At 40.7% G+C, this 72,089-nt stretch overlaps 2 protein-coding genes, 1 long non-coding RNA gene and 1 other non-coding gene across 5 annotated transcripts; 1 reads left to right on the forward strand and 3 right to left on the reverse strand.

Annotated features, from left to right (window-relative positions):
• Positions 1–30,848: 30,848 nt before the first annotated feature.
• On the forward strand, positions 30,849–40,975 carry tctn1 (tectonic family member 1). The gene is made up of 14 exons (XM_053879789.1): positions 30,849–31,135; positions 31,553–31,670; positions 32,149–32,282; positions 32,637–32,788; positions 32,857–32,959; positions 35,004–35,116; positions 36,490–36,510; positions 36,828–36,956; positions 37,020–37,145; positions 37,434–37,522; positions 37,605–37,742; positions 37,811–37,964; positions 39,250–39,381; positions 40,287–40,975. Exons 1-14 carry the CDS (start codon positions 30,865–30,867, stop codon positions 40,422–40,424), a joined length of 1,818 nt encoding a protein of 605 aa, XP_053735764.1. The 5' UTR covers positions 30,849–30,864; the 3' UTR covers positions 40,425–40,975.
• Positions 38,179–44,154, reverse strand: hvcn1 (hydrogen voltage-gated channel 1). Of its 2 annotated transcripts, XM_053879792.1 has the most exons (7): positions 43,872–44,154; positions 43,438–43,596; positions 42,485–42,701; positions 42,310–42,414; positions 41,988–42,219; positions 40,831–40,943; positions 38,179–40,758 (listed from the first exon to the last, which is right to left on the reverse strand). In XM_053879792.1, the coding sequence occupies exons 3-7, from the start codon at positions 42,656–42,658 to the stop codon at positions 40,702–40,704; spliced, it is 681 nt and encodes a 226-aa protein (XP_053735767.1). In that variant the 5' UTR covers positions 42,659–42,701; positions 43,438–43,596; positions 43,872–44,154; the 3' UTR covers positions 38,179–40,701. The 2 variants fall into 2 exon arrangements, with proteins under 2 accessions (XP_053735767.1, XP_053735766.1); XM_053879791.1 differs by lacking the exon at positions 43,438–43,596 and having other exon boundaries at positions 38,181–40,758; positions 43,872–44,134.
• A 1,033-nt stretch (positions 44,155–45,187) lies between these two features.
• On the reverse strand, positions 45,188–46,558 carry LOC128767547 (uncharacterized). The gene is made up of 5 exons (XR_008416134.1): positions 46,494–46,558; positions 46,227–46,315; positions 45,736–45,795; positions 45,512–45,562; positions 45,188–45,292 (listed from the first exon to the last, which is right to left on the reverse strand). It is a non-coding gene; the product is annotated as an uncharacterized LOC128767547 (long non-coding RNA).
• LOC128767815 (small nucleolar RNA SNORA74) lies at positions 45,999–46,194 on the reverse strand. The gene has a single exon (XR_008416178.1). It is a non-coding gene; the product is annotated as a small nucleolar RNA SNORA74 (small nucleolar RNA).
• Positions 46,559–72,089: the final 25,531 nt, after the last annotated feature.

Genomic DNA, 72,089 nt, shown 5'->3' on the forward strand with positions numbered 1-72,089 from the left:
AGAATATTTGCCACAAGAAGCCACATTTTTTCAATTTGAATGAATTTGGTATGTTACTGAATCAAATGATGGACCCACACATACATTGAAAGAACAAAATATTGCTTATTTTGCATCACAATAAATCACGCTGGTGGCTATATTCAAGTTTTATATCACCTTATTTAAACTAAAGCACTTTTAATGTCTTGAAAATATTTGCATGAGAATTTCAATTTCATAAGAATTTCAAGTACATTCAGTGTAGTGGAAACCCTGGCCATTGTGTAGTGAAAAACATCCCTGAACAAAAGCAAACAGACTTGAAAAAACTGAGACTGCTTTTGTTTGCTTTTGTGCAGGGATTCCTCCATGTTTGTTGTTGTTGTTATCATCCTAGCTGCTGTGTTGTGCATCCGTGTGATCAGTGGACCAGGAACTCCTGCACTTACAAAGGTTATATATATATATATATATATATATATATATATATATATATATATATATATATATGTCCAGAGAGAGTGAGAGAGAGAGAGGATGTATGGATGTATAGTTTTTCAGTTTTGGAAAGTCATCATGTTGTGGACCAAACAGGTGGATGCTTGTCCCTCCAGGGTGACGTGTAACTTCCTCTTCCATCTGTAGACAAGAAGAGCTCTTGAGCAGCAGCAGCAGCAGCAGCAGCAGCAGGACATGATATGACAGGGCCTCCTGCATCAGTGGTGCTCGCAGTCCGAGAGCTGAGCGCTGGTAATGAGCTCTGGCACGTCTGGCGTCTCTTCTTGTCTGTGTGTGTGTCCGCCTAATTCCATCTCTCGTTAACAACTGCACTTCAGCCAATTACCATAAATCCCTGTTAGCCACGGCAATTAACAGTAACCAGGCGGCGCTGCATGTGTTTCTACTGTTGTAATTAAGCCAGTGTGTTGTTAATTAGCCGAATGTGAGTGGGAGGTTTTATGCTCGTTAGTATGACCATTTCATTCAATTAGCAGCCTCATTAACAAGGTGTGTGTGTCTCCAACAAAGTCTCTGCCTGGAGGAGGTGGCTCAGCCCGATGAGCGCAGACAAACATGATGACAGCGTGGCACCCTGCCCAGTGTGGCTCCACGCATGTCCAGCATGAGTCCTACCAACATCAACACATTTGGATGCAAATGCTTTTTTGAAATGATCCTCATCTTTTTGCTTTGCTTTCATCATCTTCATTCACCCACTTGTCACATACACACTTGATTCTTAAGTATTCAACCAACAGGCTGTGATCCATTTGTTTGTTCCTCCTTACCACCAGCCTTGCTGCTGTGTCACGTTTGTTAACTGTTGTCTTGCGTCTCTTGTAGACAATTTGTTCGCTTCCTCACATGGATCCCATGGGATCGTTTTATTTGTTTTTCAATCACTTCATGAAATATCCTCTGATCCATTTAACATTATTCGCTATTTTATAAGCCAACTATTATTTTAAAGTGACTGTGACACTAAATAACAATCATAATAAAAAACAAAATGTAGGCCATAGTTAATTCATCACATTATTTATATTCATTATTAGATTATTTCTAGTATATATTAATCACTTGATCATTTTTTTCATCTTTATAAACGTAACTTAAAGGAAGACATTATCAACACAGGAGTGGCCAATCCTCTCCTTATGCAAACATTATTATAACATATTTTACGGTATTGCCAAGAAGTTTGTGTAGACAAACTTCAGAGGCACTGAATGCTCAACAATTTAAAAACACTGTAAACACATGCCCTAGAGATCAGCTCATGTTTGGGCTGAGGAGGAAGTGCTTGTGTTCATGACATCTTGCTCTGTTGTTTTCCATGTGTGTCAATTAAAAATTGGAAGTGTTGTCCTCTCTCTTTATTATAATTTTTATAAAAACCTATGCTCAGTGAAAATCTTAACAGTTAAGATGAAGATGGAAGGGACAGACACAGTGTTATAACACTTTTATGGCCTATTGTTTGAACATGATTGATTTGCAGTTTCAAGATGAGACAAGTGGCTGTGCAGAGATGAGCCTTGGCAGAACCTGCAGTGTTTCGGACCGACAACATTTTGTGCAGCCAAAAAATAAAATAAATTAGAATCCATCACATTTCCTTATCAAACGCACTGTTCGTTCATAGCGAGAAGGAATGGCCTGCTTTAATCTGACCGCTTTGGCAAATATAGTCATAAAAGGCGGATGTTGGGGTTTGGTCAGCCATGGAATGGTGCTTCATTCATTCTATGTGTATTGCTCCATGTGCTCTGCAAAGAGCGATTTACACCCCCCTCCTGAAATTCTACATGAGAAGGAAATGTATTTTTAATCTATTGAAACACTGATGTGTACGCATCAACATCCAACACTGAAGGCTTCCTTTCTTGTCAGTATACGGGATAAAAGTCCACTTTCTGACATATTACACCATGGGAGTGAGGATGGGTTGAAATATTCGAGTAAACTGGCATTTGAACATTGTTCATTGGTACAATGAGGCCCAAAGTGTCCCCCATAGTGTGATTTTTATTTTGTCACTTACCGAGACTGCGTAGTGCATATGGGTTTTGTGGTGAACATAAACCAGCATCCGCTGTGTGTCAGTCTCATTGCTGTCCAGATTCCTGCACCAGGCTGAAGTGAAATGGAGACATAAATTCCTTTAAATGTTTTTAGCATCCACTCATCCATCAGCTGCAATACTTGAGTGTAACAATGCCTGCCCAGTGAGCATAACAGAGGAGTGGGCTTCACCCAGAACAAGGACAATGGTGGTGAATAAAGTTCCTCTATGATAACACTGTAGAGGTCACACACATTTGAAAGGTGAGGACTATATGTCGCTTGATTATTGAAAGTTTTTTCACATTATCAGAAAACCATCTGGGTCTCTATGTGTACCCATGCAATTAAAGCCTCCATATACACTAGCTGGGGGTGAAATATAAACACATTGTAATGAAACAGCCACGCTGATAGACACCTGCAGTGAGAGGCATCATTTTTTAAATTCAGGCCATATTTTTTTGATTTAACAATATTTGAAATTGTATATTTTCAAATGTGTTAATGCTGGATGTGATCTCATAACTGATATGATATACAGGTATATGAAGTTTACTCTGCTGTGTGCGATGATTTGGGGGCTAAGACAGAGGTATTTATCATTAGCAATATGTTGTCTGTTGAACATTTTTGCCATAATAACTTAAATCACAATAATCACTAGATGAGTATGCATATCAGTTAGAAATAAATATTCGACAAATTTCTAGTAGGCCCATAGGACCATGTTGTCTATCTCCAATTTACTTGGGGACTAGACTTGGAAAGAGAAAACAGATTTTGTGTCATAAAGGCAGTTGCCAGAGACAAACAATGAGGAGCTGTTTTTTTCATCATTTTATCCAGCAATTCAAGTGGGAGAATAAGGGTTAAATAGTCATGATCGGCTTTGACTTTGTCTGTTCATTTCCATGTATTTTCCCCGCAATTCCCACCTGAGCATGTTCTGTCAATAGCACACACCTTATATGCTCTGCTGTTCCAGTGCTTTGTGCCAGATGTCATTGTGCCCACACAGGTAACTTGGCTCTTCCTTGACTATTCTCGATCCTTTGTGTTCGCTTCCTGATCCTTGAGCTTTAATAGTTAAATTTTCACATGAATCAGTTCTGATCAGCCACGTGTTATCTTTCCCTTTGTTATCCCTGTTTTCTCAGCTGTGAGTACACGTTTCCACCACAAGCTGATTTTTGTTTGTAATTATTTCCTCCCTTTTACCTGTGCGTGAGTTTTTGACCACCATGTTACCTTCTGTTGTATTTTACTGAATGTTGTATTTCACCACGATTGAGTGTATTTTGTATTTCTGGACTTTTTTGTACCCCGAATGATTGACTGCTGTGTGATTCTTGTGTACTCTATGTTCCCAGATTTAGACTCAGACTTCCCAGACTGACGGAAGTTTGACTGTCAGATTGCAGGCCCTCCAACAACCACTATGACCATCCTTGCACAGTAACACAGGGCAAGGTGGGTAGTGTGTTTTGGCCAAGGACACTGACAACTGGGAAAGCATCGGATTCTGACCGTCAACCTTCTGATTACTCCACAGCCGCTGTTGAGCGGATGTGACAATTTATATATCTTCAGTCGGTGAACTACCTGGGAGGTGGAATTGTCTGGAGGTTTTCTTTGACTATGTCTGGAAGAAAAGTTAGTTTGGCATATTTTAAAGAGAGCTCACAGCTTTCCCCGTACCTTGTATTCTTTCATTTTGTCCCTTGTCATTTTTGCACTGATAAGACTGTTTCCATGGCAGGAGAGTCTGACTGTTATGATGCTTTTATGGAAAGGCCATCTCAATGCTCTGACACATACTTGCTTATAAAGACACCAGGGGACTCAGTGGATTCTGGGTAAATAAGATTTAAGTGTCTGGAGAGGAGAAAGCGATTAGTTGATAATTCAGTTTCTCTCTCCTCATCCAGAACTGATTTGCCACTTAATTCAGTATTCCGTACAGATAGAACTATGTACAATGACGTCACGACAGAGGAAAGAGCAACAGAAACCTGTTAATTTTGTAACTTTCTTTTAGATGTACATCTCCACAACGGCCTGTTTCTTGCTGCTGAACTTCCATAAATACTATGTAAACAAAATGTCCTGACTTTGCAAAAAAGTGTCCTCACTCTGTTGATTAAAAACTCATACAGTTTCTCACAAAGAAGTACAAGAACACACAGACAGAGGTTTGCCACACCATCTTTGTGGGGTGCGCTCATTGCCATAATGCTTCACCCAGCCACTCATCCCAAACCTAACCAACCAAAACAAATAGCTAACCATAAACTAGGACTCTGAACCAAACTTAAATCCAATTATAATGACCCAGTTATAAGGGAGTTTCATCCTCAAATTTTGGTTTGCACTTGTGAGGACCAGCAGAAATGTCCCCTCAAAGCAAAATGTCCAAGTATGTGTTTTCAAGAATAAGTTGTCACTAGGTTAGCTATAAAAGTACACCCACACATGCACGCACAAATGCACTAGTTCTCTGTCTGAAGTGACAGGGTGATTATAAAGAGAGGAACGAGACTAATGTGGTCAAATGGTCCTGTTTGTGTGTGTTTCTGTAGTTTGTACTCCAAATTGTGCATGTGTGTGAGTGTGTTTCACCTGATGTGTGTGTATCAGTGTATTGGCTGCTGATAAATGGCTGGCTCTTTAGGAAACTTATCTCTTTAAGTGTAGTCACAGTGAGGGATGACATCATTTGGATCCCCCAGCTAACTAGCTGCCATGAAGACACCTCACCCACCTATCCATTTACCAGATGGCCTGATAGTGTTGGAGCGCGCACGCGCTCTCACGCCCACAGACACACGTAATAGGAGGCCATGTGGAAACAGCCAGAGTTGGTGGCAGCTCTGATACATACACACCGTTCTGATAGGGACACGTACGCCCTGATAACATACATCCAGTCATTGATGTCTTAAGACACACGCTGGCACTAGCATCAGCAGCCCAACCTCATTATTTCTCTTATCAGAGCTTAACAGAGAAAAACACATCGCAGAGGAAAAATTAAGTATTGATCAAATTAGGAGTCTGTAAGGCATCACTCATGTGTGTGTGGAAAAGGGGTGCAGAAAGGGGCACCTATAATGAACCTATCGCATGTTTTTAATGTTTGGACGAAAGCCCCTCACTTACATATTAATAGCAGACTCCAGCAAGCAAGGTATTCTACATTTTGTGCTCTGTGTACTCGTAGTTATGTGAAATCTTTGTCATATACCTTAACACTTTTACGATATGAAAAGCCCTAGAGAATGTGCTGTATTTTTATGGGTTGTAATGAGTTTTTATTGGGCTAGAATTGTTGCAAGGTGCCATTTGCAAGAACATCGCTTGTGCAACTAATGGTATTTGCGCTAGCCACCTAAATTGGTTATTAGAAACACTGTAGCCCACTTATGATCCTCTGATTTGTGTTGTCAAACTGTATAACTGCAGAGAAATGCGAAACATTACTATGCTAATGATAATTCCTGCACATCACGTATATTCATTAGTTAAATTGTGTACTTAAGGGACATAATTAGCTTTGAATGCAACAGTCTGCGGCAAGATGCATAATTATTTCTACTTTTGTATGTGTTTATGGATATGAAGTACTTCCTGTTTCACGTGTGGAGTAACAGACAGCTTTTTAAACACATCCTCCCTCCAGCGCTTATGTTTCATCCTCCCTGTCGACATCACACAGAGCACACGCATTTCAGATTCCAGATGCCAACTCGACAATTTTTCATTTCAAAATAAGTGCTTTGTCCTTTAACGTTTCTGCAAAACCAATAGCTGCTGTCACCCATAGAACAAATGCTGCTGTTAATGACGAGCTATATGTTCACCACTGAATATTTAGATAGGTAACAATACCAAAATACTGCGACCCCCACCAACCTCAGACGCACAGAGCGGGGGTGGGGGGTGAAACTTATTAGGTTATTATCTTTCCGCTCCATAAAACAGGAATAACTTAAAGCACTGCAGCAATTAATAAGCCGAGTATAAATCTGAATATTCCTGGAATATTATTTTGTATTATAAACACACACACACACACTGATCAGCTGGCTGTGCAGGCAGCAGAAGAATGATAAAGCCATCAGAGAAGGTTCTGGATGAAGAGAGCTAAAAGTGAGTGTGTATTCAAGAATGTCCGCTTGCACGTTTGTGTGTGCGTGTGTGAGAGAGCCTCCTCAACCCTGTTCTGCATGGAAGCTTTATGAATCAAAGCGCTGATGCTTTCTCCATTTCCATGTAGTGGGAGCATTCCTTGAGGTACGTACTGGATGCACTGGTTAAATCAACGCTCTAGCCAGTCACCTCTAAAACACACACACACAAGCCCACCATTTCTGTGGCACACACACATAATCCAGTAGGCTAATTTTAGGGCTTTTTTGTCCTTTGGTGCTATTGAAACCTAGATATAAATATAACAACAACAGCGCCACCTGGCGGCTGTTTCCGAGTTTACCACGGATATACAGCAATCACCATCGCGGATTGCTTGTCTTGGGTGTTAATGTGCCTGGTGTTTCTTGGGGTAGACTTCTCCAAGATGGCTGCTGTCCTCTGTCTCAAGTCCAGCAGTTCTGGTCTCAAGCTGGCGGGGGCAGTGGTGCGGGAGGGTGGTCCCGGTCTTCTGTGCTACGCCTCCACAGGTCGCCTGGTTTGCGGAAGGATGTGAAAGTTTGGGCGCCGCATGCGTAGTGTGTCAACGTGCGAAAGTACAGCAGCACACAAAGGCGCCTCTGGAGCCGTTTGTGGTTCCAACTATGCAGTTTGATGACGTCCACGTTGATTTTGTGGGCCCATACCACCTTCTCAAGGTTTCACCCACTTGCTTGCAATGGTCGATCGTACCACTCGGTGGCCTGAGGCTCTTCTACCATAGCTGTGGCATGTTCGTTCCTTTTCTCTTGCATCACACTTTTGGGAACTCTGTCAGACATCACTTCAGATAGAGGTTCTCCGTTTATTTCTGAGCTGCACTGGCGAAGTCCCTGGGAACAGGGCTTCATCGCACAACTGCATACCACCCGCAAGCGACCGTTTTCACTGGTCACTGAAGGCCTTGTTACGTGCTGCTCTCTCTGACGCTAACTGGGTTGATCGTTGCCCTTGGTGATGCTGGGGTTCAGCTCCCAAGAAAGAAATAGGTGCCTCTCCTGCGGAGTTAGCGTTCGGTCAATTACTTCGTCAGCCACGGGAGTTTTTGCCTGAGGGGTTGGCGGGGTTTCGTTGCCCCGTTTTTGACTGAGGCTTTTGCAGAACCCTGTGCTGGTAGACCATGTTTTTTTCGCAGTCGTTCGTTCCGGCGGAACTCGCGACAGCTCATTTGTCCGTCATTACGCTCACAGATCTCCTCTTAAATGTATTTCGAGTGCGGCAGAGGAGTGGCAAAGGTTTTGTACTGGATATGGGAGGCTCTTGTGAGTAAATATTATTGGACAGACTCAAGCCTGCTCATTTTGTGACAGGGGAAGATGTGGTGCTGGCCTAGGTTTCGTGTCGTGGGTATCCTGCTGAGACCTCAGAGACAGTTTCTGGTGCACTGCCAGGAGCAGAAGACATTTCTCTGGCAGTTGCGCTTCGGGAGAAAACTAGCATTTTTGGTAGGTTGATTAAACCTAAAAATCGTTACGCTGACTTTTAGTCAGTTAGTTATGTTTTGTGTTTTGCTGTGTTAAAAAAACTGTGGTTAAGGAGGTTATTGGTTACTTTTGAAAGCGCCGTCTGTGTGATATACGAGCAGACTGGATTTTTTTCAATTTTAATTCTTGGCGTTCTTTAATCCTGATGAACTTGTGGACAAAAAAGGCCAGGTATTTGTCACAAAGTTCTGTAGCCTAATCCATGAAAAATGGAGTCACAGGTACTGGTTGGACGTGTTCAGGGAGATTAAGTTAGAGTAGTAAATTTATTTAGGGTTATGTCTGTTTTTTGGGGGGGCTCTGTACGGTGCAGTAGCGTCTAATGCAATAAAGCAAGTATTGTTGAAGAGAGAGACTAATTCTTCTGTGTTGAGATTTGTAAGTGAAGTAGATGAAACAGCAGGGGCTAAAGTTTTAGAGAATTTCCTGGCTGACTGAGAGGTAAATGAGTCGACTTAAGTGACAGAGTTTTGCGTTCTAACCATGGCCATCTATGTAATCAAAATACTTTATATGTGGCTTTGTGACTCCACAAACTGGTGGCCTCCACTATGGACTAGGATATAAGTAGGGTTGATACCAGAGTAAAAAACTAGATCAAGTGTATGACCTTCAATGTCAGTAGGTTCTTGTCCTCTATGAGGCCAACACATCCTCACCTCCATGGCGTAATATATTGATGTTGGGCAACATATTTTACAGACAGACAACTGCACGAAGAAGGGAGCCTTCAGCATTGCATGTTTACACATTAGACATTCAGTTGAAGCACGTTGTTACCTGTGCTGCTGTGCGACTCGTAAAAAAGATGGAAGTTGGTGTTAGCAAAGCCATGGGACACTCCTTTCATTCTATGTTTAGCGACGGAAGTTGCTCTCGAATGGCGCTCCATTCATTGCATGTTTTGTGACATGAGGTTGGGGTTAGGTAAGGCATGGGATAGCGCTGCATTCATTCTACGTTTAACAATGTGACAATTGCTATTCAAAGCTTGCCAAACGGCCTCAGTACAGTCATTAAGGAGTCACTAAGGTGGAGAGGTGTAAATGGCAACTGACATCCTATATGATTCAGTGTAGAGAGCTTCCGAACGTCTTGCTGTTCTTCACAGTCCCGCCCTTTCGCAATGCTCCCTGTGCTCCCCATCCTGTGCCCATTAAGAAGGGCGTTCTGTTTCAATTTCTATGAAGTTAATAAAGTTGGAAGCCATTGTACGTCTGCGCCCACTTCTAGTGATAGGTCTCTGGAGGGCGATGATTGTGGCTGTTTGAATGGGAGGTTTTGTAGCTGATGAAGGAAAGTAATCATGGCATATAAAGGCTGGCCTGGTAGTCACCTTTGTGTCTGCTCCTATGTGTCATCACATCAGGTGGTTGTGTTGAAGCAGTTGGATCAACGGTGTCGTCATTTGAAACTCGCGTCATGGCAGATTTCCCACAGTGTATAATGCAGAAGTGTGACACTGATAATGTGTTTATATGGTGCAAAAACTAGATTTTCAGGTTGAAATCAATAGGGTATATAGGGTAGTAGGGTATATATATTGTTTGTAAGGCTTCACTGTCCACCTTCACTACAATTAACCATGCAAGCTAGTAGAACACCTCACCATTTTATACAAGCTCCACTTGTGAAATAATTTATGATGACACATTAGTCTATAAATAAGAGGCTGACAGTAAAATGAAAAGCAATTCTACTCTCTTGTGAAAAAACTAAAATACTCCAAATGATCAGATGCTATCAGCGTAAAAGATGTGTCCTCTGTTGACGATGCGGGCGAGAGCAGCTCATTTTTGTTGTTGCCAGGATTCCATTGTCTCTCCCTTTGTGTCTCCATCCACTCGAGCTGATCTATGTCCTACAACTCAATCTTTCTGCTCCAACCTCCAGCTCCAATTCCCCTCACACAGATACCATCAGAAGAGCACAAGGAGAGGCACACAGACATACACACCATGGACAACCAGTGTCATGACAGATGTGCTAGGACAATAAAACCGTTTGTAATGGAGGTAATATGATTTAAAATGCTATCTATTAGTACGAATAGGTGTGCCAAATGTCTGTATATGTGTGTGCGTGTGTGATAAAACTATGATAATGGCAGTGAGAATATAGGGCTGCACATCTAAATCACGGAGCAAACATAAACATTACAACTCTCACGATTAGACATCTCATATCTAACCTCAGGCCAAGCAGATGAATGCTGATACACCCATGCAAGCACGCACGCACATACACACATTCGTGTTTCGATATGTTTGTGGGGACCTTATTGACTTTCATGCTTTCCCCAGCCTCTCACCCTAAATCGAGCAAAACAAATGGCTTAACCTGGACTCTATTTTGACATTTTAACCCTCAAAACCCTAAGTGGACTGGCCAAAATGTCCTCACAAAGCAAAATGTCCTCATAAGATTTTATGAAAGATTGGTCCACATAAGAATATTAATACATGTACACACATGTTCCCCATCCTCTCGCCCTAAACCTAACCATCCAACACAATGGCTAAAACAATGGCTCCCCACAAGGAGGTGTGTTTTCCAAGAATTGGTTCCATACTACAATGTTAAGTATGCTGGTAAGTAACTCTTTACCCAGTGTCGTGTAGTTGTGAGCAGGTTTTTTTTCCCTTTAGCACCTTTCTTACAGTGCAAATGAATATTTAGTTTAGTGTTATTGCTCACCAAACAGCAAATAAAACATATATGTTTTGTTAGAGGAGTTTTGGCTCTACAAAATGGTGAAAATGTCAAGGAGTGCTACATTTTAAACTGCTAAAGACTGGCTTATTGTACTGCCTCATTCCGGGACACCAGAAAATAAATAAATAAATTTAAAAAATAATAATATATATATATCTCAACCCAATCTATTATATTTCCATCAGTATTGTAAGATTCTTCACTAATGACAGATCCCCTCAGCTGTGAAGGTCCGTTGTTTGCCGTTTCCTCTTCTGAAGATCAGTCAGTTGAAAATGAGGGTGTAGTTCAGTAGTTCATTGTGACATATGTGATGAGGTTTATTTTACCTTTTTTTTTTTTTTTTAGCAGATATTAATGTGCTAAGTTTTGAAAACACGTCTAATTAAAGACTGAATTGCAGCCTCTGTCACTAGCTGTTTTGTCGATAAAAAGACATTTGAAAATATATTTAACCACGGTACCGCTTGAAGCAGGTTTGGCACGGTTATCACTGGGTCATGCTTGAATGTCTTTGCAAGTATCATTTTTTTGCTCACCACTGTCCTGAACTCTTGCTTCCCGTGTCATGTATTAGGGTAAGCGTTTGTACTCCTCATTATGAGTAGATTTGTGATTGTAGCGAAACCTATCTGACACAGACCTCTAAAGCCTGTGCTGATTATTCAGACAATTACAGGAAAACTAAATGTTCACTGCCTCAACTGCAGCTGCCAACTAATAAGACAGAAAGTGGCACAATTAAAGCCAGCTGGTGAGAAATGGAGGGGAAAAATATCTCGTCTCATCAGAATCAGCCGATGAGGTAGCTGTACAGAGCCTGTGAGGCCAGCAGACATATCAACATCGACAGAGAGAATAACAAAGCTCTGAAGAAATGGAGAGTGTTTGCACAATCCAATTGAGCTGACACTTTTTTTGGCCACATACAATTTTCTGTTGTTTAGAGCTTTATGAGCAGCTGACCCCCTGCCTCTTCATGTGTGCGAGGTTAACCTGTGTGTGTGTGTGTGTGTGTGCTTGTGTGATTGAAGTTGATGGATGCTGACAGCTGCTGAGAATCACTTTCCTGTTGGTAAAACAGCTTATTGACCCTGCACACACGACACACACCGAGGTTAGCTGTGCTGAAAGCCTGGAAGACGGAGTGGGGATAACATCCAGCTGAGGGCCAGAGGAGCCACACTTAATAGTATCACATTATACTGACCTACGGAGCACACTGGACACATAGCATATCTCCTTCACACCAAATAACAAGCAGGATGAACACATTCATTCTCCCACTTTTGGACCATATGCACCAAACCGATTTATAAATAACCCCCCCTACCCCCCAAAAAAAGAAAAAACACAAACAATAACAGAGACCAAATAGCGTCACCATCAATACCATTGAAAGAGAACAATCACACATAAAACTTTACCAAGAAATGCAACCATCTACATTAGCACAGCAGTCTGGAACCAGGTGGTAGATGAAGGAATGCTGATTGGAGGATTGTCCCAGCTGAGTGCCAGAAACAATGGGGGGGAGAAGTGACAACACACAAGACAGGAATCAGAAACAAACTCAACCAGCAAACAAGAAAATAAAAGCACAGATGTGGGATATGACAGTTAAAACAGGGCAGTTTGTGTCCGCAGCTGTAGATACTTTGTGACTTTGTTGAATTAAGAATGCTGACGGCATTTTGTAGTTTTGTTACCATGAAAGTTCTTTTTTGGACGGCCTTTGTTTCTCTGTGTCTGTGTTGAAAATAAGTTCCATGAATTTGTATAAAAATGGGACAGGGAACAAATTAATTTTTGACATGATCAGGATTCAGACATTTTTACTTTCTAAATTTAATGTGTGACTTGGTGAGCATGTGCATGCATTTAACTCCTTGGTCATGGTCATGAGTGTGCGCGCCCAAATGGCACAGTTGGAAGAGTGTTTGACAGAAGCTCTACAGTTCCCTGCTTTATCAGTCCCGTTGAACACAAGCGGATCATTAGTAGACACTTCTGACAGTAGGTGTCCTCAATGTCCTCCACAGTCTGTAAAAGCATATAATATGATGAGATGCAGCTGCAGATGTGATGTTATTTTCATAGTCGAAACACCAGAAATATCACTGATTCGCCACAATATTTACTGTTATTATGTCCTGGGAAATAGCATGAAAGAAACTACTTTTATCGTGTAACTGCTTGGTCCTATCGCGAGAGTACTCGACATTGGATGACATGTTCAGGAAATGCGTGAAATGACAAATCTTGATCACTGTTTGGATCCATTGATTTTTAATGTATGAACTGCATGTACATGATCAGAAAACATACACATACTTAACTCTTCAAAATAGCTCAGTTGGAGGAGTGTTAACGAGACGATCTATTGGTCCTTGGTTTGAAGTATGTATTTGTTTAGTCTAAATAATTAAAATTATGATTTGATTAAAGATTCTATGATTTTGTTATTAGAGAACAGATTGCTTGTATCTTTGAAATGATTCAGTCGAAGAAAAAATAAACAATCAACTCCCATTTTCAATTATTCTGAGTGAACATCTGTATTTGTTTTGCCATTTGAGGGTTGGAAAGCTGAAACGAACATGAAACAGTGAGGAGTGCTATTTACCAATAATGTTGTATGTACGTATGTAAAGTATGTGTTGACCATCTCTGACTGAAAACAACAAAATAAAACAAAACAATGGACACTAATATTCGAAGTACCAAATGTCGGAACGACAACTAGAATAGGAGAAATGTGAAACAGGCAAGGTATAGCCAATTGCCTTGATATGTTTCGTTCAGTGTGCCTGGGATTTCAGGACAAAGCTGATGTGTTACCTCAACATTCACAGTTGGACTGCCGCCCCTGACAGAGAAAAGAGTGCAGTGTGCTGATGAAAGGCCAAGCTCTGCTGCCTCTGAAGACCCTTGGGTCAGACCCCTGTGCTGGGCCAGGCCTGGTCTCTCGAGCGTGTATAACCCTGTCTCCGCGGAGTGAAGCTGGAAATCACTATTTGTTGTTCACCTGCCTCAGGGTCGACACACACTTGAAAGCATCACCTGCTGTGGCCCTGGAGTAAAACAGTCAGGCATCTGATTGGGTGTTGCAGGGCCACTTGAATTCATGTTGCTGCTGTGTATGGCCACCCAGGCCTAATAACAAGCTTGGTCAGCCAGCAGGACCCCACTGGCTGCCCTCCACACTTCTGCCTGCCTCAACCCACCCAAGGGTTGCCCGAGTGTGTCATTTCAAGGTGGCTAACAAAGTGCTCATTGGCCAGTGGCAATGCTGCTGGTGTATGTGATGGCAAATGAAGTGTGTAGGTGAGAGGTTATTCAATGAAAAAAGTGGTGGTGTGTGGTTGTAATTTAAAACGACTAGAGCAAATCCCTCTCGCTTACTCACCCTCTTTCTGTATTACACCGACTTGGCTGATTCGTGGAGTTTACTAAAACATCCTGCCAGTCTCAGCTGCAACCTGCCAATGCTCTGACATGCTGTGTGTGTGTGTGTGGGTGTGTGGTTGGTGTTAGTCATGCCCCATCACCCCAACTGACCACAGGCAATACGTCCCGGAATCACCAGCTCCCATAACCCTACCTCCTTTGTGTTGTGTTGATATATATATATATATATATTAGGAGGTGGCATTTAATGAAAAAAATGAATCGCGAATTTGTGATTAATTAATCTCAATTAATCGCAGTTTAATCCTATAAGAATATGTGTATATATATATATATATATGTTATATAGATGTTAGTGGGACTAATGATGGACCCATACAAACATTTAAACAACAAAATATTGTTTATTTTGCATCAGTTTGACAATGGCACAATAAATCACGCTGGTGGCTATATTCAAGTTTTATATCACCTTATTTAAACTAAAGCGCTTTTAATGTCTTGAAAGAATTAAAATTTTATAAGAATTTCAAGTACGTTCAGTGTAGTGTAGTGGAAACCCTGGCCATTGTGTAGTGAAAAACATCCCTGGACAAAAGCAGATATATATATATATATATATATATATATATATATATATATATATACACACCTAGGGGCATCGTGTCCAATTATGCATGTCTTTAGGCTGTGGGAAGGACTAAGGCGAGGACTAAGCTGATTGAAGATGTATAGACAGTTTTTTTTATATAAGTGTGTGTTCTTGTACTATCTTTGTGAGAACCAGTATGAGTTTTCAATCAACAGACTGAGGACATTTTTGCAAAGTGAGGACATTTTGGCCGGTCCTCACTTTGTCAAGTCTGACTTTTTACGTTAATTTAATTGAGTTTTAGTTCGGTTATCAGTAAAGGTTAAGTTTAAATGGTTAGATTTAGGTTTATCCATAGTCATAACACCAAAAAAATATCACTGATTCTATTCAACGTTTACTTAAATTATGTACTGGGAAAGAATAAGAAAGGTGAGGGGTGTGGTGACACCACACTTGGTCGCCCACTACATCCCATTTACAGCAGCTCTAATTAATTCAGTGGTGCAAAGTGCAAGCAACAGACGCATTCTTAACACTCACCGTCTCTTAATGTCCATTGGAAACTAATTTTATTTTCCTGCTTTTGCATTTTTCTATGACCAATATGTATGTAGTCTGCTGTAATGATAATTGCAGGATAAGTAATCAAAATGTCATTGGGAATTTATGTTAATGAGTAGACTGAAATAAATCAACAAATCAAATTGAATATAGAAGAGCATCTCTCTCTTTTAACACCTGTCCTAACCACACTTGATGACTCTGGTCCCTGCAAATGGAGAAAACAAAACTGCCTTTTAGGCATGACTAATCAACAAATCCATAATAGAAAGAATTCAACATAAATGGAAGAAATTGGGGAAAAGAACATTGTCTCATTAAATCTGAGTTCAGCCATGTAAGGAATAGCAAATAGCACAATCCTGATTTCATTACACCAATTCAACCACCATAGCTTATTACAAGTTTTGCTTGTAACAAAAACAGATTCCACAGATACCACGCCTGCATGAAGAACCAGCCAGCCAGTGAAAAGGAGGCGTTTTCTGCCATGGCTGTCTGTGGAGTCAGACGCAGTTGCTGTGTTGTTGTTGGCTGAGAGAAGACTCAGGAGACCGGGGTTAAATTAACAGATTTATTAACACAGGGTTGCAACACAGACGAGTAATACGAAGAATAACGAGAACAAAGAAACCAAGGGCGTCGACACCAGAAGTGGAGCGAGGACGACAAAACACATAAGGAGAGGGTCAAAACCTGGAACAGAAAATAAGCAAATAATTAACTCAAGCCTGACAACAACCAAACACACTCGGAAATTGACTCATGAGGCCCAATAAACAGAAAGCGCTCGGTGGTGGAAAAAAAACACACTCACACGAAGAAATAACGATCACGAGAGAGAAACAAAAGGTGAGTTTTACAAAACACACACACGATCTAAATGAAAAAAGAAAGAGAAACAGAAACGGAGAGAGGACATAGAAACTAAGGAGGTGGCTGACAAGGAAATCAAGCACACACATAATTTAGAAAGATTCAGGGAAATACATGACAGATTGGAGTCACAGGAGAGTTTACCATGGGAGCGTGAAGTAACCATCTGCCAACATGAGCTGGCTCGGGAAGCTGGAGGAAATGGAAACGCAGAACAAAATAAAAACATGAGAGAAATGAACATGACACTTTCAGTATTGGTATAAAAGGAGTTAGGATGATCAAGGACAGAGTTGGTAAAGTTACGAGAGTGTGAGAGACAAATTGTATGAGTATTACAACAGGGAACTAATGAATGGAAAGAAAGACTGCAATAGAACCCGTTTGATGGGAAAATGTACAGGGCACAAGTGAGGGCAGTTCTCAATAGGATGAAGAGGTGGAAATAAGTTGGCTCAGACTACATCCCAAAGAATGTAGGCCGGTTTACCAGGACAGCAATGAAGACTAAATCAGGAGTTTCATATAGTTAACTGGGGTTTTGAGTGAACTTGGAGGCGATGGTTGGATCTACGCTGTTTATTTACTGGAAATGGGTTTACAAATCTTCAGTTCTACCAGGGTCGCTCTTTCTGATCATTTGTAAATGTTAACTCTTTGTGTGCACAAATATTATCGACCCTTTATTGATCCTCGTCTGTGGAAATTCAGATGTCCTCTGACAAGCCGCTACACAGTGGTGGCACTGAGACACCCATGGCAGGAGTTTGCAATGCAGTTGCTGTGCAGCTGCATCATCTGGGACAATCAGGGGTTTGCATTGGCACGCAGCAACACAAACACTTCTGGAGCTGGGATCAAACAACTTTCTAGCCACAGGGTTACAACTCTTACCATGTGAGCAATTTAAATGAATAAAAAATTCAACCTAAACTGGAATAAACGGTCAAGCACTATACATTTGCACACAATCCATTGGCCTTCATTTGGACAAGGACAATTACTACTTTCCACAAACTCCTGCTGTCCCTAGGAGCCACCGGCACTTCTGTAATCTCTCACTTTAATATTTGAGAGTTTCTCTAAAAGTGAGGGGAGTAATGAAATATGTCCTCCATTGTTGGCTAAGTTGTATTTCCTTGTTGAGCTGCTGCCATCTCCTTTCCTCCATTAGAGTTGACCTCTACATAAAATACCAGTCTGCAATGATACACTAAACTAATGCCATTCATCATCTTCTTTGCTCTGATGCTGCGCTAACCTCAGTGTTCCTTCTCTCTCTCACTCAAGCTAGATGCAGCAGTTTCATTTGCTGAACACACGAGCAAAGTGAAACACAAACACAGAGGTCTCCCTGCTGAGTGGAGCAGCAAAGTGAAAACTCAGCCACATGTGTGTCGGAATCAGCAGTGTGATGTGTGTAAAAGTCAATGGACACCCTTCTACCTTGCCAAGTCACTGCTTACTTTAATGGACCGTCTCAGTACTTAAATAACAAAAAAGAGAGTTCAGAGTTTGAGTCCCTAGATCGGTGACATGTGCTACATACATCTTAATATTTCACTGTGTAGGACGTGATGAAGACTTGACTCCCTGGCCTTCATGTCACCACAGTCCATTTCTCTGTATGAACTATTGACTAGCCTTATATTGATCTTCACACAATGTAACTCACAAATCATCCTCTGTCGATCAATAGAGAAATCTCGTGGAAAATTCATATTGAGAAGCGTAGCAGGCCATCCACTCACATTCAGAAGAGGAGCTATTGAATGGTTCCGTTGATTAATCGTGCAAGTAAATTTGACCATGGCTAACAGTGACCAGTGTAAATCAACACGCTGCCCTTTATGATGGAAATCAGCTGAGGTCGGCACACAATACTGATGAGCATAAATCAGCTGTTGGCTTTTTTGTATTTTCAATGGGAGTAATAACCAGTAATTACTGAATGGAAATGTGACACGACCAAGGTCTTAGGTATGACAGACTGACTGACTGAATGTTGTGTCACCAAGTGTTCATGGAATATGTGTATATCGCAGGGACAAAGATATATTGGCTTGTCAAAATATGAAAAATGCAGAAAAATATATACACATTAGTGAGCGTTACACTTCTATTACTTGCAAAAAACCCACACATTTGAAAATGTGTGAGAGCCTTTTGTTAATACTGCATACAATTGAATGGAAATGGAAGACCAACAATTTTCGAGTATAATAAAACTCTGAATTTATTGTTAATAATTATTTAATTTCATTATGAATTCAAAACAACCTTAGTGGAACCTTGTGCTAGGTCAATAGCACCTTATGATTACTGTTAACTTACTGTCACTCTTTTAGATTAGATTAGATTAGATTAGATTAGATTGATTGGATTAGATATGACGACCATTATTCTTTCCACGATGGGGAAATTTGGGTTGTGACAGCAGCATACCAACATTAAAGACAAACAATGAACATCAAAGACATAAGACAAAGCAACATAGATGTCGTCACATTGCTGGGGCAGACCCCACAATGACGGACAATCTGTGTCATACCAGCCTCACTTGGTGCCCAGCTCCAGTGCGACCCTCATGTCTGTTCATCCCCACTCAGCGACAGAGAAACAACAGCTGCGTCGCATCACTGGCATGAAGTTAGCATGTAAACGGTAACAAGGAGCAGAGCCTCTGGATGCAAGGGTATCACTGTCCATATTGGGTCCATCATATCCACACAAAAACAAGACAAAACACACACACAACAGCAAATAAACAAAAAACACAAAAAGTTCAGAAAGAGCAGCAGCTGCCTGCTTCTCTTCCAAGGGCCTTTGATCAACTTTTCACATTTACTGATATTCCAGTTCAGTAAGAAAGGAGCTAAATGTGTCCCTGAAGTGGACGATTACACCAAAATAGCTACCTTACCAACTAAACCACAAGCAAAATTGTAAAGAATAGTGAATTACTGTGTAATGATTGTAAGTGCTGTATGTCAAAACAGCAATATCTCAACCTCCGACATTCCTGCTTTGGGCCGGATGCAGTCGTCAAAAATGGCTAGTGAGTCATAGCTTCCCGACACCTGTTCAAGGGTGTATTTTATTTCTCCATGCCTCAGGGGTGTAACAACTTTGCCTTTGAAGACAAAGTAATTTTTTTGCAACAAAATAACAAAATATGTTGTATGTCAGTTGACTTGCGTCTCCGATTATTCCTACTGTCATTATTATTATTAATTACAAAAGTACAGCAAATTTTGATGCCCTCTAAAAGTACAGACTTCACTGTATGATGCATGGGCTAGTATTTTTCTTCCTAAAATTTGAATGGAACAGTTTACACTCATGTTAGGTGTTACTACTTAGTACTTTTAATAATGCGCCATCAGAGTACTAGTCACAGTATTAAGTGTCCTCTCGTAATCTCTTACCACTGTTGCACATGTAATGAAAATATGTTATACATATCAAAGGACACATGCATTACATGCTCTTGCTAACCACTTTTTTTCAGTAACACATTACTATTTCAGATTAAAGTTACTTATCCAAAACAAGACGCGTGTTAATATTTTTTTCATTTCATTTCCTATTATTAAAAATATAGATGTGATGTCTGGACAAGACTCATTTTAAGCACAGAGACAGCTCATCTGTTGAATAGCGTGTGACACAAATGCAAAAAACAAGAGAGATGGGTGTCTTCTGGCTGGAAATACAGTCACTAGCTTGAGTTTTAATTCGCGACTGATGACAATATAAAACTTAAATATAAAGTGATTCTAAAAATAATGATATAACGAAAGATATTTGACCATGAAGTGATTAAAATGTTGACCTCTGCAACAAGACAGAAGACGCCCTTGTGAAGGTTTCAATTTGGAGAGTAGATAACATGATGTTATCGCAACTGTGAGATGATGAACTGACAGGCAGGATTAGATAGTCGGAGAGATGCCACAGCTAAAATTACCGATTGTTTTTGTAACTCTACAATGTCCACACATACACAGAAGAGAATTCAACATTGATCTCAAACATCCATGCAGCACAAATGATAGCACAAAGGAAATTCTAAGCAATTAAATAAATGGATTAGAAAAAGGCATGTTGACAGCAGTAGTACTTTTGCAACAGGGTTTATAATTCCTCTATTCGAAAATGAAGTGTACCATTTAGCAGAGCTTTCAAACAGTCCATGCTGTCTTTTGAGAATGTACCTCAAGACGTCACACTGTTGACTCTTCCATAGGGTCCCACTGAACTAACGTTGTGTAGGACAGGGGCTCCCTGGAAACATTTGAGTTTAGGAATTGTCCCTTGAATTGCATCAGTGATGACAACAACATGGAATGTTGTGGTGGACAGATTCACTAGTCAGCATTTGAAAAAAAAAAGTTTCTACTCCATTTCCTTAATTTGGAACTCTTGGTTGAATTACGGAGGCATGTGAGACTTCCAGAGCCCATTTCCATGCGTGAGCAGGATCTTGTTATTATGGTCTCCGATAAAGACGAGGGTGTTCACCTCAGCAGCACACTGGAGTCATATCCAATATACAGTGCATACATTAGATGAAGATATCACAGCCTGGTTTTCTTAAAGTTGAAAATGTCCTTCCACATGAGCAGCAAACTCCAGCACACTGCAGCAGCCGACAGACTCGTCTTTGGCGAGGCATGCTAAGAGAGGTGCAATAAGGCTGCAGGGACCAATAAGCTGAGCAAGCTGGTTAACTAGGCAGGCTTTGTCATGAGAAGGAGATAGGACTTTATGGAGGAAGTGATGGAGAGCGGGACAAAGGACAAAATGATAGCCCCGTGACTTAACACTCTATCTATGGCAACTTCAAGACCCAAAACTGTCTTGTCTTGGTATCACGTTGACTTTCTCTTTGACAATTGAACTCCCTCACAGGATGATCAGTTAAGTCTCATGTTATCATAGCTTATCCGGTGGTATTGGTCATCATTTAGTTAGAGGAAAAGTGAACAAGTAAATAAATTAAGTGGGGTACTAAGGCCACTATGAAGCAGGATTGTTTGGGCGGGGAGATATGGGTAATTTCACGATGAAATTTCATCAAGGATGCAATGGCATGGATTGTGTGTTGTGTGGTGCTGCATGGAGCATCACCTGCAGGGGCATGGCACTTCATGTCTGGGGGGAGAGAAAAAAAAAAAACACCTTTACTTCCATATAGCTCCAGGCGTGTGTGTGTGGATCACCACACACGGTGGTGTGGGAATGCACAAGACATGGGTCTGCTCCTCAGTGACGGTACTGAAAGTCACTGTGACTAAAACAAATAGCAGTCTAATAGGCTTGAAATATCAATTTAACATGTGGAATGAACGGAGCGCCATCCCATAGCTTACTTGACCCCAACCGCAGTCTTTTTTTGTGTCGCACTGCCAATGCGTCAACATACAACCGTGAAGACTGCCTTTTTCGTCACAATAGGATGCAAAAGGCAACTTTCCAACGACAACGACCTTGGGAGGGAGGATGTGTTGCAACATCTGGGCTTTCGCCTGGAGCACTAAAGAAATCTGCCATCCTATTGAACATGTGCCTGAATGCCATTCACAGACAAAAACACCACACCAAAAATATGAACATGTTCATGAATCGTTCAATGAATGCAATCAGGTATAACAGGCTGGATATCTCTTGTCAATTTCCACAACAGGACTCACCTGCTCTGGTCCCTTATTCTTGATGGCGTCTTCCATGGTTATCTAGATACCAAAGCACTTTACACAAAGTCACCCATTCACGCACACAATGACAGACTGGCTTCTTATGCAAAAACTTGGTCTTGCTCAGGAAGATGACATAAATAAGTCGGAAGGCAGCTTCAAACCAGCGAATTCTCAGTCACAGGCCGATCATTTGAACATAATAATGATGGGGTCTCAAAATAATATTTTTTTTATGTGGTTTTGGGCTTGTAAAAAAAAAATGCACGTAATCCTGCATGGGACCCCCTCCAACTCTGCTTTCTACTTGGCTGCCTGGGATATGGGGGTCTTCTTGCAACTACAGTACACCTTCTGTAGGTCTGCGATCCGATCCGAGATCCGAGTTCCGAATTCCGAGTTCGTCACTTGTCTTTGGTGAAGTGGTCTTCATAAGCAATCCTGTCCCACTGGCACCACAGCAGGTATTGATCAGGAGTGATGCGACTAGCCAAACACACCCCACCCTCACCCCAAGTTAGTCCTCATTGGGATGCCCCTTGGACCTGGCTACTGTGCTTCCTATGTCCTCGGTGGCAGTATGCTCACGTCAAGTGTGAACGAATGTTTGCAATGTCTGCAGTCCACCTCAGAGGGCTCTTGGCTGAGGACATTTGCAGTGCCGCCTCCTACAGTAGTTGTCCACAGTGTCTGTCACCAGACATTTTGTTGACAGTTGATTTTGTAGCTTCTTGCAGGGTCTCTTTTCAAGCTGTTCGAGCAGGTCTGGTTAGACATACGGTCCGCTTGAGAAGGCCCCATTAGACAGGCTGACCTACTGTACAAGGTGACCTGCTTGATCAGGCCCTATTGCCTTTCTTTTATGTTTGAGAAGTCATCAGTCATTCAGCCTTCTACTGCTACTTGAGGAGAGTAAAGAAGCTTGGACACACAGACTATTTGTGTTTTTTTGGCTTTGTGCGCTACACTTTGCACACTAGCTCATGACTGCGGCCTATGAGGCTACTGATCAAGAATCCTGACAGACCTCCGTGATCATTCGACGAGCGGGTTGGTGGCATCTGTATCCGTAGACGACTCCTGCAGTGTCACCCCCTGTCCTCAATGGTGACCGTTGCAAGGCATTATTTTCTTTGAGGTAACCCTAACCCACGCTGTGTTTGGCGATGTGCTTAGACCTGCTTAATCTGGGTGCACCCGTTGGCCAAGTGCCTTTGCGCAGGACAGCAGTCATGTGACTTCCAACTAGTTCTAGAGGATCTCGGAGGGTCCCACTTTGAGCCGCTCGAGCAGGTCCCGTTGGACACACAGTGGCTTCGTAATGTCCAGCCCTCTAACCTACGATGGCGGTTTGTGAGGCAGCGCTTTGAGACCCTCCCTTTTTTTTTGCATAAAGATTACAACATAATACTTCCAACATTTACTGTTTCTTACTTGCCACTGAAGTGCACAGGAGTGTGGATATGCTGTACATTTGTACTTAAAAAAGCACAAGACATTACATCTTTTGGAGATAAATGAAATAATATGTGGCCACATCATGAACCTGAGAGTGCTTGCTTACTGTGTGTGCTTGAGCATGCACCCCGGCACAGGTAACCCATGAAGAATATTCTATTCATAAATGATTTTGATGAAAATTCACTGAACCCAAATTTAAATCTATAAAAACCATGGCCATCTGATGAAATTTCACTCGATAATTTCAATGACATTTTCAGGAAAATCAATGCTCCTTTGTGTCTGGTCTGTGTTTTTTCGGAAACGAAAAATCGCAACAGTACGCTTTAAAAGGACATGATTGGGCAGCAAATGGAGCCATATCGATTTTTTTTATTTATATTTTTCATTCTCAACAAAACATAATAAAGGCGTTTTGGCGATATCCGTCTCTGCTCACTTAACACTTATTAGTCTCTCAGTGGCACGTCAGTGTATTAGGGATCATGTTAGTATACTGTTGGGGAGGTGGGAGGGCCATGCATCTATGTTCCCGGTGCCCTGCACTCTGGCCGGAAGAGTGGCCAGGGATTCCCATGGCGTGTGTTAAAATTGTTGTTTACTGCAACTTAACCTGCTCATCAGCTTGATTCAACTAATGGTAAGTGAATTAGAAGTTGGGAGTTTCTTATATTTGTGATGAAAACTCATGGACTCTGGAAACCTCTGACTCTGGATGCAATATGTCGAATCATTGCCTTCAAGACTTCAATATACATTCACTTATAATCAAGATGAGTATTTTAAATGACATTTGAAGTAATGTTTAAGTAACTGAATTGCAGTCACAGAGAAAGAACGGTATCCTGTATTCACTGCTATATACTTTTTCTCCCCATGAAGGTGACTGACACCCGTCATGAACTCCATATACTACACAGGAAGATGTTGCCAGGCAGATAGAAGCTATAAGAATGGGTTTTCAAACAGAGCTAATGAAAGAAGAGTTTTACTGATCACAAATGGTCCAACTCCAATAATGGGTCCACCACCAAACTGGCTGAAGGTCTTCAACTGTCCCCTTCATACAGTTTAAAAATATATAGATATATTATTTCTTTTTTCCTAGCTAGATCCCATGTACTGTTGTTGATCTGTATGCATTTGTGCTGCTCCATGAAGGACACTGGTATCAAGAGGGATGAAGGGATGGACAGACGATGACCTGATGAGAGATGGACAGATAAGTGAATAGATAATGCAGACGGAGGCAGAGAGAGGGTGATAGGTGGAGAGGATTAGCCGGGCAAAGGGTCTGCTCTGTAGAGCTATGAGATGATACACTACAACGCCAAGCCAAGAGAGGTAAAATACAGGGATACTGTGTTGAGGTCCTCAAGCTCAGATAGATTAGCATTTGCTCACTGTAGTATTGCTTTCGTCAATGAACACCAAGACGAGATCTGAAAAAAAAAAAAAAAAAAACAATTCTTGTCACAATGACAATGACTAACGTATCATGTAATGTTGTTGACGAATTAAATATCAACTAATTGTGGTTTAGAAACTAAAACTAGGATTAAAAATGACTTTTATGAATTTTTTCGACCCAAAATAGGACAAGACATGAATGCTGCATTCGAATGATACGGACTGGGTCCGGCTGGAGCGGGACACTTTCCCTCTGGGCCATCGTGCGTCCCGACCAAGTTTCGTACAACACCAAACTTTTCAGCACTGCACAAGAATGGCAGCTGCCAGTTGACCTGGGCAGCAAACTTAAGTTCCAGCAGCATCTTGCAAAAACCCATAGGTTCCGGAAACTATCAAGCTACAGCTTACTGTGACGCGGGAAGAGTGCATGGAGGAGGTGAGAGGAAGAGAGAAAAATATCATAGTCTGGTGAGTGACAGTCACAGACAAGGTTGGAAGGCAAGGTGCACGCCAGCTGAGGTAGGACCTGTGGCCAAGTGCTGCAAGAGCACAAGTGGAGGCTTGATCACACCCACTAGGGTTGCCTAAGTCAGGGTGTTGGATGTCCGCGAGACCCGAAAAACACATGTACACACTAGCACATACACGAACATGCACTCGCGGACTGCGACAAAAGTAAATGAACGATCAGTGAAGTACTGTAAATCCCAGAATTTATTGAAATAATGTCTCTAAATGCATCTAATATGCTATAAACCTCCACAGCTCAGCAGATACACATTGTATATATTTTTCCTCATGTCCTCCGCACTCTGTTTAAAAACATGGTAAGATTAAAACTCATACTGAGAGATGCTGATCGTAGGCCACAGAATTGATTACCATTTCCCAGGTTCCGTGTTCTTGAAGCGAAGCAGCAGACAGAAACAAGCAGATGAACACTGAACAACTAAAAAATGACTGGTTCAGGAAGTGAGTGATAACAGTGACAGAAAGATCAAATTCTTTTTACTCAAGTAAAAATTCACATCTGCATATACTGTAAAATCTATTTTGGTGGCTTGCTTCTTTTGCAGTGTTGTCTATTTTCTTTGACCGATTATTTTGAATTGCACCTACAAAGTGACTCCATTTTTTTTTTGGCATTTGTAAACTATGATGCAATATGGGATGGTTGCTGGTTTTCTAAATGACCTAAATCTACTTGCAATGGTGCAGTCCTGTTAATCATCAAGTAAAAGAAAAAAATATATTGTACTCAATGTTTCAAACAGGTTTCAGACCTCTGGTTGATTTTTAGGGCCATATAAGGCTTTCGTGACAGCCTAAATGGAATTTTTGTCACCAAAGCCAGTAATGGTCATGTAAAGGTGGGTGATGTCATTTACGCTGAAGGAGCCTGACCCAAGTGCAGGATGGTTGTCAATAAACAGGAGACTCGAACAACAAGGTTAGCAGTTAACAGGAGGTTTAATACAAATAACACAAATAATACACGAACAATACTGGAAACTCAAAGTGTCGACACCAGAAGCACAGCGAGGAAGATGAACACGAAAGGAGGGGATAAACCTGAAACAGAAAAGCAGGCAAATTAATACAGAGCCTGAGAATGGGGACAACAGAAAGAGGCGCTCGGGAAACAATACTCATGAGGCTATAAATAAACAGAAATCGCTCGGTAGTGGTTAAACACACGCACAAACGCAAGGAAATAAATACCACACGGTATAACTAAAAACACGAGTTTTTACACTCACACGCAAGTCACTAAGACACAATCGGCAAGAAGAGCAAGGTGACACGCGAGAGAACACAGGAAAAGTACATGGAGAACGGAGTTACAAAACAGAGTCACAGGGGAACGGAAAGTCGAGAGAAAACGAAATGACCATCAGGCAACGCAGACTGGAACACAAACTCAAAACCTAACAGGTGATAGGGTGCATCGTGGCTATGTCACTGGTCTTATGTCCACCAGATTTATGATCAAACAAGATCATCATGAATTGGCCCTTTTTATTACATCAGCAGATAATTTACGGGTTAAAAATCACTATCGTACACCAGCTAATGACTTTATGCAAGTGATCTGGGGGAAGGAATATAATAAAAACCAAACATATAACGATGTCACTGTCACACTGTTGGACACCTTCAAAAGGAAACGGTGCACTGCTATGGAGTAAATTTGTGTCTCATGAGCTGTTCAGGGTTTCAAAGATGTTAATGTGAGCATCAGAAACTGGTCGGAAAGTTTTTAAGACTGATTTGAGTGATTTGAATAAAAGGTTGCCATTTAAAAAGGGCTGCAGGGTCACAATGAGTAAAAACAATGGTGCAGTTGGACTGCTGAGCTCTCAGGACTAACAAAACAGTTCTCCTGTGTGATGAACCCAAGATTTGACTGGACGAGTTGCAGCAAGAAAACCATTGCTAAGACGTCAGAATAAGACAAAGAGGCTTGTCTGGGCCAAGAAACACTGCTATTGGACTACTGAAGACTGGAAAAAGGTATTATGGACTGATGAATCCAAATTCGAAATCTTGGGTTCATCACGCAGGAGAACTGTTTTGTTAGTCCTGAGAGCTCAGCAGTCCAACTGCACCATTACGGCGCAGAGTAGGTGAAAGGATGATTCACAGTGTGTGGCTTCAACTGTTAAACATGGAGAAGGAAGTGTGATGGTCTGGGGTTGTTTTGCTGGATCTAGGCTTGTTGACTTGTTCAGAGTGAGAGGGACCCTGAACCAAAACGGCTGCCACAGCATCCTGCAGCGCCATGCAATACCCTCTGGCATGTGTCTAGTTGGTCAGGGGTTCATCTTACAGCAAGATAATGACCCAAAACATAAGTCCAAGCAATGCCAGAACTATCTTGCGAAAAAAGAACAAGCTGGTAAACTTGAAAACATGGAGTGGCCAGCACAGTCTCCAGACTTCAACCCCATTGAGCTGGTTTGGGGTGAAATGGACAGAAGAGTGCAGCAACCCACAAGTGCCACACATTTATGGGTATTTCTGCAACATATTCTGAAGAATATTGGATTTCTATTGTAGAAAGAATGCATCGTGTGTGTTCAGCTGTCATATCTGCCAAAGGTGGCTACTTTGATGAGTCAACAGTTTAGAGTACATTTTGGTCTATAAATTGATTCCATAATTTCTTTTTTGACACCAATTGCTTATTTGTAAAATGCTTTCACGTCAGAGTGCAATGAGACATTAAACAGCATAATTTTCAGAAAAACACTGGAGTGTTCTAAAACTTTTGACCGGTATATATATATATATATATATATATATATATATATATATATATATATATATATATATATATATATATATATATATATATATATATATATATATATATATATATATATATATATATATATATATATATATATATATAAATATATATATATATATATATATATATATATATATATATATATATATATATATATATATATATTCAACATGTTCAAACACACACACTTGTTGAATGGAAGTTAATTTATTGTCTCACTGAGATCAGAGTACATCGAGATGACACACACAGGGGGAGGATGAGAGTGTGTGTTGTCTTAATGGCTACAGGATTTATTCAATAATCACTTTGCTTCTTAATTAATGCTCTAATTAGACTTCCTTCCTCTGCTGCCTGACACACATACTTGCACATTCACATCCACAGTGCAATTCAGGTGTTGACCTTGCGATAACCTATGTGTTCATTGTATTCTGAAGGCAGACACACGCACGCGCGCTGCTCTCTGGCTCGGTGGTGCCGCTTCTGCTCTCTCACCATAATGACCATTTCCCCCGTAAATGAGCGATAAGGACAAGAGAAGCGGCATGTTGTGGTCTTTCAGCTGAGAGCAGAACCACTTCTATGTAAGCATAAATTGGAGACAGTTTATTCACGTAAAAATATAAATAGAAACATGAAATTGTTTAGGTTACATGGACCTGTCAGTAGCAATTCATGCAGGTGACCAAATTCAAATACCAACCATTTGGCCCGGATTGTGCTGTTACCCCAAGATTTCCTGAGAGTTATTGAAGTCGTTCATTTTTTTTAACTTAGAATTTATTTGTTAAGCATTGCACATCAAATATAATAATATACTGATACTGAAATAAGTAAAGAAATAAAAATGGAGCCGCGACATTTGGCGCTGTATCCATCAAGCGACCTTATTAAAGTCCGAAGTTAACCCGCGCTTTCCTCGCGCGAATCACCCATGATATTCACTGTCCTCTGCTTCCATCGTGTGTTTATTTGGCTGTAATGCACTTTTTAGTTCCCAATGTATAGTTGAAAATTATGAGTATCTCAATGAATAATAATAATAATAATCACTCCGTCTTGTTTGCATTCTTCTTCTCTTTTTCTCTTTCAGCTATGAGTTGTATTTGTCACCGTAGATCGATGCTGAACACCTCAGAGCTTGTGAGTTCTGTCAACACCTGACTATGAGCACAACGGGCTTTGCCTTCTATTGATGCTCACTTTATTGCCAGGCTGAAACAGAAAGGAAATTTTGAGTGGGCACCAAATAATGACTATAAATATATAATCACTATTGTTGAGTGAATAGTACCTTCACCAGAGTCACCTCATGCCTTCAGGAATCCATAGAGAAGGTCTTCTCAATATTACTGCCATCCAGAGCTGCTCCTGCACTGGTGCCTTCGCCCTATCACATAATGGCATTCAAATTGATGGAGCACTCAAAGGATCAGCGTCTTGTTGTGTTTTTGGTAGCACGATATACATGTGTGATCACGTAATATTAGGATACAATCTATGCTGGTAGGAATAATAGCAGAGGTTTATTTCAAACCCACATCAAACAAGCAACTCTTTCATCTCACCTTGAGTCAGAAGTCAGAAGGTTTCTGATCGTGCAGCTCTCAGTCAGTACTCCTCACGCTTGTTCATTTTCCATTGGTAATGTGCTAGTGTATGTGACGAGCTGCGTCTGGTAAATTTCCACCTTACATTACCATCTTGGAATTCAACTCTCAAGCTTCACCAGGAAGAGAATGTCTGGCTCCATTTCCAGGACCTTCTTCCTCATTTCCACTTGGTCCTTTCTGCCTTAATACACCAGTTGTGGCTAAGCAATTTGACAGTTTTGTCTGATTACAAGGACACAAGGACTTGACATTCTGACAGTACTGACATGTTCATTGCGACAGAGATTTACTAAGGATTTTGAACAGGAGATGGGATTTTGCAGTCAGAGCATGTTTTGCAATTTGTACTAATTGTAAGCACACATTGTTTTGCCAATAGCAAGAATGATTAGAGCAATATACTAAAACGACTTGTGCTATTTGTCACCCCAAGCAATTTACAAACGTAACATCATGTACTGAAGCAATATTTCTGAGAAGTATGCAGTGACTTAGTGAGAAGACACTGAGAGATATGATGAGGTCACCAAGCTGAGACATTCAACCAAGGCCTTCTGATATGGGATCAACGAAGTCTGAAGAACAGTATATATACTGTGCTGTCCACACATGTCCACTGAAGACAATAGAAAACAATGTGGTACATATGTCAGCACTGTAGTGGTGCTGTAATGCTCTAACAACAAATTCGAAAGATGACATGGGACAAGCTTGTGCAGAGCTGTGACATGATCATTTCGAAAAATATCCTGATCCCCTGTGCACAAGGTAATACTTTTCTGGTGTTTTCACATGTCATGACATCAAGTGTCTGCTTGATTTTAGACCAAGATACCACATGTCCCTTCAAATGGAGAAAGTGATTTTAAGACCGCCGCATACTCTGGTGGTACGCTCAAATCCACTAGGAGGTGGTAAAGAACCGTCAAGCTGGTCGCACACAGAAGAAGAAGAAGAAAACCATAGCAACCAGAAAACAGAAATGGCGCCCTCACTTGCGATTATCTCTCTTGTATGTTTGTGTATTGTTCTCGCAGTTCAAAACACGTCAAGTTCAAATGAAACCTTTTTGTCGGACGAGGAAGATTTGTACAATGCAACAGATGGTAATTTGAACCTCACGGGGTTCGAAATTTCTTCCGAGGTGTTGTCAGCGAACACGTCCAACGGAACCTCCGCCACCTCCGGAGAATCAAATTTACCATCACATCCACTGCCGTTGTCGGGACAACTGCCCAGCCCTGTCATTGACGGTAATGTATTTGTGAAGAGTTTTTTTTTTTAACCGTTAGCTAGTCGGTCGTTCGGGGTGTTCTAGTGCAGGCAAATGTTATTTTGCAACATTGCGAGCCATCGGACCAGCTCCATGCTCATTGCCATGTTGCTATCCCCCCAGCCTTGCACCCTAAACCTAACCATCCAAAACACAAGGCTAAACTTAACATAAATCTAATTATAATGACGCACTCATTTTGACGTCTTCATCAACACATTTTGAGGCATGGATTTGTATTCCGGTCTAAAACACATACAGATGCCTAAATCAATTGAGTTGCTTATTTTTTTTTATTTTTAGCAATTTGTGTTATCAAGCATTTCAACTATTGTTCCTGATAACGTGTCTTATCACATCGTTGGAAATTGATGAATAAACATTTGTTGTGTTTCAGTTGGAAAATTGTGTCCTTGTGACAAGCACCCGGACGTGTGTGACATCAACTGCTGCTGTGACAGAGCATGCAGGGAGGATCTCCCTCTGTTCTCTTGGTGCTCAGTGGGCACTGTCAGGTCAGTTATCAATCGAGTGGAATGTTTGATACAATAACAAATATTAGTTATCTAGATCTCCTAGTTCTATAATGTGGATAAGAGAGTAATAATTAGTCTCTTCCAGTTGATGAGCTGGTTCCTTTTAATGTTTGGAACAGTTTGTGTAAAGCGTGGGTGAATCGATTTACTCCTTTGAGTCTGACCGTCCCTAAACAGGTAGCTTGTTTCATCAGAGTGGTTTCTTTTCACAGTGCGCTTGTGTCTAATTTACTTAATCTGAAACACCTTTCTGCATTTCCAGACTCCTGAAACATATGTTGGGTTTTTGATATCATAGTGTGAATTACAAGTCATAGGAAGCATTAGGGTAAACCACAGTGATGCAAATAAATGATCGATAATCATCTTCAGTATCAATGTACAGTGAATGCTTCTATATTAACAATTTTAAAAGGTGCCAATTTCTCTAGTGTATTTCTAACATGCACTTTTACAGGGGAAGTGGACAACTGTGCACCAAGGAGGTGGCACTCTACTCCCTTCGCACCAGAATAGATGGGTATTCAGAGCTGCAGTCTTCCATTGGGACAGAAAATAACCAGGACATCTTCTGCATACAGTCTCAGACCCGTGAGTCTCTAGTATTGAAAATGATCTTGTCCAGCATCGCACACGTGTGCCTGTGTGGGATTTCTCTGGGTGCTTTCTTCCACAGCCAGCCAAAGACAGGCTCACTTGATTGGACACTCTAAAATTGCCCCTGGGTGTGCGTGTGTGTGTGTGTGTGTGTGTGCGTGTGCGTGCGTATGTGTGTGTGTGTGTGTGTGTGCGTGTGCCCTGGGATGGACTGGCTACCTGGCAACCCAGAGCATTGGTTAACTGACCATGTATGTATGTTTCCATATATATATTGAATTAACGGTAAGTCAAAACCATTATGAAACTTTCACACTTATTTTTTAATGAAATATTTCTTGAATCCAGGTGTGGACACTTTGTCACATCAATCCCCTGTCGTGCCAACGGACAGAAACTTTGACTCAATTTTTCATCGATTCTCCGACTACCTGTTCAGCCACCAGCAAAGTGGTTCATTGGAGTCTACAGCCCAGCTAGAGGAAACCTTTGGATATAAGGTTACCAGGGTTTAAATAGCTTCCTCAGTGACAGCATTATAATACATGAATGTGGGTTCTGTTTCCAGTTTGGAGATGTGATTGTGACTGTAGAAAAGACTGGACTGCGAGGAAAATTCCATCTGCCAGTGTCCAGTGTCTCAGCTGACTGTGTGGACAGCAGTCCTGCAGGTATCACTCCATTTTTGTTCCTAAATATGTGTGGCACAAAGTAACATATTCAATGCAGTTCAGAATCATACGCAAACATTAGTGGATTTATAGACATCAGGCTGAGAGAAGCCCTGAGCCTTGAGAAGACAAACACAGTATTGTCAAACCGTGGTTCACAAAGCATGTTTCTCTCAGCTGTCAATCAAGTCTTAGTTTAGAACGGGGTTAGCATTTAGATCGAAATCAGTGTTTCACCACGTGAAGCTCCTTCCATCCAAGCGGATGTGAACATGTTATATAGATTACATGATTCAGCATGGTAACACATGAAACTAGGTGCCACTTCTCCTCTAAGGAGATGGAAACAATCGTATCTGCACAAAATGGACACATAACATTCATGGCTGCTGACACACCAGACTCCTTCAACCTGAGACAGGCAATGCAGGAACTGACTCACGCTGAAGGTCATATGCTCAACCTAGCTATCTATTCCGCTACCAAACCCTGCTAATCTCATAGTCGACACAGGTGTGTCTCAAAGGTATCCTCTTTGATATTGATGCCCATATGTAGCCAGGAAAGTTTTCTGAAATCTTACTTCTAGCCGTTCTATCTACTTCACCTTCTTCCTGGTTAAATGAGCAGAACAGACAAAAACGAGACTGCCGCAAGGTTAAAAGAAAAAAAACTGGCCAGAAATATTTTACCAGCTCTGGAAGTGGTCTCAAGAAAACTACCAACTACAACATACTACCGAAAGCAAAAGAACCTAGCTCCAGAGCAAGAGTACTTTTCCATGACTTAAACTCTTTCACGACATCTGCGACTCCCCTTTACCTGGATGCGACTTCAGAACTTTGTGACAAATTTATAACTTCTTTTGTCAACAAGGTCATTCAGATAAGAGAACAAATTATCCCCCCTGAACACCCTTCCTTTTATATTAAGCGTGTTTCCGGCTGCGAGGCAGAGAAACTTGGCCTTGTCTTTGCAGCAAACATTTTATGGTGAACATCTTGACACGTAAACATACTTCAGCACTCCTCAAACCAGACCATCAGACAAGAGTGTCAAGTCACATGGATTTGAATGTTATACTAACGTATGTGTTGAAATAGCTAAACTAATGTCCTGTGAAGGTAGAAGGTGAATAATTCTTCTTTATACTGAACCGCTGAAACCGTACTGGATTTGCAGGTACGGTGTCAATCCATTTTGTTTACTTTAGCTAGCTATACATTTGAAAAGACAAACATTCAAAGAGTAATGATGGTACCATATGGCTACTTTGCTTAAGCACCGAGTGTCTCAAATGTGAAGTTTGGCCAGCTACTGCCACCAGCGGTCCAAATCAGCTTTTAAGTTAAATACCTATTAATAATATGGATGATATTTGAAATGTGATAAGGTCTCCAATTATTTTTATAAAATACATGTAGGACCAAACCATTGAGTGAAGTCCTCAATATGGGTAGACTGAGCTGCTTGGAAGAGGTCTGTGATATTGTTTGTTAAAAAACTGAGCTATTCAACTGCCAGCATTAAAAATGTGACCTCATGACTAACAAACATTTTGGTGGTGTCACCTCTTGTCTCTAAATTCTTGTTACAAATATGAAAATTATATTTTTGTGCATGTACAGCAATGTCATGTTTATTACAATGTTAATAACCCTATGGCTACAATGTCCATGTATTGTTTGAAATGCTGGGAGATGGACAAAAAATGTTAAACGTTGGACATTAAATGTGAGATAATTAAAATGCCTATGTGGTGAAATAAATGTTTTAGCTTCCCATTTTCCTGCTTACAATCATTTGTGGTTTCATTTTGTTATATATTTCATCTCCTAAAAAGGTTGCTGAACAATAGCTATTAATAAAGTTGTACCACATACAGTTCTTATTTGGTGTATACAGCCCAGTGATCTGCATGGATGTGTCTAATAATGTTCCAGAACTAAAACAAAATAATTTTGTGTGAGTTCTGGGATTGACCTTGTGTCAGTAAACATTCTTGTTAAGTGAGAACTTTTCATTGAATGTGTTGACCTGGCAGGCTTCTTGGTGGAGCAGATCAGTCGGTGCACACGACCCTTGTCTCTGGAACAGGATTGCAATTCTTTGCCAGCCCTCAGCATGGACACTTACACAAGCATCCAACTGAGTGCTGTAAGTCCAACCTTTGCTCGCTCCCTTTTAGGCACACATGCCTCCTGTCCTCATGATCTGGACCCTCTTCAGTATTTTTACTAGGATTACACACTCTCACAAAAGCACGCCAGTGTTCTGCTAGAAAGGAAATACAAAATACATTTTGTCATCATTTTGTGATTTTTTTTTTCCCCTCCCTTTTGGGAAAGGTAATCTTACAAGTAAGAAAAAACATTTATTTACGCCATGTCAATGGTTATAAATTGATTTGATTAAAAAAAAATACACAAGCAAGTGAAATAAATCCTAAACCATCAGTTGAAATTTAAAATACATTTGAATCAAATTATTCTCTTAATTAAACTAGAAAAGCACTCAGAGAGCACAAAACTCCACCGTGCTGTTAATAAATCATCATAAATCAGCTTGCACGGCAAAATGTAACTACCCGTATTTTCCAGACTATAGAGCGCACAGGAATAGTAGCTGCACCCACGAAAGTTAAGACGGAAAATAGATCTTTTTTGTACATAAGCCACACCAGTCTATAAGCCGCGGGTGCACTGGTGCTATCTGCGCCGCAGAAAATGCATGAGGATCACTTCTTGCGAATGTTCAAAAAGCGCTGTTTGCACCCTCCAGTAGATCGCCTCTGTTAGCAGAGCTGCGGACACGCAGGCGAAAACAGCGCAAAATATTTTTGCCAGCATGACGCTCTTTATACTGTAAAAATTAGGGATGCTCCGGGAGACAGGGAGAGCACTCAACTTCTTTTATGAAAGTTCCCACTCTGGACGCTTGCAAAAGTTTTAGATTCAGGTGGCAAAGAACGCTGCATCTGACACACACAAAACAGCAGCTTTCATAATCTGTGGTCGATCATTTGGAGCATCCCTGGTAAAAATCCATATATTAGCCGCGTCGTTGTATAAGCCACATGGTTCGGACCGCGAGAAAAAAGTAGCGGCTTATAATCTGGAAAATATGGTAATAAAACTGATCCTATGTGACTGAAACCTTTGGTCAAACTGGGAACCTTCAGTCGAATGCTCTCCTAACTGAGCTATTTCACACTGAGTCACGTACATGCAGTTTGTAGAGTAAAATTCATGGATTCATTTTTTCCAAATCTGTCTTAACTTTTTGAGCTATTTTGAATAAACACAATCAAACAAGCAAATCTGTCACACACACAACATTGATGGAGGTTAAAAAAAAGAAAATAGATTAAAAAAGGGAAAGATTTTATCAGGGAGTCAATTGCTTTATGAAGACACATAAATACACGTTATATAAGGCAATTTTATTTAAACTAATTTAGGATGCATGTGTTTAACTGCCACTTTACTTCATTATTGGATGTTAAATTTCTTAATTCTTTCCCTCAACAGGATAAAAGTGAAGATTCACCAGTGAGTATGCCCTCTGTTTATCAGTTTTATATATGCAGTAAGTTGTTTTCGCCTGTTTCATTCAATGTGAGAATCCTTATATTATGAGCATGTATAGTAGAGATTCTCTGCACAGGAATGTAACTTGCATTGTAAAATATGATTAAACAGTAGTAATACATGTACCAAAATATGTCAGCTGTTACAATGAGCTGACAACAAAGCCACAACAATGTTGGTGGAGGTAACGGCAATCCAGTAATAACTGAACTGGAAAGTTTATCGCAGTTTTGTGAGTTTTGAAAAAAAAATATATATGCGTTTAAATGTGTCTGTAGGTTGTTGAGGTGAAGGTTGATTCAGTCATCATCCAGTATGCAGATGGAGATCAGAATGAGCTTGGTACAGAAGACATCCTCAGCCCTGTCCTCATCGACACAACAGTGTGTGCAAATGTTGTGCTGAAGGTAAGTAGCGAAGTATATCATCTATGCCTTAAATTGTGAAGAACAAAATTTCGTCTCCATCAGGTCGTCTTTTTGGTGGTGTACAGTCCAGCAGGTGAAATAGTGAGTGCATCTGTGTCAGTGAAGCTGGGCTTTGTCTCCGCTGATCAGCTTCCCCTGCAGCAGGACTTCGAAGTGACATTTGTTCAGGTTGGCCATAGTTCTGTCCAATTTCCCTTGTTTCCTAGTTAGTTATCTCTCTTCCTCTGGATCTTGCAAATCAATGTATCAAATGTAAGTTTGATGTGGGATTGAAATGAACTTCTTGTAAAAGAGGACAAAAAAGATCAGTGAATCAGTTATTTCCGGTGACACCTCAAATGACTGGAGATCTCAGATATAGCAGAAAACAGAACATCAAATTATACTCTTTTTGAAGTATTAAAATATAAATTTTAGTAGTTTGTATACACAGTAGCATGGTACCTGTGTTAACAGGATAGCAATGAGAATGTGGAGGTCAACTACAGTGGGAACCCAGGCTACCAGGTGGGACTACCCCTTGTGTCTGCAAGGTCAACAGCCGAATATCCTTGAACATGATTGGGAGTTTCTTCAAGGAACTGTTACCCACGTCTTCTAGACCAGGTCCTTAACTGGTGTCTTCACTGGCTTGACAAGAAGTATCAACCCTGAAGACACATTGTCTATCCTGCTACCTGGTGAGGAGCAGGACTGTCTGCAGGGTCCACATCAGTACTTTCCTGTCCGTTTCGATTTGGCCTTCATCTCAGGTTGCACATTGAGGTGAGTCTTTGACAAACATCGCAAACATTGTGGTTGATGTTAACGTTGAAAACGTGTTACTTTCCCAGGTTGGTGGACATAGCCAACTGCTCAATGCTTTCAGAGAGGATACTCAAGGTTCTGAGAGGACCTAACTATCCTCAGTATATTTCTTCTTTTGGGAACTCTCCAATGGACAATCCACTAGACTGGGTGCCCATCAGAAGCTCATATATTCCTGTGGTAAGAGTTTATATCTTCAAATACAGAAAAAAAATATTCATAATGCATTATTTTGCATCACGCTATAAGGTGAAGGTATTTGTAAAGCGGTGGTGATTCGAGCAGCTCATTGCAGTTTATTCAACAAGGTGCCTCCATTGATAAAAGAGCATAAGCATTTTTTATTGGTGAAAAATAGTCAACTTAACCATTTTGTAATAATAACCATCTCATTATGTTTGATTTTGTGTTCCCAACATTGCATCACCACTGGCATTATTGAGAAGAATCAATAATGTGATTGTGTCTTAGAGGAATATAATTTATCATCTATAATAATATATATTATATATAGTATAGTTATTGCTGAGACGTGTGCTAAACTGATGCCCTTCGGGTCACACAGTGGACTTGGAGTAGATAAAAAAGTTGGTGATCCCTGCTATAATTCAGATCAAATCTCCTTTATTGGTTCCACTAAGGGGAATTTCAACAATTTTGATGAACCATACACCATGGGACTAGTGATGAGCTTATGAGGCTTTCAACATCAAGGTTATATTCAGGGTTTCAAAATCCCACTTAGGTTAAGTGTTGAAGGCGAGGTTTGACTGTGCCTACTAACTAGTATAATCTCAAATAAGCTCAAATTGCCTCTTAGTGTTGCCCAGTAAATATACTGTAATGGGAATCAAACCACAATGTACACAGACCTGGAAGACAGTCAGATGGAAGAAGAATAGATGGCTTGAAGAACATGATAACAACTTGATGGAGACAAAGATCGTGGAAGAGACAGATCAAGTTAAAAGCCAACGACAGGAAATTGTCAAGCTGAATGAGTGACTAAAGAAACAGAGAGGAAAATGACAAAAATGAAGGTGGAAATTAAAAGGCTGAATCAGAATAGGTTGCAAGGAGCTGGAGTATCCCCAACTACTCTACAGTTGACGGGAGGTTTACATTACATGAGTCTTGGTGCGCTATGAGCATTTCAAGGGAACAATAAACCAGCTCTTTTCAGTTTGCTTCTTGTCTGTGGTGTAGTATCTGGTCTGACTGCTTGTTGCAGCCACCCCTATCACCCAGAAGTTGAGCCACTCTTTGAAAATTATCCAGAAATATTTGTGGCCCAAACAGGCCAAGAATGTAGGTTAATACAGAAAATGTGTAGCTCTGTTGGAAGAAAACAAAACTGACAGTAGCAACTAAGAAACTGATTTGAAGAAACAGCATGAGTTTCTAATGTGTTTGACGTACACCGCTTATGACACACAATTCCAAAAGCCTGTGTGTTGTGTTACAGGAGAACGAGGAGTGCAGCATCCCTTTGTCACTTCATTTTGAAATTGAATGGACCAAATATGGCTCCTTGATGAACCCCCAGGCACAGATAGTGAGCGTCAAAGAAATCATTTACACCAACACGAGCAGTCTGGTGAGGCACTAACACACCTTTCCTTCATGTGGGTGATTGTCTTGTTGTTAAACCATGTAAATCTGAGTCTTACCTTACTGTCATTGCTTGGTTTCTGCTTGGTTTCTTCAAAGTCATTTTTCTGTGCTTAAATAATTGTAACTTCAGCAATTCTTGTTCTCTATGCTTTAATTAAAACTAAGCAAATGTTGTCAATGTCTTTGCAACGTTTTGCGTCACTTGAATTTTATCAAAATGAAATGATAATGAAATAAGTAATTGCCTAAATATTGTTATCAGATCTTTTTGTATCATATGGATTGTGTATCGTGAGATGCATCTTGCTGGGGGCTGCAGTGTAACGTTATTGGAACACATCAAACAGGTGGAGATGCGCATGTGATTTTGTGACTTTATTATTATTATTATGTGTGCTTCAATTATGAAAATATCATATAAAAAACATTTTCAGATTGTGATACTGGAATATTGAGTGTACTGTATACATCAATTACATTATATAGTCACTCACTTTTCAAAATATGACACCCGACACGTATCTACAACGAGACTGAGAGCCAGATCAGTGACAGAAGAAACTGCCCAGAAAGTTCATTGTCTGACACTGGAATTGGCTGCTTACCCAACTCTGCAAAACAACACATGACATTTAAGACAGTCATACTTTAAGACTCATCAAATTTCCCCACTGTGGGACCAGTAAAGGACAGCTAATCTAGCCTAACCCAATCTAAATTCACAAACATGGACATTCAGCTCCCATTGCCTTTCCATACTGTGTTGTCTCGCATTATTTGTACGATTATGTTTGTTCAAGACAAGTATTTTCTGCTCATGAGTTTGTCTTTTCACCTCCAAATTAAACAACATGACTATAAATAACACATCTCTCCTCTGTCACACAGGGCGGAGGCGACAACGTGCTTTCAATTCAGAGCTCTGTGAGTTTCGTGCCAGTCTCAGCTCCCGCTACTGCTGGTTACAGAGCCATACCCACCATTGATGCAAAACTTCCTGTTGACTTTTTCTTCCCTTTTGTATGACCAGACAAGAGCTGGCAGTGGTCCAAAATACTGTGAATATTGTCCATAGTTTACAGAGCTTGGTTGGTGCTTAAATCCTATACATACAATGTTATTTTTTTAATAAAAATTATTTTTTAAAATGACTTTGATGTATATGAAGCATGGAAATATGATGCATTGAGTGAAGCATGAACAGAATTGTAGAGATGCTGTTTATCTCTCCTACAAAGAACGCTGCGAAAAGGTTTGCAGTGTCATATTTCCATAATCGTCTCCAGATCTTCAGTGCGATGGTTCAAAAATCGATGCCATTTTTCTTTAGCAGAGCTTGAAGTCTCTGGTTCTCTTGTGCCTGTGAAGGAGAAGGTGGTCATTTCGATGTTCATCAGACCTTCAATCATGATTATCAGCCTTCAGGAAATACCATTTTATCGGCCTGCTCCTGAAGATGTGTGACTCTTTGCACAAGATGGTCGTAGCTCTCTTTTAGCTTGTGCAACTGCTGGTTCGCTCTAGTTTTTATTGACACCAAGATGCCTGAAATACAAAATGATTGGGTTTGAGATTTTTTTTTTTGTGTGTAGATGGTGTGATTTAAGAAATGCAATGCTGCTGGCCGTGGAGGTTTTAGGTCTGGTGAACTGGGCAGCCACCCGGGGCGGCATGAGCCATGTAAAAATAAAAATAAATACATATATTGGTGCGCACATTTCTGTGCCACGCCACTGCCGCATCAGGGGAACCGGCGCCACGCTGCACAGGTGCAACACACCACTGTCACTGACACTGGGACTAGAAAATTAACAATGAATGAGAATCTTTCCCAACACTTGTATCGCTCCTCCATCCCATCCTCCCTGACAGAGGTCAGAGCTGGATCATTGTTGTTATTAGTGCAATTTTTGTTTGCGGAGCTCATTCACAAAAAAGAATGAGAAGGAAGCAGCAGTGAACGTTGGACTAATTAAACTGGTATTGGGAGAAATTGATACATTTTATTAAGATCTTTTGGGATTATTGACACAGTAAATGACCTTATATAAAGCAGTTTTAATCTATTCAATTGGGCGGGGGGCACCGGCAAGGTAGGTTCACCCGGGGAGCAATTCAGCCAAAGACTGCCGCTGACTTCTATTCGAGCTGTCAAATAGCGGGACAGTACTGATGAATGACTAAATCCACGATTGCTCCACCTGGCTTTGATTCAGTAGTTCCATTTACTAGACGTACTGCACAAAATAATTTTTGGGGACTAAAATTAGTTTGGCATGCAAAGGAAGTCTTGATATTTGAATGAGTGATGCGTGATTGATGTGCCAAAAATTGCAGGAAATAAAAAAAAGATTTGAACAAGTTTTGATGAATCAACTAAAGCACTTCAAGTTTTAGGTTGTTTAATTTCTATTGGTGAAGTGGGTGTTATTGATGTTTATGGCCCAAACATACATTTTCATGTGACTTAGTTGTTACAGTATGATTGACATGCAAAGACCATCAGTCAGTGATTTTAGTAGCTAAAGTTTTTAGATGTTTTGCAGGAGAGAGAAGATGGAGAGCTATAATGCGGAGACAATTACTGACCGTTGATGATCCGTGCCACCCTCCACAGACGCAGCAGAATGAGGAGTCCCATGCCATCAAAGGCATCCTCATGGAAGATGAAGACAACGTCCAATACAAATGACACCACCACAACAACACCGTCAAAAACCTCAAACTTGTGGTCAAAAAACTCTCGGCGGTACGCAAACAGTTTCCCCATCAGTTCCACCATGAAGAAGGTCAGTAGGGCTAGACTCAGATAGTGGAAGACCTAAGATGACACATGAGACAACAGAATGTCAACGTTAAAAAATAAGAAATGAGGAATCCTTAGTTGTTAATAAAAATCACAATCTCTGACCTCGGGCGCAACATGCCCATGCTCCAACTGGATCACTGACAGATCTATGAGAAGCTCTGCCAAAACAAAGATGGCATCCAAGACAACCAAACACACCACCAGCACCTACATGACAGGACACAGTGGAGATGCTGAAGAGTTTATAGGGAAGAATTTACAGCAGCCACCCTCTCACCTGGAAACGGTCAGAGCTGTAGAGTCTCCGCAGAGACGCTCGGAATGTGAGGGGTTCTGCAAAGTCTCCTGATGCTGGCTCCAGATCCTCGCTGGCTATGTGAAGATCTTCCTCCTCTATCTCAATCAGTTGCTTATCACCCACCGTGGTGAAGTGCTTCAGGAACCGGGCCATTATTGACAGGTGGCTGAAAGATGGCTCCAAAGCTCACCTGTGACTGTGACATGGAAACCCACCAAAGAGACATTGAAACTAACAGCAGTTCCTCTATTCAGGCTTATCAAGTCTTTTACAGGCGACATATTATCCTGATGAAAAACAAAAGGATAGAAAAAAAGTTAGTCGGTTACAATGTAACACCTACAGTGAATGGAATTACGATGAAGGCACAGAAGAGTGCAGGACATGAGCATACAAAAACAAGAAAAAGTTGTGACAAAGTGGTCAAAATCACAACCTACAAAATAAATGAAATTAATACACAAATCAAATTAAATCCCCAGTAATAAAAAAAAATCAAGTTTTTGTTTGGCAGAGTATCATAACAGACTCAATGAGACCTAATCCATACCATTTTTGTCCTCCTGAACTAAAACAGTAATGGAGGGTGTCCAACATTTGACCCGACTAACATCAGAACAGTTTGCTCGCTCTGTCCCCAAGTCAATTTAATGATGCTGATTATTCCACTATATATTATGATATGGTCGAAGTCGCACTCTTTACAATCAGAATACAGAACTGACATCCACAGCGTGGTCATACTTTGCCATTTACATATCTGGCCTTCGAGAGGAAAGTGCAGTATATACAGGCATTCTAACCCTTTCAGACCCTCAAGTGAGGCGTTCGTGTTTCGCATGCAAGTGAATCTTACAAGCTCTGACTCTCCTACACACTCCAACTATTTCCATGAAGCTTCCCATGTGACCCCGTCAAGTTTTCTTCCTTACCTGGTTCCTTGGCAATCTCTGTCATCACCGGATGTGAGTTTTGCAAATCAGGCTTCTGCTTTTCAGAACATGCAATGGGGTCATTGAGTAAGACAGCTGTGTGTTCATGTGTGACTCAACAATGGAGCTGGACAGGGTCGTTGGTGTGTTTGACATCGTCTGTCCCGGGGAAAAATGTGCAATTTAGAAAACAGTTGTCGACCAACAGTCACGAGACGCGAAGAAGTCATGACTCTGACATGAGCCTTGGCTCCCTGATACTGAGCCTCAAGGGTCTTGAAAGGAGAGAGAAGAGTCCAGGGTTTCTCACAACTGTTTGTTACAGCAAAATAGCATACTGTAACGATGCTGCTGGGCAGAACTGTACAGCCCATCTCCTCAGTTCACCTGTCTCGGAGACTTTAGGTAGTAGGGAAAAACATGAAAACACTTACTCTGTGCTCGAGTGAACGGTCCAGATTTTGTTTTGACGGAGGTCCGAGTGCAGAGCTTCACAGAACTCGTGATAAAAACATCCGTCCGGTTGTTTCTGCCGACCTAGCACTTTTTACAGAGAAGCCTCACTGTGTAGACACGCTTCCTGCGACACGGTCTTCTTGTCGTAGTTAAACATCTACTGCACAAGATTTTACGTGTTCGACACTTCGGCTCCTCAGCAGTCAGATGCTGCTCGGTCAAACCACGCCCCTTTCCTTACGTCAGCACTTGTAGCCTGACACGCTGCTTTTTTTTCCTCCGTATGTACCTGGACATACAGTACACGACAGTGGCCTCTGCTCTGTGAACTGTGACATTTAAAGAACAACAACAACAACAACTTTGCCACTAGCATATTAGCCAGGTTCACCGTTATGGAGCCGTTAATGCTCACAGCCACCAGTTATCCGACTTGGGTCACTGTCACTAAAGTGCCACACCATTTGTCTCGATCTGACCTCTTGCCTCCCATGACCACCAGGAATCGCTATTGCTTCATATATAAACTAACCACGTGTGAACGCCACATCCAAGATGTCCATCTTAAGAGCACATTCACCAGGGAACTGTTATGTACCTCTCAGCGCCGCACAATGGATTATAGGTCAACTTTTATTGAAGGTACTCATGGTCAGCCTGTGGGACACAATCTGAGCCAGCGCATAGCACAATCAGGATCACAACTGATCTATTAGAAGCATTGAAGCAAAAACTCATGTAACTGCTCCATCAACTAACCTAGGTAGAATTGGGTCAGAACTACCTTTAGGTCCTTACACAGGTGCATGTATTTCCTGTGAATATTTCACTTTTTTTCAAAGCTACTCTTCAATGCAAGCTTTCGCATTAGCAACGTCACTTGCTTAGTTAAATTACGTTTATTTTATAGAACCATGTTCAATTTTTCCCAGTTATGCTTGGGACGAAGGCACATCAGCACAATTGAAATGCTGGTTGACACATCACAAGCCAAAACATTCAATATGGCGGTGCACATGATTTCCCCCAGCAGTTTCAGTCTTGCGTCAAGTGATATTCCATGAGTTACTTTGATCTGATAGCAGGAAATCATGGGGCACCATTATTCGCTGTGACCTACGTGCCGCAAATGCTACTTAATCATGGTGCATCAATATTTGCACCAAAATTTTTACACATTTTCATGCAGGATATTCACATTTCTGTTGGAGTGCAAGGACCTTAAGGCTACATTGTGGGTTTCAAATGTTATGCTGTAACAACAGTACAGGAAATTGAAAGAACAAGCACAATGAGGGGAATAACATTTTATTGATGAAATTGAAAACTGTACAATACTCAGTCGACTTTAAATGCGCAGGTAAGGCCAACAAGTCCAGATCACCACAGAGGCAGCACCCTGAAAAAGTCTGAGTTCAATTTCAGAGTTCAGTATACAATCATACATGTCTCAAGTCTTTAGTCAGGTTCTGGTAAATTGTGTTTACATGAACCTGTGCCAAAGGCCAGAGGTTTTCTCTCCCAATACCAAGATTCCACAACAAAGAAGAGGCTCTCTGAAATGGCAGTACTGATTGGGTGTAGTTTGTGTAATAGTTGGCATTTTTACTTAACTCACCAAATACTAGGGCCACCACTTGCACCAAGTCCGGGTCATCAGCAGTGCTTGCTGCAATGAACAAACAATTAGAAAACTCATTACAGACAAGGGACTCTGCATTAACCACACAAGCTGCTCAGACTGAGAGGTTCACCACGATTTTGTAAGCATGATGTGTTAATGTTTAGACATCACTGCAGGAGGCGCTGTGGCACAGGTTTTATGTACACACATTTTCCTACCTCAAGCGAGCATGTTGGAAAAACTCTTCTCCCAAGCACCATGTCAGGATCCAGGACCACCTGAAAGACCATTTATTCAGCAAAAGAAACAAAAGGACTTCATGCAATTGAAAACTACAACCTGCCTATCTTGGAACTAAATGACATTTCAAATTCAGAATTCACAACAGGTTTTGTATACATCAGCTGATGGTTAACTTGCAAAAGCAGTAGACGTTTGATCAAATTCACAATAAAAAATATAAACAAATGAAAATCCCTAGTTTGTGATGCCCGCAACTAGGTCAGTCCTGACGAGTCCAGAACAGATCACTCTCATTGGGCTTCATTCTACAGCTGCAGCATCCACACACTTTAAAACAAAGCAAGCAGAGCTGCAAAACTGTAAAGAAACTTCATCTTCCAGCTCTGTAACACTGTTCCAGAAAGCAAACGCTGGACAGCTGACTGAGAGCTGGTGTAACTAACTAATTATTCACACAATCGCTCACCTCTTATGAAACACGAGAAGCTGGATTTCATCATGTAGGAAATCTGGTAACTAGGGCGGATGCCATACTCGCAGGTGATCGGAGAGACACTTCAGAAGAGAGATGCGTCAGAAACACATTGGTTACCAACAGAGAAGAAGAAAAGCAACCACACGTGGTCCGGTCGTTCCATGAAATACACCCATTAGTGTTGGACCGACAATAAAGCGATAACTACATCGAACAAATATCAGCGCAAGTAATAGAGCATGCAAGATCAGTTCTCACCGAGATCAGAAACATATTGGCATCGACTAAGCGTGGGCTCATTGCGAGAGAGGACGGTAGGGAAGTGAAGCGGATCTATATAGTGGGATGCCGCGGTGCATTTCGGGAAACTTAAACTTATTAAATGACGGCTTGGTAATAATTGAATTAACAAAGACACTTAAAAACACAGCTGTGAGCAGATTTCTTTAATGCAATACTCCAACGATATATGAAATGCAATACGATCTGAACAAGCTGAGGATTTGTACTGCGCATGCGAGAGGACGTCACTACCGTTACTCTGTCGGGCCACTTCCGAAGATAAACAACGTGTCCTTTTTTTAAGGACTTCATTGAAAAGCCTTAAAAGCTACAAAACAACCTCAGTAATGAATTTATGCATATGACCACGTGCCGTGATGCCGTTCGACCTTCGACAGCTGAGCGACTGAAAATGGACTCGCAGTGGTGATTTTCCTCAACTGCGCTCCATTTCCAAGTGATTTGAAAGACACTTCGAATGGTCTCCTTCTCGATATTTTAACAGGGGACGGTGTTACCTAGGGTTCTTCTTTGAGATTGTCATTACTGAAATTAATAAGAGAAAACAAGTTAAGGAATTTGTGGAAGAGCTTTATCTGTTGATTCATTTTTTGTACCACCTTTTGAACAGTCACGTTCATGCTAAAATACTTAGGCAGGTTTTTTTTTTTTTTTTCAGGATTTTGCATAAAAGATCACATTCTCTTTGAATCTCCTCAATCATGTTCTTCTGCCACTAAATACTTGACTCTGGAGATTGAACCTTAATAAAATAGAATTGAGTCACATTATTTATGCACATGATAAGCGAATGACAACTCCGTCTTACTGTTAAGACAAACAAGTTGATGTCTTGTCTGCTCCTAGGTTAACAAGTGTACAAATACACATTATGTGCAATGTGACGTATTTTCATATGAAGGTCTGATGTTGCTTTTATCACTGCTGCAACCCATTATCACACTGATCTTCTGAGGAGCAAATATAAGCACGGTAAGTATGAGCAATGGCTAGGTGACACCATATATATACCTCCTGGCATATGCTGTAGTTTTTATGTGTTGCCTTTTATTACACTCAAAGTGACGTCTCACTCGTCTGTAGGCGTCTGTAGGTATTTTCCTGGTGTTCATAAAACACTCCCGGAGATTAAAGAAGCAGAAATGGGTCTGACGAGTTGTAGTATGAACCGAAACTAGTATTGTAATATATTGTGATCATAAGTGGCCTGACAGCTGTTGTTGTGATGATGCAGTGACGCGCACATTCCACTGGAGGTCACTCCATTTCAATGTAAAGGCGTATTACCGAGCAAGACATGTTCTCCCATGACTGATAATGATCATCAGTTGAAGAAATACTTGCAATATACAATAGAAAGTAAAGTGAAGCTCGGGTTCCTGTTCTCTACAACTTTACTTGGCATGTCTATTTGTCACATAACCACAGGTATCTCAAGCGTGTATTTATCCCACGTAAAAATAAGACCTGTGTCATATTCGATCATGAATATTAACACTTAACTTTAATGAGGGCGTATATAAATAAACCTGTCAATTCCAATACATTTATTTCCACTGTGACTTTCAACACTCCTTGCCAGACTCATGTCTGCTTCTTCGGTCTCTGTGAGTATTTTATGATTGGGAAAATACATGTTATACATGTTGACCATAGGCAAGTGCACATCGTGATAAGTGTCATGAAACAACGTGCTTAGTATCATGAAAAATCATGGTACTATCAAGAAATACAGTAATAAATATCATGAAATATCGTGCCAAGTATTATGATATCACGTGATACTGTCATGAAAAAACGCGTTGCAACTCATCCTCAGTCCAAAAGTATAATATATGTGGTGGTCTTTTGCGTTCTATGCTGACAAAGGCAGTCTTTAGCGTCATCAGGTACATACAGGTATACCAGTGGCGGTGATGAAAACAAGCTTTCCAGATGAGCTAAAAGCCCACAATATGATGTGGTTTTTCCACTGTGCAATGGTACCCTTTCAAGCCCTATGCCGTGTGTACGTGTACGCACCCTGGCACAGGATAGTGTCGAGGAGCATTTAAATCAATCACAAACCATGCGCATATTATGAGACTGTACTGGTCTTGTTCAGTCACAGGAAACATCAGCATACCAATGCTTCCTTAGTGTCTGGTCTGTGTTGTTGCTGGTCCATCAATGAGCTGAGAGCAAGCCAGGCCATAAATGGAGAGGAAATATAAACATGTCCTGGTAGCCAGTTAATAGTATCATTAGAGAGGTTGAAAAAACACAAAGAGATGACAACGGCTTGTGGTCAAAGCACATGAATGCGCTGTAATTGGAGTCGATGAGATTGGATTGCATTTAACAAAAATTTCAAACTCCCTTATTTGTCTTTGGGAAGGCTGCTGACCTTCAAAGAGCCCCACACCTTCCGTTGTTTTTTTTTTCGCAGTCAACACTTTTCTCTTTCTGAAACACCAAAGAATTTGCTTGATTTTAGTTTTGAAATGGGTTTTGATAGAATAGGTGCTAAATTTGTTACATTCTGACCTAATGTTCAAGGTGTGCGTACACACTTTTCTAAATCTGGATGTTTTAATGAATACATACACCATAGTGTGCTTACTTATGCACAGTCTTATAAAGGAGGCCCCTGGGTAGCATCATAGACTACAATCGTAAACGTTGAAGGTTTAAATTGCAGTGACATCAGCTCTTTGATGCACTTTCACCGTGGGCTTTGTGACAACTTCTTTGAGACAGACTTTTACATCTTTCTCTGTGAAGGTACTTCCCTATAGTACTTCCCTGCCTCCATCATGTGGGTCTGCAGGGTAGAACTCCACACACTCATAGTCTCATAGCATGAGTCAAATCAAGAACAAGTTCCTGCACTGCTATGGTACTGGTAGTGTTCCAAAGACCAGTATTCACATGTATTCCCTTCTATGCACCAGAAGATGTACCTGAGCAATGTTCACTTTTAACGAACCTTTGACAACTTTTTTTCTTTTCGTGTTGCAACTCACAGAACTTGTCACAGAACAAGAATTGAACAAGTCAGAAATTGATCCATGTGTGTCAAAATGGCGGAACAGTTCTCATAGTTCTCAGTTCACATATACAATATATTTGTATACGTGATGAAATGTATACAAAACTGAAATGGAATTTGAATTATTTGTATGATTTTATTATTTGTATTACAATATTATTAACAAGTAGTGAGTGTCCCTGAAAATATTTCATCATTTGACACAACATCTGTAGCCACCGCCTCGTTTAAGACACAACGGTGTCAGAGGGCTCGTTCCTTCCACAGGCCCTAACACGTGTTAGCGTCAGTGTGTATACTGACGCTAAAGCATGTAAACAGCTTAATTTCACCACCACTTGGCAGGAAAGCTTTTGTAAGGGTTCTTACTAACATCTGCGATCTCCCGGAGATCAGGAAGTATAGTTGTGAGGACCAGAGTGTCCAGAAGTCCGATGATCTGACATGTACTTGTCCCCAATTGATAATGTTTCTCATCTCCTTGAAGATTCTCCCATTGCTCCCATGCTTCCACTTTGCTGGTGTTTTTTTTTGTTTGTTTGTTTTTTGTGTCTCTACATGCCCATTTTTCTACCTTACACGATTATCGATCTGTTCATCAATCCATAATGACCTGTATTTACAGTTAACCATGACTACAAGTACATCAATATAGTGTGTTGGAGTAAGTGGGGCATTCAAAATTATTTTGTGGAGCAACATAGAATCTGTTTCAATGTTGCATGTGTTGCAGTGAAACATCTAACATGCTCCTCCATGTTCCAGCAAATATGTACGTCAAAAATAAATTATTTTATTATACACTATTAGTATTAAAGGAAACATTAGTAGTGATTAAAAAAAACAAGAACCGTCAACTATTTTCTTGTTCAATCATATCACGTGTATTGTAAGTATTGAGCTATGGCCACAAGGGGGCAGTCCAGACTGAGAAACGTCCCGTAAAGCTGCTAAGCACAGGAGGGAGTTCAGTGACAATATTGGACTCATCATCTCATCTGCACATGGTCTTGAGAAGCTGGAGACAAGCCCAGTTCGGGAGAAGGCAGAGTTCAGAGATCGATAGATTAAATGTTTGACAAATGTGAAAAGATTCAAAATCATTTGAAGAATGAGTTGCACATCTTGTGATATTTGCAACATTTGTGATTGTTGCAAATCATAGTGTGATCATAGTGTGATTCTGGAATTGTTTGTGTTTATGTTGACATCACTACTTTGTGGTGGAATTTTGTTCATATTTCATGCTTTATTTATTTTGATGTATTCAACAGCTATCACCTTTTTGTGTGTCAGTGGACCTTGGTAACTGAATATTGCAGACATTTTAAAAATGTTTTTCTAAATGTTTTGATGTTGGTCAGTGATGATGAAAAACACAAGGGAGTTTCGTCATTTCAGTTCCCATTCCATTGGGCACTTTCTGTTAAACTGTTGGGCTTTTCTTATTTAAAGAACCTATGCTTGACAAATGATAGCTCATTTAGATCAATTTGATTCAGATTAGTCACAGTTGGGCAAACTATATACATATATTTTTTATTTTTTTGTTTAAATATTTCATATGTAGTTTGGACAAGTTCTTCAAGGGTTAATAGTCTGAACAACTTCCAGTATTTTTTACTGACTTGGTGGCCAATACCATGGCTGCTCCAGATTTCAAATCTGGAAAGCACAAGCACAGGAGACATTTGGATGCACGTTCCTTTGCTTTGTTTGGACAACACCTTTGACCATCATCAAGTGGACTTTAGTGTCCAATTTTGACACAGAGGCCTTCCGCATTGCATGCTGATGCATTGCTTTTTCAAATGAAGTATTTCATGACGCAAGAAAAGAAAAGACTGGTTTATGGATGAGTAAATGCGGATTAATTACAATGCTTAACAAAGCATTGACTGACTATTGTTGGAAAAAACTGGGATCCTAAATGTACCAGATTAGGGGGTTTGTGGCAGAGGTGTGAACACACACCTCCTGTTGCCATGGAGATAATCCCCTGGCTGCTCAAATCATTCTCACACTGGATTGATGGTTTGGATTTCACCGCCCCCTCTTCTATTGGTCGAATGCCTCCCTTCATATATATATATGCAAAAAAACGGTGAAGACTGTATGACATTGTGGGGACATTTGGCTGGACCCCACGAGGTTAAGCCTTGACAATGAAGACTTAGTTTTCAGTTTGGCTCAGAGTCCTGGTTAAGGTCAGCCATTTGTTTTGGATGGTTAAGTTTAGGGTAAGATGCTGGGGAAAGCATTATGGTAATGAGAAACCTCAGAATCCAAAAGGAGATAAATAAACACGCATGCACACACATCAACACAGACAACAATAATAATAATAAACAGAGAAATAATAGGACCGACATATGGAGTTGGTCCTATAAAAAACAAAAAGTCTCCTCTGATTTGCAGCATCAGACGGATAAACATCAAGCCATGAATTAGTACCAGGTCACATAACTTAACTGTTACACTGTTTTTACAAATGGGGTTCAGCATTAATGCTGGAAAAACAAACTTGCGAAGGAGCAACTGCAAATCACATTTGGTGTGAGTCCGGCGTTAATGAGTGCCACCACATGGCTTAACTGGCAGCCAAAGTACTTTTGTTTTTTGTCTTGTAATCCTGTGACATCAGCATCAGGGAAAGATGCAGGAGGAAGCGGAAAAAAAATAAAATAAAAACTGAAACAACATAGTAAATACATCTTTCTTTGTTATATCATTAATCTAAGCTGGTTTCTGTCAAAAGGATCGTTTTTCAGTGCATCAATTCCAGGTGCACCACATTGTATGATGGGATGTTATAATCAAAACATCTATAATGACAAAGAGGAAATGAACGCTGAGTGGAAATTAAGGAAAATGAGGTACTGTTCACTTTATGCAGGTTTGTATCATCGTGGCATCAATTCCTGTGAATAAAGCATAATGTTAAAGTGTTACATAAAGTGTTGTTAGTTACTTTGAAAAAGAAATCCAACCACTGATTACCCTCCAAAAAGTAATTTAGTGACTTTACAGATTACTTGAACATAAAAGTAACTAGATTACAAGTTACATTTAGCAGCCAACTACTGTTCTCATTGCCTAAACAATATTTTTATGTCAAATTTGAGGTTGTGTTTAGGGGTCATTTTTTTCAGCACAATTTTAGTTATATGAATGTCCAGTCAATGCTTTATTTGCCCCAAATGCACCATTTATAAAAAATATTATTTTACTACTTTTTTTTTAAATTTTTTAAACCACGAGGCAAACGTTTACTAGGTCTCAGTGTGTCACGTCTCCTGTTGGCCACCCGGAGGCAGTAGCTGCAGCTAAGTGGTTGCTGTGACTGGCCTCGATGCCATTTGTGACTTTTGAGAGAAAGCGCAACATCAGTACATCACACCAGTACCATTTCTTCTTGCAACAAAGAAAAAATAATCTAGAAAAGTAAAAAAAAAAAAAAGAAGTGTCAGTTGAGCCTTTCCTGTGTTGTGTGTCTAGCGTTTGTCATCTGTTTAAATGTGTGTGTGTGTATTTAACAGAACATGACGTAATGGCTGAGGAGACGAGGAGCACGATGATGGGCCACCTGCGCTTTTCTCATACGGTCACCAGAAGCCAAAGTACCTATAAATAAAATGAAAAAAATCAATAGACGTGTCGGCCTCTGGGGATAACTTCAGTTGATAGTCTACTTGCCCATCAGATTATCTGACCTCATGGTGCAATATTGACGGGTTTCATCCTAAATGCCTATTACGCCTCCAAATACGAGCATCTTGTCTCAAGGGAAGACTTCATGTTCCCAAAAGAGATGAAGCAGATCTAACCATTAGATAGGAATGCTTCCAGAAACGACTGATATGGATAAGGCCACTTTACAGGTCATTTGAATGTCACAAAAGGATGCCTTTACAAATTAAGATCACCAGTGTGCCGTTCATATATATATCTATATATATATATAGATATATATATGTGTTTTTTTAAAAGGTGGTGACAGTACTGTTGCCTTTTAAATGAACGGCACACTGGTGATATATATATATATATATATATATATATATATATATATATATATATATATATATATATATATATCCCAAACCAGCTCAATGGGACAATGCTGGCCACTCCATATTTTCAAGTTTACCAGCTTGTTCTTTTTTTGCAAGATAGTTCTGGCATAGCATGGACTGATGTTTTGGGTCATTATCTTGCTGTAAGATGGACCCCTGACCAACTAGACGCATACCAAAGGGGACTGCATGACACTGCAGGACAGCTGTCAATTGTTAACCCATTTTGTGTTTTTGTTCTGAAATGTACTGTTTTTCAGTTTTGGATAACCTCTGGTAATTCACCACTTACCGTTATATCATTTCAAGCTACTGATTGGACTTGAGTGACTATAATTGCAATAAATAACTGGAAAAATTGGGGTGTTCTAAAACTTTTGACCGGTAGTGTATATATATATATATATATATATATATATATATATATATATATATATATATAAATAAAAGCCTGTTGTGACAAGTGCTGTTGCCTTTTATAAGTGTATATGTCCTCAGTTTGTTCTTGGTCGGTGAATCCTGTTCCCAACTTGCCATAAAATGAGCATCTTTAAAACTAAATTTTTGTCTCTGACTCGTGGCCTTTTCTGTGTTTTGAAACTGGCAAAAATCGCAACAGCACATCCAAGAAATCAAAGGCATGGCTTCTGTACAAGTCAGTGACTGTCCTTGAGGGACCCAGCCAGAGTCCAGGCCTGAATGCAAGTGAGATCTGAAAATGACTGTACACTGACCACACTACACCCATCCAACCTGATGGAGCTCAAGTGGCACAATTGCTACTCAGTAAATTAAAATAGCATGAAAAAGTGTATGCATTTCTATAACTGAACTTTAGAGGTGAAATGTGCATATTATATAGGGAAATAATGTGTATCGATATGGCTGAAGCATGGATATGTTTTGAATTTGCAAATTTTGACTTGTAGCTTGAGAAAACCTTAAATTTAAAAAAAAACCTCTGAAAATTAGAATATGACTTTAAATCAATTAAAATGATTTTAAATACAAGCTCTTCTTTGTTTGTGTTATGGTTCAAGACGCAGGGCGGTTCCCAAGTGCAGAGTCACAGGTGGTGAAAGAGTCACAGGAGGCAGGAGCGAGTCAATACAATAATTTAATCACAAGGTACAAAAATATATAATCATCGAACCGTGTCATCGAACCGGGAGAAGAAAACAGAAAAGAAATCCAGAGCGTCACCAAAACTGGGAAGAGTCCACAACGGAATGAGTCCAAACGAAAAGCGTCACCGAACCGAGAGAAAACATGCAAGAAGAGTCTGTAAACACAGAATGAGCAAGAAAACAAAGTAAACTATCGAGGTCGTCAAAACGAACGCACGAGTAGGGAGTAACAGAAAACAGAGAAAACCAAGAAGCCACACGGAGCAGGGAAAACAAAGGAAGTCAAACTACAAAAACTCAGAACACCAGGGTTTAGAAGTAACTGAACAGAAGATAATTCAAAACGTCGGATAAATGTACGTGGGTAGAGAGGAACGAACGCAGATTACCAGTTGGAGCAAATGAAGCAAACACCCCACCCCCAAAAATTCTGGAGAAGGAATGACAGGCTCACTGAAAAGAAAAGACGAGGTTCGCGCCGCTGCTTCAGAAACTGCGGGGGAAGCAGGCGGAACACTGGGTGAAACAGGACGGGAGTTTAACTGCCTCAGACAGCGATCGCAACTCCTTCAATATAGTTTGGGTTACTTCCTCTAGTGTCCTAACCCTGGTGGCCTGAGTGGCTAGGGCGTCTTGCAGATCTTTCAACACTGCTGGGTCCATGTTTCTGGCCAGATCATACTGTTTCCTGTATGCCACAGGAACAGGAAGACAGGAGGGAGAAAGCAAAACAGGACTCACGTGACCAAAATAAAAGCAGAATCATGACAGTTTGGTCTCTTCCCAGTCATCTTTCTCTTGTCAATACCACACATATTTTCTACGGGGTCCATGTCAGGTGAGTTTGCTGCCCAATCAAGCACAGTAATCCCATGGTGGTTGAAACAGGATTTAGTATTTTGGTACTGTGGGCAGGTGCAAGTCCTGCAAGAAGATTAAGTCCACATTCCCATGAAGATGGTCTTAAATCCTAATCAGCAAGATCAAAACAAATGAAATCGTGAAATATACTGATTCACGTACTATTTATCTTTGTGATACGTACATTACACATTTACATTTGAGTTACTGCAATGCCTGCACTTTTTCAGGATATTTAAAGTTTAGTACCAAGTAGTACCTGCATATAATCTTAATTATTTAAGAAAAATACCCAACTGTAAGAAAAATTTTGTTCAACACTTTAATTTTTAACAAACATGGGGAACTCTCTGGAACTTTCAGATTCAGATTCAGAATCAACCCAAGAAAGGCAAGCCATCCTCAACGGTATTAGTAATGCGTTGTACCACTGTGCATCAGAGAAGATAGCACAGAAAGGCCAGTGGACCTCGGAAACCTTAGTGTTAGTATGGAAGAGAAGCTGATCTGCGCTGTTTACCCCTTTGGGCTGATGCAAAAAAAACAGGTCTCCATTTCTAAACATTTTGCACTTAAACTTATAACTCATATCTGCTGCCTCTAGCTCCCAGATTTCACAAATGATTCGACATGATCTTGCACACTGTAAGAAATCATCACACTGCTACATTCACGGGAGAAAAAAAAAACAACCACCAAAAAATCCTCTTAATTATTGGAGACTGAGTCACTGCCTGAGTGGTGAAGCAATATTGGTATTGTTGCCACAGCCCTGAGGGATAAACACAGACGATGATATTACAGGACACTTAAGAGTAATAGTCAGAACAGTTGTTATTGATTTAGAAATAAATGGATTCTGTGAAACAAATCGATTGTTGAACAAAGCAATGTTTGTTCAAAAAAAGAAAGATCAGGACATGTTTCTTCATCTTTGAATCTCTTTTACTGCGCTTACCATACACAAAGCTGTGTGTGGATTTCTTTCACCTGTTTTGTTTTGTTTAATCCTGCATTCTACTGTGTGTCACATTAGGCATGATTTTAATCATGCCTAATTTATGATTCGAAAAAGTATTTTCAATGGAGCACAGCAGAACCTCGAGGCAGGCAAACATTGAACTTTTTTTGCATTGCTTCAACTGTCAGACTGACAGTTGTTTCTTTCACACTGACACAAAGATATTGAAATGGAAGTTTGATTTTGTTTAATGGTATAAAGATGTTGAGTTTGTCTCTACTGAACAGAATTACAAACGCAACATGTGCAGTTCTCCAAGGATCTTATAAATTCTGGCATCAAAATAAAAATTAACAGCAACAAAAAGTAATTAAATCTGACTCTCAACAAAGAAAAAATGCAAACGATATGCCGTGTAATGTAGCAGCAGGGGTCAACTCCAATTGTCACACGAATCCTTATCTGGTCAGCTTCTAAATGCAGAAATTGGCCTGTTGTGCAAACCAACAACTCCATCAGGAGGTTGCAGACAGTCACACTGGTGCAACATCTGTATGTGACAGTCCTGAGCACGTGTGGTAACAAGTGGTCTAGGTTTTATGTGGCCGGTTAGTGGTCTTCCGCAAACCACTAACCGGCTATAGGAAGGTACATTCAAGGAATATTCACTCTGCGGGCTACTTCCACGATCAACATGACTGATTTATTTAGAAGGACAATGGAGTTGGGGCGATTGACGCGACTAACAGCTACCAACATGGCTGTGACGCAACTGAAGAGGGCGACACTTTGCAATTTGAGCTGTATACGTTTCTGGCAACTGAAGTTGACATAACTTGGCTACAGCGACAGTCGTTTTTTCCATTTTTTTAACTACTTGTGGCCATTTTCGGTGCGATGACCAATCACAGACCAGATCTCAGAGTGACATGTTCAGGAGGAGGAGAAGCTAATCCCTGCCTTTGTTTACCGACTTTCTGACTTCCCCGTCGTGAGTGACACAAATAGTCCATTCTGCAATTTCTACCAGAACTTTAATAGGAAGAGTCTTTTGCAGAAGAAAGGTTCGACACAACAGTGGCCTTCCTAGTGAGTTAAGATCTTTTTTTTTTACTTTATTTAAGTTGTCTTTGCCTAAATGCAGTATCTACCTAGTTTACATAGCAAATGTACTGCTGCATCTCCTCCACATGCCGCTGGACCCTTCCTCATCCACTGCTGGTCCTACATGTATGTAGAAATAGCATTTTTTGGCATTATTCTATTTTTTATTAAATGTTTTTGTACAATGTCATTTCAGCACTGTCAGAGAGATATAACTTGCTTTAGGTTAACGCTGTTGCTGTTCTGGGATGTAATTGAACTCAACTTTCATTATGGACACACCAGGACGAGACCAAAGGATTCTATTCTTGTTCTTCCTAGTCGCTCCCAATGAAAAGCTGGTCATCTTTAACTCTGCCACTTCTGACTCTGCTTCCTGTCTGTATCAGAGCTACTGTCTCTAACCTGTAGGCAGGTCGCTTAATCGCAGATCACCTGCTGCTACTCTTAATCACGGATCACCGCAGACAGCCATCCTCACCTGGTCCAACCTGTACTTTCCTATTCACCTATTTTAATCTGTCCATCACTCTCTATGACTGGTCTCTAAAACCTCAACTCATTTGTTTTTACTTCTTCTGCTCCCTGACATTCATCAGTCCTCCTGTCTTTCTCATGTACACACATTTATTGTTCTGCATCTATGGAGCTTCATTCCTCTCCTTACCAGCTCGTACTTCCACAGCTTCTCCTCTCACCACGTCATCCCCCGCATGATCTTAGGATCCACTTGAAACCTTCCCTAAGTCCTGCCACATACCTCATCACTTTCTGTCCTCATAGTGGCCCTCGCATGCTTCTTCCGTTAACTACACATCCTCTTTAGGAACTCTAAGAAGCTTCCTTTTGAACTCCTGACCTTCTCTGTACCTTGCTATAAACATCCACAATGTAAACACAGCAGCTGAGATGCCCTGTCATGAAACCATATGTGTGCTCGACGACAACATCACCTTTTAGCAAAAATTCAGGAATACATGAATGTCTTCCACCTCACCCTCACACATGTCTGGATTTCTGGATTTTTAAATGACATTTAAGAGGCCAATTTTCTAGGCAGATCCCGTGGTGTTCTTGGAAGGCTTCTCCTTTATTGCACACTAAGTTTGCATCAGATATAGAAAGGTGCTTCAACTAGAACACATATAAACACACCCACATACACGTTAATCTTCCTATCTGAGTGAGGACTGTCAATGACGTAATGACTTTCCCCAGCCTCTCATCCTTTACTTAACCATCCAAAACGAATTGCGAACCTTAATTTTGCTAAAATGTTCATATACTAACCCAGTTCTTTTTAAGTTCTTAAACTTCAGAATGAGGGTTGAAGAAGCGAGGACTGGCCAAAATGTCCTCACTTTGCAAAAAGGTCCTCAGTATTGGTAAAGAACTCATGAAGAACTGGCACTGGCACTGGAGGAAACTTAAACCAGAGTTCATCACACCTTAAAACTACATGACACAAATACAAAGGTCGACAATCGTACTAGAGTACTAAAATAATTTATATTATATTATATTTGTATTAACATCGGGGCTGCACAACTTACCTGGTCAGAAGTACGTCCACTCGCCCAGGCAATCACCATCGCTGTCTGCTACTCCTGTGGTCCTTGAAGTGGCGCATGGAACTTTAGTAGCATATGACAACGCTTGTTTAAAAATGAGTTGACTGTGGGTGTGTGCATCCGTGCACATGCATGCACACGCGGTGAATATCTTTCATTTATTTCCGCGTAAATTTGGCACATTCTCTAAACAGTTTCAATCAAATTTAAACCAGTAGAACCCATGTACATATTATCGTCATAGTCTGCGCTTGTTTTGCTCTGTGAAGTTGTCAGGAAACGTCCATGCTCAAAATGCAAAGTTTGTTTCCAGTCTGTGTTATTGCTGATCCATTGGAGAGCAGAGAGCACTCAGGAATGGGAGTTGATGAATAAAGAACCAAATCAAACCAGGTGGTGAAAGTAGTACCTTGTGTGGCTGTATGTTTGGGGCAGTAAATTGCAGCCGTACGATGTAATAGGATGTGAAAGCACTACAATTGGAACTGCCATTCAATTAATTTTTTCCGTGCCCAATGCATGATTAAATGTTTGTGACAGCATGAACAAATTTCCTTGAGACTGCATTGATGTGGCAGGACAAAGGAGCAGGAATCACAGGTCTAGTTCTGTGTAGTTCATTCACAATTTGCATGACCAGTGATTTTACATGTGTCCCATACAGCCTTATACGGAATCACGGATCCAAACCCTTCATCCCACTGGGAGACCACACCACAAGTACCCGCTACAATAGCAAAAATTTTTGCAATGGCTTTTTTATTGTCCCCAGTCAAAAGAGTGGTCACTGCGTGTCTGGAGGTCTGTGGTTGAACCTCATTTTGACAAAATAATGACACATTGCGATCACAGAAAACGAAGAAAAAACAAAATGACTCACTCTGACTGTAAAAAAGTGTCTTATAAATAATAATGTAGTTGCGTAAAATAATAACATAATGTGTTCATAATTTTGTTCAGTATAGTAGGTGTTCCCCTAGGATTCCAGTTCATTGTAATATTTTCAACTTAACAAGATCTATGTGCCATGTCCACCTTGATAAGCAATTCATCTTCTTTTGTTTCTCTCTGGGAATTTATACAACAACATGTACGTTTTTGTAGAACAATGAGTGACCTTCAGTGACCTTTGACCCTGTCTAAGATGTAGTGGTGTATAGTGTTGGGAGCCTACTTTAGACGACTGTATCTGGCTCTTTGTACGGCATCAACTCATCATTTTTATCAACTCTACAGTTTTATCCATCAACTTGGGCGGCGATTAGTATTATGTGGATTCGAGTAGCACAGGTACGGTGACTTCTCATGATGCTCTGTGCCACACATAGTTGAATCCAAACTGCGTCATGACTCATGATAAACATGGCGGCCCACAACACATCTCACTGTCTGTTTATCATTTAGTTAGGCTAACATGTAGCATACAAACAACCTGCAGTGGATTTGCGATCGGCGCAGTCGTTCCTGGGACACAATTCTCTAGTTGTTGGCAAATCATTGTGCCACCCAACTTGAATACATGCATATAGGAGGCTTGCCTGCTCGCCTCATCCTTCCTTGCTTGTCCTCTGCGCTATGATGTATGATGAAGGACAGCAAGTGGGCAGCCATGTGTGTGCCCAGCTTGGATGTGTACAATTGCTGTATAAAGAAGGCCAGTGTTAAAAAAATGTAGGTGTGCAAGAGATTTTGTATTTTGCCCTTGCACAATGGATAATGCCCTTATCCAGAAGGTTTTCTCTATCCACGTGTAGTTCAACTTCTGTTTTTAGCGATGTGTGGAATGATGGTGTCAAAATATTGACACCTGCATTTATCACATTTTGGCATTGCACTGTATTAAAACACTGAATACTAATTAAAAATAAAACACAGGATATAATATAAAAAAAAATGTGTCCTTCCATATCGACTTCGGTATCTGGTATCAGTGATTCCTGCTGAAACACCATCCCGCAGGACATTCAAGTTATGCTGTGTTGTATTTGTGTGCTCAGAGAAAGACAATTGAGTGACAGGAAAAAGAGGCACCTTGTTGCTACATGTTTTTCACCACCTGATGGAACTTCTGTGAGATGACGGTTTTCACCTCCCTGAAGAGCGTACACGCTGCAGTCATGCTGAAGTTGAGGCAAGAGACAGAGAAGTGTGCTGCACCAACACACAAAGTAACACAAGTAAGATTTTTTTTAAAGTCTATACTGTTAGTGTAATGTCTGAATACTTACAAATGCTCTCAATGAATATAACTTTCATGAGTCAAGTATGTTTTTTTTTTTTTTTTTACGTGTTATTGTTTTCAAGTATTACTCTGCCAGAGCAATGTCGTGGAACTTTACTTTCCATTGTTCTTCATCTAGCATGTGCCCCGTCTCTCCACCTTTATCTGAGTCTCCAAATTCTCCTCAAGCAGATTCTGATCAGTTTCTAATGTTTCAGATTTACATTCCTGTCAGGATTATTGCACTGTTTTGAAAATAATACCGGTCAGCAAAAGTCATGAGAAAATTCAAATATGTTTTTATTTTGTTCATATTTGCTAAGGGTTCAAAGATTATGATGTTTAAATAATGAAATAACTAAGAATTACCAGTAATCAGGATTGGATCAAATCTTAAAAGTTTGGTATCACCCAGCTGCGGTGATGATGCCCCACCTCTTGTGGATGTGTTTATTTAAATGTAAACCCCATCTACTCGAACATTGTATGTTTTATTTCGAGGTACTCTTATAGAGAAGAAAAGGTGTGGCATCAAGTCCCAAAATAGAGCAATATAAATGCCACACTTTAGAAAGGGGACAGGGGAAAGATAAAGTACGCTTGCTGCTAGCTTGCACAGCTTTGATGGGAGTTCTGTCAGCAAGTAAGCACTGAACTCGGGATTGTAAATACTAAAGTGGTCCAAGTAGATGTTTACCTCATATAGATTTTGGGTCTTACTCTAGTACTTATTTATATGGTCATAACTGAGCGCAACTCATCCCTTGGATCTCCCTTTCTTTTCTTCTTTCTTTAGACCACATGATGTCATGTCTGGGTCCCTCCCCATCCCAGGGGAACTTCACCAATCAGTGAGAGTGCAACCCCCTGAACCTCTCTATTGTACAACCTCTTCCCAGCTTCTGACCCTTGCTGTTATCTCTCTCTCTCTTTCTCTGTGCATATATATATGAGTGTGTGTGTGTGTGTGTCTGCATTTACTCCACATGATGATGATAGAGTTTACGATTCTCGGGGTCAACTGCCACTATCAAGTCAAGACTTTTGTACTAATTAAAATTTCCCTGACAACATTGTACAGCTTTATAAATGTGACATTTGGTATGTTGTGTGTTTTCTGATCAGTATAGTGGACGAAGATGCTTGTTTGAGTGTGGGGGAAAAACCAAGTGGTACTGCAAACAGACAATATGGGAAGCCACTGGACAGCTGGTGCAAGCAACTGCAGGTTCCTGGAGTTTGCTATTGTGTCGTTTGTCACAAAATTTTATGGCACTAGCTGTAAGAAGGCTCTCTTGCCACGTGATTTGGACAATGCCCATAGAATCGCTGTCCGTGCGATACAACACACCAGCATGTTTACGACATGGTCTGTGAGCAGAAAATATGCTGTTCTGGTGTGTTCATTGCAGAGCACAATTTATCCTTTACAATTTCTCAGCACCGTGTTGAGCTGTGCAAAAAGTTAGCTGAGGACAAAAATGTATAATTTTCGAATCAACATGTTAACTATCTGAGCACATGTGTCATTGCCCCTTAAATGAAATACCTTACATATACAGTCTATCAACCGTGACGTGGACCGAATTCTGAATGAACATGTAAACGTTACCACTGCTGCAAGTCATTTGGAGGAACTGAAGGCCATCCTCATTTCCTACAGTCTTGAATGGCAGCAACTCCTTAGTACAATCATGGACAATTGTACTCTCATGAGATGTAAAATACCAGGTGGACTTGAAAAGAAAACCCTCTCCTATTGGACGTATGGAGAAACTGTACACATAGTCATATTGTAGTCATGTCAACTTGTAATAGTTTTTGTCTAGTTTTAGATGATGAAAACTCAAAAGCATTTCAGTCAATTTTAGTCAGGGAGAAACGATTATAATAATAATAGTCATGAGAAATTAAAGAGGGGATACAATCACTGTATTTATCATGGTATACAAATTAATTTAGGTATCAGCTATATAAAGATTAATATATTACAAATATGCACTGGTGCACTTGAGAATTATGTAATTACACACACACACATTTATGATACATCACATCATGTGTTTCATTATTCTGTTCAAATACAACAATGTTCAGAATAGAATTACTTAAACAATAGATTTTGATTATTGATCATTTGCTTATGAACCACATTACAACATATAGAACATTGGCCAAAATTATAATGTATTTTAACTGTTTGTTTTGTTTTTTTCATTTGTGCTGACAACATTTAGCCACAACATTGACAGTTGATACAATAACACACATAAGTTACTAACGTTAGCACAGCCAAGCTAACTTAAGTTAAAGATCAGCACCGTGAACCAAGCTAATTCAAGGCCATCAGCAGGTCATTTGCACCAAGAGGTATGCGGGAAAAGTTGGGGATGTAGCACGATTAATCTCGACTAATGGTATCGACATTGGTGTGTTAATGGTGTGTTAATCGCACATGCTGTGCTTGACCTACAAAGAACTTTCACCTAGGTCAACCCTCGGGCGCCGCTTGAGGTGCGTTATTTTGTAGCCACATTTGTCACCGGCCTGTTCCTCAACTGCAGGGGTGGCCAACCAGTCAGAGACTAAGTGCCACATTGTTTTACTGTGTTGCTTAAAACAGCCACATCCTATTAATATGTAAGGCTGTAAGGCTCACCTGAACAGCTGGTCCCGTGACTTAGCAGCAGTATAGCGGTTAAAGCACATCCCTGTGTGTCACAAGGTTGCTGGTTTGCGTCCGGCGTATGTCTCCTGTGCATATATTTAAAAAATTCTTACATGTTACCATGATCCTCCGCGGCATAAATAGAAATATGTGCGCCATTTATTTTACTTATAGATATTGATATAGATATGTGGCTCATGCCACCAATAACGTGGCCCCGGTCTGTGTATGACAATGAATAACACTTGAAACACATGCCATACGTTTAGTTTCGGGAATGACAAAGTGAAAGTAATGCAAAATGTGTTGATCATGCATCTGATGACGGTCCAAGTCTTTGGACTGCGACTCACATCTGCGAGGTTTATTGTTTATGTTTCAGAGTTAAACACAGGTCAAAGTCTTCGAACAACATTTGACATTTTGCCGGAATAGCACTTACTTTTTTGTCTGATTTCTGTATAAACGATCATCTCAATAGCAAAAAAAATAGCAAATAGCCAAAATCGCAGCTAGATTGGTGCCTCATTTGGTGAAGAGCTGCATGAAACTGGCGAAAGAGCCGCATGCGGCTTGGGAGCACTTTTTTTTGCTTCAAAGAGATTGTAAGCAAAGCACCGGCATGCATGCGTTTTCAGCCACCAACTGGCACTGCCGCCATAGTCCATGAGTGAATAGTAGTACCACAGCCAGGTGGGTGGAGGGTGTGTACAAACACAGTTATTGCGGATTACGTGGACAAGAATATTTCCCAGACATATTTTGAATGTCTGACAGACCATCTACGTACATTTCATCTCATCAGATAAGCATCCGGAAGATAGCAGCGAACAGATAGGGGTAGTTTAACAGCTGTTTGGAGACTAATGTTGGATCTTGTCAAGTAAATCCAAACAAATGTGTTGAAAGTCCAAAATTAAAACAGCAAAAACAGCGGAGGACCTCACCCCAGATGTCATTATTGACAGTAATGACAATATGACCATGTCAGTCTGGTGCCACAAACTTAAGTCCTTAAGTTCCCCAGGTGTTGAACGTTGCCCAGCCACACATGGTTCATTTGTTCTGACACCTCACAGATATCATTAATGAATAGTATGAACAATTTAGGTCCTAGAACTGAGCCTTGAGGTACTCCACATTCTGGCCGTCACTTTCTTGATTTAAGTTTCACGCAAAAGCAAAGGAAAATTATGGTCACACTCCTTTGAGAAACTGAAAGTTACTGCAGCATTTAAGGACAAGACAACCCCCCCCCCCAAAAAAAACAAAAAAAAACTATTTTATTCGCATCAAGAATCTGCAACCATTACCTTGTCAGCTTAAGTGTTCCAAAAGCTGGGTGCTATCACTCGACGCAAAGCATGGCGTGGAGTGCTCACATGCAGCCCCCTATCTCTGCTTCCAAGGTTGGGATTACTGGTGCTCTTTTGTCTGTCTGAGCCACAAAATGTAAGTCATCTTTTCTTGGAGAGCTTGTGAGTGAGTGGACACTGACACAATGCTGAGACGAAGCACAAAGCTGTTAGCAGTTTGCTCGGGAGCTGCCAGAACATGCCAAGATTTGAAAGCACTGTTATGTTTTATTTTCATCTCCTTTCCGGATCCACTTTCAGAATAGGAAAACAAAGCTTGTGTTGCTCCCACTCGAATTTCTCTTTTTCATTTTTTGAAATCTTCTGACCAACTTCCATTCTCTAAAACAGCCACAATAAAGTGATGTGGTACAACTGTGGTTGTGATACAATCACATATAATTTAATTAGACCTCTGCACTGACTCCAGGCATTAAGTGACTTGAAGCATCTGCTTGCAGTTGTCTTTGTTGTAGAGGAAAACCCATCACATGACAGAGGTGCTTTACAGTGTGTTAGTGATATAATAGATCTTTTACTAACCTTCTACCCTATCAACATATTCTCACTCCCATGATGTAATATATTGACATTGAGAAAGTGGACATTTGCATCCTATACTGAAGCCAGAGGCAGCCTTCACTGTAGCATGTTGACATTAGGTTTTCATATCCTGACGCTGTGGGCAGCAAATCACAAAAAAGTCTGAGGTTGGGGTTCAGTAAGCCTTAGGGCGGTGCTCTTCTGGTTCTAGGAATACATTTAAAATGCCTCAAACAGTCATGAGTCTCAGTCACATGACAAAGCATTGTCAATAAGGAGGAGAGCCAAATGAGGGTCTGAGGATCTCCACATGATCTGGTACAAGTCCGAGAACAGAGCTTCTGAATGTCCCCCATCGCTGCGTTTGCAAAGAAGCTCCTCTTGATCAACAGGAATATATAAACATGATTGCACAAAACAGGTAAAAGTAGTAGGTCTCAGTGATGCCGCAATGTGCAACACTAAATCTGGAGTCTGGCTCAACATCCAAGACATAGATGTCATTAAAACATCTTTGAAACCTGTTTGTACAAAATTGTGGTTCCTTCGGCTATTGGGCCTCTGTCTATTACTCTCAGAGGTGCTGAAATTGTGAATGAATTTTGCATCACAGAGAGAGCAGCTTCCCAATAGCACAGAAGCGATTGGCCATCTTTTCCTTGGCCATCTTGAACTGATGTGTTTGGGAATTTAGCTCTTTTCTCATCTTGACACTAAAAGTTCCAGTTCCAGAATAATCAACAAGTTAAACCTAAGAAACGACTTAAAGAAATGAAGAAGGCATTAGCTGAGGCAGAGGAATGAGTTACCTGCTTGGAAGCCATCACAAAAGCCAAGAACATGATGATATTCAGTAGGGGAACGAATGGAAGCTGTTGATCACAAATAAAGGAGACCCATTCTCACTCTTATGGCATAGTATGTTAACGTTGGGAAAGTGGACCTTTGCGTATTATACTGATGAAAAAGGCGGCCTTTAATGTAGAATTTTACGCATGTGTCAATGGAGTAAAAGCTTGTTTTCCTTCTATAGTGTTCCAGGCGGGGCATGTGGGGGTAGAGAAAAAAAAACAAAAAAAAAAAACATACAGAGAACATACAGTGGTACCTTGGTTCTCGACCACAATCCATTCCAGACAGCCATTCGAGAAGCGAAATGTTTGAAATCTGAATCGCTTTTTCCCATTACAACAAATGGAAAAAAGAAATAATGCGTTCCAAGCCTTAAAATAGGCTTTTGTAGGAGTGAATGTAGAGTGTCTGCAGCAGGTGCGCTGTTCATCTATGTGTGTGGCCGCTGCATGTGGGAGGGGTTGCCGAGTGAGTGACGTCTCTCCAGAAGTGAAGAGGTGCCCGGTGCATGTCCAGCTCTGAATGTGATGTTCTGTGCAGTTTGGCTGTGACAAAGTAATAGCCCAAGTAAAGCTCTGTCCAAGACTCGCCTCATCCCTGTCCGAGCTCCAGCCGACAACAGGACATCAAACCCTGGAGTGCGTGCTCCAACCTCGGAGGAGGCGTCGAGAGTGAGCACCTCTCCTCTTTTTGACTTACCAGCCCGGGGGTCGCACAAGACATAAGATCACGATAAGTTTCTTTCTTGAAGGTTCCCAGAGATGTGACTTGAAAACCACTCTCACAGTTTTGACGTCCAGACACTCCCGGAGAGGTAACCTTCAAACTCCAACACACAGACAATAAGCCGAGGGATGTTAAATCTCCCCATGCCCGTGTGGCGTCTCACACCTCGAGCAACACCAGAGAAGGAAAGAGTCTAGCCCTTATGAAGGAGCTGACTTTTTAGAACCCAAGTTCTGTGTGGCAGTAAGTGCCACTAGATCCACTAGATCCTCGGGCTCCTTACTCCACAGTGAGGTGACAGTCCATGTCCTCAGAGCTAGCCAATGAAGCCCAGGCCGTGTACACAGATACGCCTCTCTTCTACTGCCACCAAAAAAGCAGCGCACCTGACTCATGGGATGTCCCCCGGAATTTCGGCCCATGTGATGAGGATGGAATGGATGGAGTATCCATGTAGCTCTTTTGGTTTGGTTTAGGTCCTGGTTAAGGTTAGCCCTTTGTTTTGGATCATTCTGTTTGGTGTTAGAGGCTGGGGAAAGACTGAAAGTCAAAGAAATGTCCCCACAAGACATAAAAACATGACCTGAGCGAACATGTGCATGCACGTGTGTTTGTGTGCATTTGTGTGTGTGTGTCCTCTGCTCCCTGCTGGCACTGTGGTCTAATCAGAAAACACAGGGGACCAACAGAATAATTAGGTTAAAGTTGATTTGCGAGTCACTCTAATTTCTTGATACACACATGGACACATACATTAATGTGACAGGTTGCATGTGTGTCAGTCTTGTGTTTCTGCGTTTGGGCTGTCCTACATCTTATCTGACCAACGCAAGCACAGACACACACACACACGCGTCATACACACCGTCTCCTTCCAGGGACTTAGAGATAGCATCCATTACTGCCATCCTCATCTGCATCTAATTGGCTGTGATCGGAGCCTGTGGCCCTCGGAGGGAGGGGCTTCAAATTCAATTAAACCCATTGATTGTCAAAGTTAGGAGGCCAGACTCTGGTTGGTGCACCCGCTAGTTTAGATATGTGGAAGGAGAGACAGCGATATGATGGTTGAAGAATATAAAAGTTGGTTGAAAGAAACAAAAGTGACAGGCAAAAGAAGAAAAGTAACATAACCATTGAGATCCATGAATGTGGTGAAGAAGGACTTGAAGGACAGAGCTCGCCTCACTAGGGCAGATGGTAGGCTCAGGAGGGAGGTGACTTCTAGAAGTTAGCTCATAAATTTGGGACTGATGCCTCAACATGTATATAAATTCGGATATCTTGCCATCAATGCATATTTCAAGACACAGAATTCAGGAAATTCCCAGTGATGTGTGTCACTGAGTTAAATTTCCCATGTTTGATCAATCACAACAAAGCCACAGTGTAGAACACAGTACAAAAAATGTGCGGTAAACAAAGAAAAAATCACACATACTGTATGTATTAAGAGTGTTTACGAGCATTTTGTTTGACATAGAAACTACCACTAGATTATTACTGTGATCTGATATCAATTTCAATGCCCCTGAAAACAGCAAAAGAGTAAAGTAAAGACTCGTATACCTCATTTTATATTCAAATAAAATGAAGTATACACACACACGTACTCTCATGAAATTAAATTTTAAAATATGTGGGTTTTTCGGCTCTTTCAGTCAAAATGGTACCTGACCCCTGATCTAAAGAGATAGGAATCGCTTCATCAATGTTCAACAGACCAGAAGAGCATCTTGTCCGGGGTCTCCACAGAGCTAGAAACGGCCCTGTGAACAAGATCCAGCTTTGGTTCCTCTCCTCCACTGAGACATAATTTGCTTGCATGGTTATGCGTGTTGTGTCATGCATGTGCATTCACACATGCATGAAACAGTATTTTGAACCAGCACATATGTAGCACTTTGGCTTTTTTCATTAATGAAAGCTGTTTGAAATACGTTTTTTAATACAAACGTTGTATTACGAACGTTGATTCCTAAAATCCTCAGTTGTATCGTGTAGTATTTATTATGATTCGCGGAGCGGGACACAAGTGCCTTAATGAGTGAGACTCACCAGACAATCAGAGTAGCAAAGAATGATACTTAATTTTACCAAAGAGTTCACAATAATCAAAACAAAAGGTCGAACAATGCAAACAGAAGGCGCCACCGAACCGGGAGATCACAAGCGAGAAATCTGAAAGATACAAGACACGATGATCAGGAAAAAAACAAGATCACAAACGCGGTCGTCCAAACGAACTCACGAGGGATTGAACTAAAATCAGAGAAATCAAGAAACATGCGGAGATCGGAAGCAAACAAAGAAATCAAAACAATACTAACTCATGCACCAGGGGTCAAAGATTCAGGGAGCTAAATTGAATGAAAAAAATATGTCTAAAAATTATTTATTTAGTTTGCATGCAGTGTGATGCTTTGCGGCTTCAGACTGTTTAACTTGTGCGGAAAAGGGAAACAATGGCTCTTTTGATTGTGAAGGTTTTGTAAACAGATGACATGTCAAAGTAAATAAACAAATGTTCACAGTGGTCTTTCTCTCTACTGTAATAGTTCATGTCATTGTGTGTGGTGTCAAATCTAACAGATAAGTTATTGTCTCAATGTTTGTTTATTTCTTTATTTTTACATTACAAAATGAAAAGGTCTGAGAAAGTGAAAAATGACAGGACTAAATGGATGCTTTTAATAGTACAACAAATTATATGATTTATTAAATACTGTGGAACATCCTTGCTCTGAGACTGAGTGAATCAAAATACTAAATTCCAAATCAACAGATCAACAGACCAATATTTAAAATTGCTGTCACAATGTTTTGTAAACAAACAAATCCCAAAATAACAACATACAAACAAAAAAGGTAGATGGTGATTTTCAGTCAACAAAAGCAGTAGTGAACTGGTGGTGCTCTCAAAAACCTCCTTTAGAACCTGGAGGGAAGCGTGAAATGAGAATAGAGCACCACAGTAAGTAGCTACACAGCTGCAACAATAGCAGCATGCCTCACATGAGCTATTGAGCTGATGGAGAAAGAGGATCCTTGAATCCATCCCCCAGACAAGCCGACACTGAGAGGAGGACAGAAGGCAGAGGACGATAGGACCAGATAATGAAGGCACGCATCGGATAAATGGAGTGGCAGATTAAAGAGGAGAGGAGTAAATTGAAAGTATTGAGTGATTGGGAGAGGAGTGGAAGGTCGCGACAGCAGCTGTGATCCTGTGTGAGTTTGCACTTGCAGAAGGAATTAAAACGCAGTGTGAAGAGAAACTAGAGACCCAAACTCATGTAGAACTGGATAGAGGAGGATACAGCAAGTGGTGGAGAAGCCAAGATAGCAGAGATGATTTAAAAACTCAGGGTTGGTAATGCAGCATGGCGTATCTGACCACCATAGGTGTTACTTTTATACATTACAAGAGTTGACATCCATCAACTCTTATCTTAACTATAGAGCTTTGCCATTTAGTGGGTTGGAGCATATGGGGCACATACTCACAGGTCATTGCCTGGAAGACCTCTGGGTCCAGTAAGGTCAGGTGGTTTTTCGGCTGCTTACCACTGATCAGACCTGCATGTGTGTCAATCAAAAATAGGAATAGGTACCGAGTTTGGTACTTTTACCGTTACCCACCCAATTCCATCAGTACTACTGAGTACCAATTCATGTAACATGTTTCAGTACTTGAACACATCCTTGCGATTGTGAGGGAGCAGAATAGTAGGTAAATTTCCTAACCGGTCCAGAACACACCGTAGCGTAATGACGTTGGTACCTCCAGTGTTTTTCAAAATCTCGCAGTGTGCCGCCGCTTAGAATGTTAGCATTTAGCAGCAAAACCTTTACAAACATTCTGCTGTCTAGGATTCATAGTTTTCTGTATATATGGTACATGTAAGTCAGTTGAAGCCCAAAGTACCCGCAAATTAGGTGTTTACAAAGGAACAATGTTTACAGAGCGCTGTGTCACTGGCACCTGACCAAATGGGGCTGTGCAAGCTACAATGACAATGCTGTCATCTTCATCTGTAAATTTGCCAACAGTGTATGATTTCACTTGCACGAATTGGCTCGGTTCTTCTTTCTTTGCAACATAATTGTAACAACTGTGACTCACTTTACAAGAGCCAAAGAGAGAGCCTTTTCTTGTTTCGTTAGAGGGCAGATGGCTGTCGCAGTACTGTGACTGCATTTGTAGCTTTATGCTTCAAAATAAAGTCATCAGAAAAAACAGCGTCAAGCAGTGAAAATAGAACATAACATTTTATTTTTACACTACTGGAAGTACGTGTGATGGCATCAATATTCAAGTGCCAATTTACTGATCTGCTGTGAATTGGCACTCGAATATTGAACAAGAAAAGAGAAGAGTTGTGGTATTGTATGAGGAAGTCTCTAGTGGCAGAGAAGTATGTTCGATGATGTTTGCAGATGACATTGTGATTT

The sequence above is a fragment of the Synchiropus splendidus genome, chromosome 11 (genome assembly GCF_027744825.2).
Source record: "Synchiropus splendidus isolate RoL2022-P1 chromosome 11, RoL_Sspl_1.0, whole genome shotgun sequence".
Lineage (NCBI taxonomy): Eukaryota > Metazoa > Chordata > Actinopteri > Syngnathiformes > Callionymidae > Synchiropus > Synchiropus splendidus.

Coding starts and splice junctions, on each gene's coding strand:
- tctn1 (XM_053879789.1), top strand. CDS start 30,865: ATGGCGCCCTCACTTGCGATTATCTCTCTTGTATGTTTGTGTATTGTT. Junction 31,136..31,552: donor GCCCAGCCCTGTCATTGACG/GTAATGTATTTG, acceptor GTTGTGTTTCAG/TTGGAAAATTGTGTCCTTGT. Junction 32,960..35,003: donor TGTGGACAGCAGTCCTGCAG/GTATCACTCCAT, acceptor TTGACCTGGCAG/GCTTCTTGGTGGAGCAGATC.
- hvcn1 (XM_053879792.1), bottom strand. CDS start 42,658: ATGGCCCGGTTCCTGAAGCACTTCACCACGGTGGGTGATAAGCAACTG. Junction 42,415..42,484: donor ACAGCTCTGACCGTTTCCAG/GTGAGAGGGTGG, acceptor CCTGTCATGTAG/GTGCTGGTGGTGTGTTTGGT. Junction 40,759..40,830: donor AGGAGCAGGCCGATAAAATG/GTATTTCCTGAA, acceptor TCTCCTTCACAG/GCACAAGAGAACCAGAGACT.